At 51.4% G+C, this 69,352-nt stretch overlaps 3 protein-coding genes and 1 long non-coding RNA gene across 9 annotated transcripts in view; 3 read left to right on the top strand and 1 right to left on the bottom strand.

Moving 5' to 3' along the window:
- SRGAP2 (SLIT-ROBO Rho GTPase activating protein 2) overlaps positions 1-18,678 on the top strand; it is a 269,932-nt gene extending 251,254 nt beyond the window's left edge. For 2 of the 6 annotated variants that reach the window (XM_017525240.2, XM_017525241.2), the window contains exons 18-23: positions 710-934; positions 5,011-5,090; positions 7,464-7,644; positions 9,096-9,242; positions 12,762-13,086; positions 15,180-18,678. In XM_017525240.2, the coding sequence (XP_017380729.1) occupies positions 710-934; positions 5,011-5,090; positions 7,464-7,644; positions 9,096-9,242; positions 12,762-13,086; positions 15,180-15,563 (1,342 nt within the window). In that variant the 3' untranslated portion in view covers positions 15,564-18,678. Of the gene's footprint in view, positions 1-709; positions 935-5,010; positions 5,091-7,463; positions 7,645-8,377; positions 10,380-12,761; positions 13,087-15,179 lie in introns of those variants that run through there. The other 4 variants (XM_017525242.2, XM_037737374.1, XM_017525244.2 and 1 more) reach the window with 2 other exon arrangements.
- A 5,358-nt stretch (positions 18,679-24,036) lies between these two features.
- Positions 24,037-51,178, top strand: IKBKE (inhibitor of nuclear factor kappa B kinase subunit epsilon). Its single transcript, XM_017525250.2, has 22 exons — positions 24,037-24,491; positions 24,941-25,030; positions 27,845-27,963; positions 28,671-28,811; positions 29,202-29,331; positions 30,529-30,710; positions 31,160-31,320; positions 32,210-32,320; positions 32,619-32,798; positions 33,411-33,601; positions 34,352-34,416; positions 34,502-34,593; positions 34,746-34,832; positions 39,547-39,622; positions 39,743-39,855; positions 42,184-42,260; positions 45,182-45,221; positions 46,021-46,122; positions 47,375-47,471; positions 47,613-47,725; positions 48,256-48,327; positions 50,390-51,178. The coding sequence occupies exons 3-22, from the start codon at positions 27,877-27,879 to the stop codon at positions 50,421-50,423; spliced, it is 2,151 nt and encodes a 716-aa protein (XP_017380739.1). The 5' UTR covers positions 24,037-24,491; positions 24,941-25,030; positions 27,845-27,876; the 3' UTR covers positions 50,424-51,178.
- Positions 51,179-56,650: 5,472 nt separating this feature from the next.
- Positions 56,651-61,298, bottom strand: LOC119470699. The gene is made up of 2 exons (XR_005199648.1): positions 60,680-61,298; positions 56,651-58,980 (listed from the first exon to the last, which is right to left on the bottom strand). It is a non-coding gene; the product is annotated as an uncharacterized LOC119470699 (long non-coding RNA).
- A 21-nt stretch (positions 61,299-61,319) lies between these two features.
- The window catches only part of RASSF5 (Ras association domain family member 5), a 78,666-nt gene continuing 70,633 nt past the window's right edge, over positions 61,320-69,352 (top strand). The window contains exon 1 of the mRNA XM_017525256.1: positions 61,320-61,877. Coding sequence (XP_017380745.1) covers positions 61,421-61,877 — 457 coding nt within the window. The 5' untranslated portion in view covers positions 61,320-61,420. The remainder of the gene's footprint in view (positions 61,878-69,352) is intronic.

Raw genomic sequence — 69,352 nt, forward strand, 5'->3', positions numbered from 1 at the left:
AGAATGAAGTCAGCCTGCATCCAGAGGAAGCCCGAGCAGAAGCCAAATGGCATGCTGACCTTTTCCTAAATAAATCCTGAGCGTAATAATATAGGAGGAGATTATGAACACAAGAAACAATTGCATTTACTATTCTAGGAAGAAATTCACTGGCTTGATGGAATACAAAAGCTAATCAGTTGGCTATTTTCTAATAAGTCTAGAGGCTAGAAAGGAATATCCCTAATCATTTGATTATTTTGTTAGGCAAGAAGGTACACAATGCACAGTGCCTGTGCCTCTGACCATATCATTGCCAGGGCAGCCTAAGGGTCCCCATCTGCCCTGGCAGCTTAGTGTGTTGGTATGTAGGAGCCATATTAAGCTCTGCAGAGGGGCATGTTCTCAAGGTCATGTGGCCTTTGGTAGGTAAGATCTGGGGGTAGAGGTGAGATGGGGTGGTAAGTAGAATTTGAAATGGGAGCTGGAAAGAGAGAAGGGGTCAGAGCTGCAAGCAAGTACCTCTAGTTTGCTTTTCCTGAGCTCCTGAATGACCATGCTCATGGTCACTCTTCTTCCCAACTTACTTCTGGAAAGCCTCTGACACCCAGAAAGGCAGGTGACAATTTGTGGACCTTCTGATCTTGCTCTTGGCAGCGCCTCCTGTGATTGTGTTTTCTGGGCATTCATGCAAGGGCTTTCCAGCTTGCCCCTTTCCCTTCTCCTCCAGTTTATCACAGTTCAGTGAAGAGAACATGATGGACCCCTACAACCTCGCCATCTGCTTTGGGCCCTCGCTGATGTCAGTGCCAGAGGGTCACGACCAGGTGTCCTGCCAAGCCCACGTGAATGAGCTGATCAAAACCATCATCATCCAGCATGAGAACATCTTCCCAAGCCCCAGAGAGCTGGAGGGCCCTGTCTACAGCAGAGGAGGAAGCATGGAAGATTACTGGTAGGGGGGCTTGGGACTGGAGGAGAGGAGGGATTCACCAGCACACACTGGCATGGGGGCCAGATGGCCACACAAAAACCAAAGGGAAACACCCAGATCCTCCCAACCCCTCACTCCCAGGCTGCCAGGGTCTGGGGATGGTATAGACAGCCCCCACCTCAGCGCAACCCACAGACTAAATGCCACTTCTTGCCACCTCCCTTTTTGATGAGTTCTGAGTGGCAAGGGACTATTCTGAAAGATATTTGACAACATTAATTGTGATAGAAAGAACCTCTAGGAAAGGATTTTTTATAAAGTTGCATCTAGAAGTGATCTTTATTAACAACAGTATCTCTCGGGCTTCTACTCTGTGCTCTGTATTGTGAGAAAAACCATACTGGGTCCCAGGGAATTTCCTTCTTATTGGGAAGAGTTTAGATATGAGGTATAATTTCCTGACTGTGAGTTTGTAAGCTGGCACCTCAGAATGATTTTAGAAATTTGTGAAGAGAAAGAAGTGTAAGCCTTGTTTTTGGCAGGTTAGGGACGGTCCTCCCCTGAAGCAGCATTCAGTTCTGTGGGGCTGGTTTTCCATGACCTAGCTTTGGAAGAGAGATCCAAAAGGAATCCTTGGGATATATCTTTTTTAGACCCCTCTATTAGACAAAGAACAAATCACTATTTCCATTTTATGGATGAAGCTGCTGTAATGCAGAGAGGCCAGTGACAGTATTTTAGGCCACTCTAGTGATGGGGATTTAACCTCAATCTCTTGTCTCTTAGTGCAGGGCACCATCCGTTACCCCATGCCACCCGCCATGGTACCATTTACAGTGTCATTGTTTCACTAAACACAAAGACAACTGCCTCTGTCTTTTAATCACTAACTTCCCTTACCTCCCAATCCTCCTCCGCCTCCCTTCTTCCCCTAAATAGTGTTTCAGCCTGAGCTGAAAGCACAAGCCAGCCCAAATCAGATTCTGTCTGAATTCAACATCTGGAACCAATTCGGCCAGCCTCATTGCTATCGACTGAGGTAGGGGAGGACAGGGGAGGTTGTTTACTTAATTAGAGGCCAATTGGTCCACGCTTCTCCCTGACCCCCACAGAAGAGCCTCTTGCCCAAGGAGTGAAGAAAGTGGCATTTGTGTTCTGTGAACATAGTAATATCAGTGACATCCCTGGGTTCACTCCTCTCTGCTGTACTGCAGATTTCAGCGTCTGAGTCCAAGCTGGAGGAACCTATGCTGGCCAGCTGGGAGAGAAAGCTTTTTATCACCGACAGATGGTTGGTGGTGACTGGGGAGGCTGTTGGTCACTTTAGGTCTCAGCCTACTGGATGATGAGCTCCAGGGAGCTGTCCTTGTGCACGTGACTTAGAGCGCTGGTTTCCCCCCTTGCATGAGTGATGAAAAGCTGTAGAATAGCATTCCCTTCCTTCTAAAGTCAGGCAGAACCTCTGCCCTCACTTCTCAAATATCAAACCACTGCCAGCTCTGGCCTGGTGTCCAGGGCACAGAGACTCCTACAGCCCTGGACCCTGAGTTCCAGCCCAGTGGAGCACAGTCCTGGAGGGGTGTGGGTCACAGTCACAGACAGATGGGTGCCTTCCTCCAGTTTTCTCCAAGGTGTTCTCCCAACCTACCCACCTCTGTTTCTTGTGCGCTCGACATTTATTAGCAGCCTCTGGAAAAACCACAAGGTTAGTCAGGGAACATTCCTATCCACAGACTGGGTGGGAGGCCAGAGCTCCCGAGGAGCAAGAGTCGGCGCCCTTGGGTTGAGAGGGACCTTCCAACCACTGGATTCATACCCACCTGGAAGGCTCGTGGCCTCTCCTCTCCCTTCTTTGAGAAGTGAGAGAAGTGCCAGCCCCAGAGCTAAGGCATTGAAGGAGGTGAGCAAGGGTGGTAGAAGAGGAGTTAGAGCCCAAGAAGCCTATAGAATGGCCAGGAGACCCAAACAGCCATGGAAAGGAGAGCCCCAGGCCACATGGCATCCCACAGCTGTGGAGAGGAGAAACAAATCCATTTCACCACACTTTCCAGCTCTGAAACTGAAACTCAGTTTTCTAGAACTACCTGCAGTGTGGCATGGTGGGCTGCTTCCCAGACCTCAGGTATTGGTGGACCTGGGTGGGTGTACAAGGGCAAAGGCTGGGGATGGGGTGTGTTTCAAGAGAAGCATAAGATTTGAGGGCTAGAAGAAACCTCAGAAAGCATCTTCTTGCCTTTCTCATAAAGCAGTATTTTTCAAAGTGAGGTCCCTGGACCAATAGCCTAGAAAACAGTGAGAAATTGTGCCTGCATTTTTTGACAAAGAGGAAGCTCCATTTATATTCTTCTAGAATGTTCTCTGGAGCCTGAGAAACCTCCTTGGAACGGACTTGCTCTACATAGGGCGAGTTCTGAACCTGGTCACCCAGTGTTAGAGGAACTTCCTGGGAGTTTAGGATCCATCCCATGGGGAAAAGAGGCTGGAGGGTTCCCAGCTGGAAACTGTGTGGCCTGACTGCGCGGCTGAGTGGGTGGTGGTGCTTTCACACAACTGCCTGGAAAGCCTCACCTGTTACTTCCCACTGCCAGAGAAAAACTTTAGAAATGAACAGTTTCTCTACTTTTTAGGAAACAAGAACTTCCTGGTACCCATCCTCATAAATTCTGGAGTCCATGAGACGGGAGATCAGGAATAGAAATGACTTTTCTAGTAACCTCCCTATCCTTTCTTGATTCCCTACACTGGATGATTTTTTTTTAGATAGGGTCTGGCTCTGTCACCCAGGCCAGAGTGCAGTGGCACGATCATGGCTCACCGCAGCCTCAACTTCCCACGCTTAAGCGATCTGCCCACCTCAGCCTCCAGAGTAGCTAGAACCACATACACACTGGCTTTTTTTTTTCCGCCCTTTTTTTGTAGAGACAGGGTCTCACTAAGATGCCCAGGCAGGTCCCAAACTCCTAGGCTCAAATGATCCTCCCAAAGTGTTGGGATTATAGGCATGAGCCACTGTGCCTGACCTTTTCCATTTCATGAATTATTTCAAGAACTTGACCTAGCTTCTGTCCCCTGCCCTGTAGCCCATAGCAGATTCTTCTTCCCCTGCTTTACTTTCCCACCCACTCCTGTGACTCACCTTCCACTTTTTCACCAGTACACAGTCTAAACTGCAAAGCAACCTAGAGGCATCAAGCAAAATGAGAAAGAAGGAAAGGAAGTACTATTTATTAAGCACGCATTCTGTGCCAAACTTGTTACTAAATTACTTTATTAAATCCTCACACAACTGAGGATATAAATCATTATCTTCAGTTTATAGATGAGGCAGCTAAGGCTTAAGGAGGTTAAATAACTTGCCCAGGATCACACGGCTACCAAGTACCGGAGGTGGTTTTTGGATCCAGTCTTGTCTGATGCCGAAGGCCAGTGTTTCCTTTCCACCATGCTTCCCCCTTGAAAACCAGGTATGGCCAAGTGCGGTGGCTCACACCTGTAATCCCAGCACTTTGGGAGGCCAAGGTGGGTGGATCACAAGGTCAGGGGTTCGAGACCAGCCTGACCAGCATGGTGAAACCCTGTCTCTGCTCAAGATAAAAAAAATTAGCCAGGTGTAGTGGTGTGCACTTGTAATCCCAGCTACTCGGGAGGCTGAGGCAGGAGAATCGCTTGAACCTGGGAGGCGAAGGTTACAGTGAGCTGAGATCACACCACTGCACTCCAGCCTGGCAATAGAGTGAGACTCTATCTCGAAAAAAAAAAAAAAAAACAGGATTGAATTCACGTAGAGAATCAGCCCTTGAGGAGTTGAGTTGTTCTCTATTTGCTGAAGAATTTACTTTATACCTTCAAAAGGGCTTCCCTTTGTCTCGGGGTACTCTAAGATCCAAGTAGTCTCAAGTGATTTCGGTAGTAGGAGATAGACTGGAGAAACTCAGAGCTTTGTATTTCATTATAAGCATTTGTCCATTGTGTGCAGTTAGGATATAGAGAACATAAGATGGAGTCAGTGCCCTCGCTCCAGGGAGGTTGTATGAAGGGGACGATGAGAATTTTATAAGCAAATATTCATGTTCCAGTCACCCTTGCTTCTGTTGCAGTGATAGCCCTCATGGAGAGACTACCTCGGTTGATGACTCAACCCAGGATGTGACTGCAGAGCACCACACGAGCGATGACGGTATGAGGCCCTGCTTCCTGGTCAGTGGGGACGCCAGGGGGAAGGCAGAAGGAAAGTGATGATATATCCTGTGCATCTGATGAAACTGTCTGTCCAGTAGTCCCCTGAGGACAGGCAGGAAGCTCCCCTGTCTCAATTTCATTCCCTTCCTTCCTTGGAGAGGTAGCCCACCTTCTCAAATAGAATGGTCTCTGTATTAAACCAGAGGTGAAGAACTAGGCCTTCCATAGCCCTTCAACCTTCTTGCCCCATCTCTCAGCTCCTTGTCTGGCCTGAATGATGCTGGTCCCTTATCATAGTCTAGACTCCTGCCAGGCAACTGGAGAAGAAAGTGAAGGAAAGTTCATTTGAAAAACAGCAATTGGGTGTCGTGGCTCACACCTGTAATCCCAACACTGGGAGGCCCAGGTGGGAGGATGACTGAGTTCAAGAGTTCAAGACCAGCCTGGGCAACATGGCCAGACACTGTCTCAAAAAAAAAAGAAAAAACCCAGCCTGGCATAGTGGTGTGCACGCCTGTAGTATCAGCTACTCGGGAGGCTGAGGTAGGAATATCCCTTAAGCCCAGGAGTTCAAGGCTGCAATGAGCTATGATTGTGCTACAGCACTCCAACCTAGGTGAGAGAGTGAGATCCTGTCTCAAAAACAAAACAGAACAAACAACAACAAAAAAACCAGTCTTGGTTGGGAAATAGCAGAGCTGGGTGCCCAGAACCCAACAGAAGCAAGCCAGAGGGAGAGAGAAGGAGGATGCAGAAACCACATGCTTTCACGCCTGCTGACTGGAAAAACTGACCCTTTCCAAAGTACAGACATGCGAGTGCTGAGCAGGCTGCTGGGCGTGCATCAAGGGGAGGAATGCTCAGCTGTCATCCTCAGGCCCCTCAGCAGTGCCCGTGCTTTATGAGGGTCTGTTCAGCCAGCACATTTCCCCCCTTCCAACAGCTCCACACCTCCTTTTCTGGATCAACTGGGCTCTGGAAGTCTCAGTAGCTGACAAGGGGCCTCAGAATTTTCTGGGCACAAGAATGAAATGCCACGGTCTGCGGAGCTTTCCCTGTTCCCTGCCTTGCCGAGAATTCTGCAATTCTAGCCAGCTTTTAAAGGAGAAAAAAAAAATTAGGACTGCTTATTTAGATCCTGATGTCATAAGGATCCATATAATCATTTGCTACATTTGAGGAGGGGAGTAGGTGAACTAGGGAAATGAGTAGTGGGTTAGAGCCTATCTTGCGGCCAGTTCTGTTAGAGGTTTTCTATATATTATCTCTTAATCCCCAGTGAAAGAGATATGGCCGCTATTTTACACTTGAGAAAATGGAGGTCAGAGAGGTCGAGTAACGTACCCGAGGCTGTAGAGAATTGAGCTGGGTATATTTAGACAGGCCTTCTCTGACCAGCCTCCTCTCATGAAATCTCCAACCCCTCCTGTTCGGGAGCAGACCCACCAGCTAGGGCCGTCTAGATATGGTTTTATTTTTAAGCAGCCTTTCTCTCTGCTACCCAGAATAGCTGACTTTCATCTCAGGATCCAGCTTTCTGGGAGCCTTCTTTTTGCTCTTTGATCTCTACCTGCAGCCTAGCACAGATGAAGATAATGACAACAATAACTCGTGCACACATGTCACTCACTATGGGCCGGACACTGTTGTAAGCACTTTTACAAATTGTAATTCATTGACTCTTCATAACAACTTCATGAGAATGACACTAGTATTATTTCCATGTTACAGATGAGGAAACAGAAGCCCATACAAAAATAAAGATACATTGCATCTGTAAACCCTTCTTACTTTTTCAGATGACTTTCATGTGCATTTTTTCATAGGTTGGTCACAAAATATATTTTCTTATTTTGCTCCTTGGAAAGTTGATTGCACAAGTTATTTTCTCTTTATAGAGATGAAATGCTCATATTCTACGTACTAGGGGGAATGGATAACAATTTAGAATATAGTATGATATGTTCTCTATGATTATTAGAATCAGAAAAGAATGCTTAAAAATATAGTATGGCAAGTTTGATGATAGACATCAAAACATGAAGAGCTTTGGAAACACCAAAGAAGTTACTGTAGAAAACGGGATGCTTGAGCTGTGTCTTGATGTGTTTCACCAGGCAGATAAGAGAGAAGGGGATTCCAGGCGGAGGGAACAGTGTGAGCAAAAACAGGTGAAAGGTGATACCAGTGCTTTCAAGATAATGGCACAGTCTACATGTGAATTACGTGTTTTGTAGATTATCCATGACTTCGTTTTCCCACTAAGTTATCTTCCCACCACTATAGGTTCAGCTAATTCAGCTTTTCCACCCAGTTTCCTGAGTCTGCAGGTCCCAAGAACATGTGTTTACTTCTTTTCCACCCTTCTCAGAATGTGAGCCCATCGAGGCCATTGCCAAATTTGACTACGTGGGCCGGACAGCCCGAGAGCTGTCCTTTAAGAAGGGAGCATCCCTGCTGCTTTACCAGCGGGCCTCTGACGACTGGTGGGAAGGCCGACACAATGGCATCGACGGACTCATCCCCCATCAGTACATCGTGGTCCAAGACACGTACGTTGGGCCCCTGGCACCCCTGGGGGTAGTCCCCAACTACTCTGTGGGAATGAGACTTCATTTCTGGAGCCATAGGACTGTGAGAGAGACCAGCCCCTGGGGGGTGCCAGTGCAGTCCTGAGGCTCACACAGTTCCTTGAAGAAGCCTCCCTCTCCACTCCCTGCACTCAGTGGAGAATTTTTTAAAATCTCTCCACTACCTGTGCCCTCTGCAAATCACTCCCTGATCCAGTCATTTTAGAAACCTGCCAGTCAGCCAGCACTCATCCACATTTATACCTGATGAGTGATAACAAGGGGTTTTTATTTGACCACCTATATTTCTTTTCTTGAAACATCAGGCTGGGAAAACATTTTTGCTTCTCCCCTTTTTTTTAAACAACTGTGCCCACCCCAACCTGCTGAGTCACTCTTCCACTTGCAAATTAAAATGACTAGTTTTCTAGGAGAAATCTGGCTTATGCAGCCTTATGGAAGTGACCTAGTTCATTCAACCCAGATGAGGTTGATTTGGGGTGAGATGGGGGAAGGAGGGAAAAGGATGTCACGGAACAAAGGAAACCTGAACTGGTCCCAGAGAGATCTCATCTGATAGGCTTTTGGTTGATTCCCACACTTTGAAGCAGTTGTCCCGTGGGCCCACCCAAGCCTGCCCCCTGTCCCTTTGCCCTGCCTCTGGATCCGATGCTGTCAGTGTTTTTAGTCCTTCCCTTAATATTATTTTTTAAAGGTTGATATCCTGAGTGAGTCTGCACCCTCCCAGCCTCTTCCCGGCTCGTTCTGCAGGGAAATTCTCCCTCTGTTGATAGCATCGAAAACCTGGTGGCAATCTGTGCGTGGACAGGACCCTCCCAAATTTAGCATTATGACTTCACTACAGGATCAAGAGAAGATGAATTGTGGGGGAGAAGGGGCTTTCTTTGTCATCAGTAGCCAGAGGGGCCAGGAGAGCAGTGGAGAGACCTGGGACCGGCTTGGATGCTCTGAGCAGGGCTAGAGGCGCTACGACAGTGTGTGGCGGTGTCCTGCCTCCACGCCGCCATCTCCAGAGCCACCACACAGTTGACTGTGCAGGACCTCAGCCGATAAACCACAACCTGGACTTGGCGCCTCCTTCTCCAGGAGGCCGCCCCAGCATGGCCTCCCCGGGAAGCAGCATGGGGTAGAAGGCAGATGCCTCGAACCCAGGTGTCCCCTAGCCACGTTTTCCTGAGGAGCTGAGGAGCCTGCAGAACTCAGCAGATTATTTATTTTTATTTAAACGACCCTTCAAAGGCCCTTAGGTTTCCTTGCCTCTGCTCACAGAGCTAGTCCAGCCAGGTGTCGCTGCTGCCTCAGAGCTGTGTAGGGTCGCGTGTGTGTCGGGGGGCCATCTTGCCGATTTAACGCTGCTTTTCGTGTTGTTGTTGTTTTCCCTCCTCCCTGCCTGCCTGCCCCTTCTCCCCCAGCGAGGACGGTGTCGTGGAGAGGTCCAGCCCCAAGTCTGAGATTGAGGTCATTTCTGAGCCACCTGAAGAAAAGGTGACAGCCAGAGCGGGGGCCAGCTGTCCCAGTGGGGGTCATGTAGCCGATATTTATCTTGCAAACATCAACAAGTAAGCTCTGCTTTTCATTTTCTGCTCCCCTGAATGACTTGCAACACCCAGCCTCACCCTCTGGCCTAACCCCCGTCTCCATTCCTGTGCTGCACGTAGGGCGCCCGGCTCCCCAAGCCTAACAGTTTGCACGTGGTCATTGCTGCTGCAAGGCGGACGGGGCTGAGGACGCTGCTACAGGCCTCGGGGCAGGTCCAGGTCTCCAGCTAGCTGCCCTCATGCTGTGGAAGAGTGCTTTACTGTGTGTTCCCGCAGTGTCTGTCCACCCAGACCTTTGTGGCAGTCTTACAGCGAAAACTTGGGCCAAAGCTTTGGTCACTTTATGCAACCTGGTTTTGTACTGTTTCTCAGGGGTGCCTTCTTTTTTCCAATCCATACTCAAATAATGGTCTTTGATGTCTGTCTTCCTTTACCTGTGTTCGTGCAAAGATTCAAAGTCTGTGTGTGGCTTCTCCTAGGCTGATGTTACCCCAGGTGGGTTTATTGAGATATCATGTGTCTGTTCCTCCCGCTGTCCTGCATTCACTCCCGTGGAGGAAAGGAGGCCACAATGTCCCTAAGGAAAGCTTTGTCCTGAGCTCTTCATTCATCGCCTAACCCCTAGCTCCCTTTTCTTCTGCCCTTTCACACCAGGAGAAATAATTTTCCATTTTGTTCCTATTGCTTTGGCCCTGTGTATTATTTTACCCCCTTAGGCCCTTTGCAGGTCCCCACTCCTGCTTAGCAGGCTCTTACCTCTGACCCCCAGCTTTCATTGTGGCTGTTAGCAACATCCTGGGGTTTTAACTCCACCCACGCCTGATCTGGCTGTCTAGAGGGATTCTACGCCTGCGTGCTGCCGCCTCCCCAAGAGGCATTCAGGTTATTGGAGAACTAATCTCATCTCAAGGGGCCAGACACCAAGTCCCAAAGCCTACAGACCTCTTTCTGCCAGACCCTGAAACCTGGCCCCATGCCAGCAGGATGACAAGCCCCAGGGCGCTCCTGATGAATATGGATTGGAGATGATGTACAGTTTTTATTCCCCTCTGGCTTTGGAGGAATGAAATGATTTGCACTTTGAAAACCTGTTAACCGTAGCCTCTGGACACTGAGACTGGAAGGAGAATAAAGGATGCTTGTTGTTTTTAAACTATACCAGGTTTCCCAGATCTCTTGGCTTTTTTCCACCCAGATGGTAGCAGGGGGAGTGGTTGGGGCACGTGGCTCTTTTCCATCTCTTTCACCCTCAAGTTAGTAAAGTCATTTTTTCAGATCACTTACCCAATGTAGTTATAATTTAATTCAGACCAGTTTTTTTAAAAATTGAGGCATTTCTGTTTCCCTCCAGCACACTACCCTGCTGGGAGGGCAAGCCAATACCAAATAACTGTGGGCTAATCACATTTTTTCCCTTATTTACAAGTATATGTTAATTATAACCCTACAATCTAAAGGTTATAAGCCTATAATTAACCCGGAAACGCAGGCAGGGTTGGTGGAGGAAGAGTTAGATAATTAGTTAAGTACATATTTTTAAGCCATCATGTATGTGATGCCATTTGTGCCTAGAAATTGTAGAGTAATAGCTGAAATGGTTAAAAAAAAAAAAAAGTTCAGGTGGTTCCCTTGAAGTCCCTGCTTGCTGGTGTCAGGAGTCTTGTGATGGGCTCTTGAGGGACAAGCTTCATCACCTGGTTGGTGGATGAGCGGCAGCCCCTGGTCATGTCTGTCCCATAGGAATGAGTCAGCCCCCCACACCACTCCTCCTCCCAAGCTCCTTCAGTTTCCTGAGTGCCCAGGTTCTCTCACCACTAGGCCCTCACACCTGCTGTCTCTCTCACCTGGTCACCTCCTCCTCTCCCTTCAAGACCCAGTCCAAAGACTACCTCTTTGGGGAAGCCCTTCTAACATCCCTGAGTTCCCCAGGCTGAGTGAGGTGCCCTTATGCTATATTCCCAAGGCACTTTGCATACCTCTTGGTACTCACACTGCACTCGGTTCCCTCACCAGATGGAGGTCCTTGAACCCAGGAACTATGTCTTCCTTGTCTTCACATCCCCAGAGCCTGGCCTGGGACATGGCACACCACAGCTACCCCATCAGTCTGCCTTCTCAGCAGTTTCAGCCTGTGAGTCAGCCAACCTCAAGCGGAAAAAGGAAATCAGCAAAGAGCTATATGGGTGTGGCATTTCCATTTAATTCTATACATTTAAGTATCTACTGTTGTGACAAGCACTGCTGATGGTTATTCAGAGATGAAACAAAAATGGGGTCCCTGATCTCAGAGCTCACAGCCTGGCAAGGTAAAGACCCTATAGACAGGTAACTGAAAGGTAGCGTCAGATGCTCTGAAGGCACAGAGGAGGGAGGGGTCCATTGTTCCTGCACAGTGGTGTAGTGGTGCCAGGGAAATCCTTGCGGGGTGGGGGATCATTTCAGCAAGGCCTTAGAAGACTCTCAGAACATTCTTTTTCCACTTGAGAAGGCTGGCTCACTAGCCTAAAACTGCCAAATGGACAGATTCATGGAGTGACTGATACATGCAAGGTCCTGGGACAGGTCCTGCAGGCAGAAAGATGAAGAAGACCTCAGCAGTGAACAGGACCAAGACTGGCTTAGAGCACTGTCCCCACTTCATAGACCAGCTCCTTATCTTCAGAGTCTGACCCCTTCCCTCCTTCTACCTCAACTCCTGCCTCAGTCCCCATCTCCCTTAGATTCAAGATCAGAGTTGTTCAGTGGCCATGTGAATCAGAATTTTCATTGCCTTTTAGATGAGATCTTTTCAAAGCTGATTCCAAGAGAAAATGAAATTACCCAGCAGCAGGCAACACCCATGTAACTGGAATTCTGCCAAGCCATTTTGTATGAGAGCCCTAAGTGGTCTGAAACAAATTCACCCAGATGCAGGGTTCAGCCCAGTGCTCGGTGACTCGGGAGTCATGTAGAGGTATTTCCGCACTAAGAAAATGCACAAACTGGGCCCTAACTCTGCAGCATTGCTGCCTCTTGAAAGCTATTCTGTTCCATGCCTGCAGAATAAGCAGCAACAGCCTCTTGCCAGAGCCCAAAATAGTTCCAGTCTTGTTGGAAGAAGAGACATGCTTTAATTTAGAAAACTTAACTGTCCTCTTAACAGCAATTCCCAACCTCCTTGGTGATGGTGAGACTTCTTCTCCTACCTGGGGCCTTAGGTTTCTGTGCATGGCAGGTCACAGAAGGCCTTTCCACGAATCTCTTTACCATTAGAAACTTTCATTTAATCAGACATTTTTTTCTGACAGCAACTTACATCTTGACAACACAAAGCCTGTGACCACCAAGTAAGTATCCATTTCTCCTTTGCCCAGCTTGGGGGTGGCAAGGGAATGAAGACGTGGAGAATGCGAGAGAAGATGAAGCCGAGGAAAGAACGTGTTCTGTGTCCCTCTCCTTCCAGAAGTCCCTGGGTGCCAACATCTGCCCCCTCCCACTTGTCCTAGCTTCCTTGGCGCCAGGGCTCCCTGATCACACTGCCCTTTCTGTTTGTGATTGAAGGCAAAGGAAGCGTCCAGAATCTGGGAGCATCCGGAAAACTTTTCGGAGTGACAGCCATGGGCTGAGCAGTTCCCTGACTGACTCCTCCTCCCCAGGGGTGGGGGCTAGCTGCCGCCCATCCTCCCAGCCCATCATGAGCCAGAGTCTCCCCAAGGAAGGGTCAGATAAGTGTTCCATCAGTGGGCATGGGAGCCTCAACTCCATCAGTCGCCACTCATCCCTGAAGAATCGGCTGGACAGTCCACAGATCCGGAAGACTGCCACAGCAGGAAGGTCAAAAAGCTTCAATAACCATCGGCCCATGGACCCTGAGGTCATTGCTCAGGTAACTGTGGGCCCCTGGACAGACAGCATGAGTCTACACTCGTCACCACCACTTAGTGCCACTCACCTAATTATGACAGGACTTGAAGCAGAACGATTGTTTTGTACATCATGTACTGAGTACATGTCCATTCTGGACATGTGGACCTGATAAGGCAGCTTAGTAAGCAGTCTGCCTGTCCCTCTCTCCCCGGGAAGAACCTAAAGACAGAATAAAAGAAACCTAGCTTCTTGCTGATACACTGGCTATTTGGAAGGCTGTTGTAATTTTTGAAGCCAGTATTAAGAGTATTTTGATAGCCCAAGTTTTGGGTCTCAAGACCCTGTTAGACTTTAGTGAAACTGTCTGACTGTTGAGGCTCAGATGTAATCCTGGCTACATTTTCATATTTCTGTGCCCATCAGCATCATCTCAATTCCTAAGGCTAGTCTCTGGTACTGAGTGGGCAGATGATCAATTAACAACCTGCATCTGGTCTTGAAGACTTAAAAAAATACGCTGGCCGCAGAGAGCTCGGGTACCAAAAGGATTTGTAACCCAAGCCTCCAGAGGCAGTGGAGATGGGCTCCCTGGTTGCAGGGTCTTCCTTCTGTGTATGCACCACACTGATGCCTCTCTGTTTTCCATGAAATATTAGAGATCCAACCCCACCTCTAAAAATCCGACTACCGGGGCCACTCCAAGCAGTTCATTCAGACGTCTCTCCCAACTATATACTTTTCATTAGACCAGGTAGGAACTAAGGGCTCCTTTTTGCTCCCTTGTCTCAACTAAGTTGAGATTCTCCTTACCCCCATCTTCCAGGGGGTGATAGAGGCTGGGTATGGTCTCTATTGGCTTAATTGTGGCTCTCTGCTTAAGGAGGTGTACCTGGCAAGCCCCGTATTGAGCTACAGGCCTGAGTTGTCTTGCTTTGCTAGCCTTCTATTCTGTGCTTCTACGTAAGTTCTTGGCTGCAATCTGGCTTGCACTACTGGAATCCTCCCAGCTCCCTCCTTGGCCCGGTGTTAATAGGAATGTCAGGAAAGGCAGACAGCTGGGACAGACTAGCTGCAGAGTGCAACTGAGGAGAGAGATGGAGTTCTTCCTGGCATTTTAAAGGTTTGAGAATGTCATAGGGATGAGTGAAATTGAAAGCATGCATCGCTCTGTAGGACAAAGAAACCTTAACCAGAGGACTTTGCTTGGAATATGTAAAATCTTTCAATGCGAGTCTAATTTTAAGAAGTACTGGGTAGTTTGGGGTGCCAGACACAGGTTTATGGGGAGATAGTGGGGAGCTGGGAAGTCTCACTGGGTGGCAGCTGGCTTGCATACAAAGGTTCTTTGGTTCTGCCTTGAGTCCCTGGGCTAGGACTGCTCTTGGCTAAGATCTAGAGTGTTCCATTGATTTGCAGGCGATTGATTCACCTAGGTGGGCTTTGGCTCCCCCTCCTGGTCACTCTTTGGTCCACTCGGTGGTGATGGCTGGAAGGATATAGTTTCAATTTGGACGCTGCCCAAAGATGGGGAGGAGGGGCTGGGGGAGGGGTCCTGGGCTCCTGAAACTTTCCTCGGCCCCTGAGGAGGAAGGACTAACCCTCTTAACTTTTGGCCTTGAAGTCCAAGGGAATAAAGACCATACACCATCTCTATCACTTTTTAAAAAAGTGTTTCTTGTGTATAACTTCAAACCTGCCCAAAAGCAGAGAGAACTGGGTAACAAATCCCCGCGACCAAACTCCTGGCCACTCTTGCTTCATCCACATTTCTCCTCCCCGTTAGATTATATGTCACTTCATCAATAAGTATTTCAATATCTCTCTCTAAAACCTAGGGTTTCTAAAAAAATAAAAAATAAAAAATAAAAAAAAAAAAACTCAACTACTTTTTCTAAAAGAAACAGAAAAAATCTCATGACAATGAAAATCCCTCTGTCCCCCGCTCTCCCCACTTTCTAAGCATTTATATGTTAGAGGATTTGGGCCAAGTACAATAATCTGGACATCTTCTTATTGTCGGTTTCTTCATGCCTTGGCCTGTGTTGTTGAAACTGTCTCCTTGGGGACATCACCCTTCATTTGCCTCACCTCCTCCTTTTTCCTGTTTTGCAGGATATTGAGGCAACAATGAACTCGGCCCTGAACGAGCTACGGGAGCTAGAGCGGCAGAGTAGCGTCAAGCACACCCCTGATGTGGTTCTGGACACCTTGGAGCCCCTCAAAACCTCCCCAGTGGTGGCCCCCACGTCGGAGCCCTCCAGCCCCCTGCATACCCAGCTCCTCAAGGACCCCGAGCCCGCCTTCCAGCGTAGTGCCAGTACTGCTGGGGACATCGCCTGCGCCTTCCGGCCTGTCAAGTCTGTCAAGATGGCTGCCCCAGTGAAACCACCAGCCACACGGCCCAAGCCCGCTGTCTTCCCCAAAACAAATGCCACTAGCCCTGGTGTCAACTCATCAACTTCTCCACAGTCCACTGACAAGTCTTGTACTGTCTGAGGGATATAATTTAATTGTTGTAGACAAGGGGACTATAGGGACTGACTGTTATTAAAATCCTATTTAACTAGCTTGGGGACTTCAGTTGAAAATTAGGTTCTAAGTTGTTCTTGCAGGAATTAGCCTCCCCGTCTCCCAAAACCTTGAGAATGAAGCCCTTGATAACGCCTCTCCCTTCCCACTGCCCTCTGCTTCCTCCAGTTGTTGTAATTCGGCCAGCTGCAGTCCATACCGTTCTTAGGTTTAGCCAGAGACAAGTTTTCATTATCAGGTCACTGTGAAATCTGGTAAGGCAGTCCTGAGGACGTGGGCTCAAGTCTCAGTTCCCTCAGACCATGCGGCTGCCTTGACCAGATGGTTGGCTACTGCCATCCAGCTTTCAGTGACGTCTTGTTTTGGGTACTGACTATAGAGAATCATATATAGTCCAGTCTTCATTTTACACACACACACACAATTATAGAGAATCATATATAGTCCAGACTTCATCTTCATTTTACACACACACACACACACACACACACACACACACACACACACAATTATAGAGAATCATATATAGTCCAGACTTCATCTTCATTTTACACACACACACACACACACACACACACGTTTTTCTAGTCTTTGGCTTATGTAGCCCCTCCTGGTCATAGACCAGTCTTTGTAAGTTATTGTGGCAGTTCACACAGCAGCCACCAGAGGTCTCTGTTTCCATTACAAACTTTGTTCTGTCTGGGCCAGAGAACCTAGCCTTTGAAATCTCTCCATCATATGAAATATTGAGGGATGGGACAATCCCGTAACCTCTTTGGGGTGGGGGACTTTCTCTCTGTGTTCTTTCCATTGATGTGAATTGGTCATTGGTGTTTGCTCTTGCTCTCCTCCATCCTCTAGAAGTACACCCCAGTCTTATTAAGAAGCTTTTAAAGTTTTTCTGAATGTATAGACATTTCTCGGGTTCCTTCCTTTGTCTCTGATGGACCATTTTCCATTTAAGACATTTTCCTGTATAAGACAGTTTTATAGCTGGTTCCTTTAAGGGTAAAGAGTCTTAACAGAGTTTTATTGTGTCTGTGGCAGGTTTGGAAAAGGTAAGAAATGGGTCCTTTTTCCTCCTAATGTTTTTGACACGTAAAACATAAAATTCATTATCCTATTAAAAAAATTAAATTCAGCTTTGCTAGCCCAAAAATTGTTCCCAAATGGAAACTTGTTTTAAGTCCACCCTTAGTTTGGTTATTTTACAAGGTCTCTCTTCAGGGACCAACAGGGGCTTAGAGAGCCTTAGTTAGACTAAGGGGAGATGCTGCCTCTTAGGACCAGTTTTCATTTATCCAAACAAGGACAACTAAGGGAGCTGTGGCCCCGCAGGCTTTCCAGTCTTCCTGAGGCCGGAATCTAAAGAAAATGAAAATTTGAACACTGAATATTTTAACTCTACTCTGGCCTTTTTTCTGGTTCCCTTCCAAAATGCACAAATGATATCCTTGTCTGCTCCAATCCAGTCTCCAAACCTGGTGCCCTTGGTCCTGGCCCCCCTAGCATCATGTTACCCCACGAGTGCCGGGACCAGGGGTATCCACAGCCAGGCTCATGGGCCTCAGAACGCAACTCGAGTTAAAGCTGAAACTCATCCTTCTGTATGTTTTCTGGTTTAAAAACTGCACTTATATTTTAGCCTTATTGTTTTCTGTAGTTCAGGAAAGATGGTGGGTTGCCATTCAGGTAGAAAAATCTGAGTTTTCTTATCTTTGACCTAGAGGAGATTCTTTTTGGACCAACATGTGAAACTGGTAGTTGGATCTATGGAAAGTGTAGTATTTTTTTTTTTAGCCTGTGCAAAGGAAAAGAGCTTTGTGGGAAATTACTCATGAGAAGGCTAACCTGCAGCACCAGAGGAACCTTTCCAAGTCCTAGAAGGGAGAACTGAAAAACCCCATCAGTAAAGTGAGTCAGCCTAGAAGAGGCAACCCACAGTCTTTTGGATTCTCGGGTTTTGTTGCTCTGTTTCCTGATCCGTTCTTGTCTGTCACCTGGGCCTACACAGGTTCTGAGCCAACAGGGGGCTTTCATACCCAAGGATCTGTTTCCTTGCTGAAAATGGAACCCCATCTTTCACTTTACATTCCTTTCAGTCCAACTGATCAAAACTGGTACCCACACTTGCTCTTTCTTCCTCTCTCCAGCACACTCCCCTCTAAGAAAGTCAAAGCAAACCTTTCTTAATGACAATGCTTTGGGCCTGTGGTGTTGCTCCTGCCTTATTTCTCTTTTAACCCTTACATGACTCGTATTCACCATCCCCTGATCAGTGTCCATCCGCGCTAATTTGCATCATGAACTGAACAGTGTGTAAGTGGTCACCTACTAAACCCAACTCTGGGGGCAGAGCTGTCTTCCCCATCTCTGGTGCTCCCGACACCTGTGAGATGGTCCTGTCCAGAGGACTAGGAACCGATAGGAGGAGAGTCCTTCTCGGCAGAGCTCACTGCGAACAACTGGAATTGAGGTTGCACACTGTGATTTTTACACCGAAAAGCCAAAAGGAGCTGGCCACCCAGGGCCTAGGGAGACCAGCCTTCCTCAGCTATGCTTGCTGAAACCAGCATGATGCTTCAAAGAGCCCTGCTCCGCCCCTCGTGGCATGGATCCTTTTCCTGGCGTGGACTCTGAAGGGGTCAGTCTTTGGGGAAGAGAGGTGGGGTGGGGCTACCAGCATCCCCATTTAGAAAATAGAGGAGTTTGTAGCCAGCAGCCTGTAAACTGGAAACACTGGTCTCAGCCAACCTCCTCAGGGCGCCCTGGCTTCTCCCCAAGGAGATGAGCAGCGGTGATGCCAGCACTGGGATGCACAGAGCGCTGGAAGGGCTGGTGCAGACCTACTTCCCATGCGGAAGAGAAGTCAGATCTTCCAGGGAACCGCAATGTTGTGGCGTCTGACTTGTATGTCACATTTGTGTAAAATGGTATATTCTTTAAAATAGTGTTGATAACTGGAATATTGTATGTATGCTTGGAGATGCTTTGTGTGAACCTAAGACTGTCACTCAACAGATGTTGGATTGAGGAAAATCCAAAGCACAACTTCAAAATAAAATACATTTTTAGGTTTCAATGCTGCAGTTCGTATCACTTCTCTCCTCTCTAAAATCCCTGATTCAGGACTCCAGCTGCCCAGGAGGGATTTTGATTCGTCTGTGCCGACAGAGCCCTACCTGGCAACAGAGACAGCAATGAGATGGTCTTACAGCCAGCCGCCTTCTCCCTCCCCACCGAGGCACAGCACTCTTGCATTTAGAATGGGAAGTTTTTCCCCAGCGTTTCTATTTAGCCTATGTGCGGATTCTCATAGGTTTTGTGGAGAGCCTTCCAGCTCACTGTTGAATCGCCTGTTGCCATGAGAACCATTTCCTTCACAGAATCCACCTTCCTTGTTTTCAATAAGGACTGTTCTCGCTTCTATCTCTAGCCAGATTTCCCCACTTCAGGGAGTGGGGCCTAAGAAGTTGCTTAGAAACTTTGCAAGCTGCAACCGAGGATGGCCAGAGGCTCTCTTTCTTCCACAACCAAAGCCCCGAGTCATTCTGTCCTTGGCAGCCCCCTGCCTCTGGGAAAAGCTGACCAATATGCTTGTGCTGTTGGTGGGAGTAGGGGACACAGGTGATGTTTTTCTTCTACAGATTGTGAGTCTAGCAGACCTTAAGTTCAAGGGTGAAGTTATTCAAAGGTAACAACTTCAAACAAATCCTAACGCTCCTAGGGCCCACACTTACTTGTAACAGGCTGTTCTAATACCAGATGCCCCTGGGGATGGATCAACCTCTCCAAGTGGGTACCCTGTGTTCAGTGGTAATGCAAGGAATCCTACCCCCAGCTCTAGACAGGACACTTCATAGCCCCTTATTAGGTCTATCACCCTCATCTGTTACTAGTAAATCTTACTCAGCTCTGCCATGTCCTTTCAACCTACTGTCTCTTCCCTTCCCCTGTTTTCAAGGAAAAGCTACACCTTGAGCTTCTCTTGCTGGGCCCTTTGCTTCAGGTAAGTCAAGGCCAAGGCTGCTGTGCTGCCCTGCGGTAGGAATGAGTTCTCACTCCCTGAGTGCAGGGAGAATGGGGATGGCCAGGAGCACCCCATAATAACTGTGACATGGAGCCAGTTCGTAGGCCGTGAGCATGGGACCAAAGAGCCCCTTCTCAGAGGGTCCTGAGGCAAAGGCAGGCTATGCTTTTTAGGTCTTCTTTATCCATATGTGGCCCTCTTTATCTCACATGTCCTGTGGGGGCTGGATGGAAACTAGCGGCAATGACACTGTCAAAACACAAGCCCATTCCATCCAGATAGAAACCAAAAATGGAGACCAGATGTATGTGAATTTAGGAAACAGTCTTTTAAGGTTATCTAATCTAAATGTTTATATCAAACTTGTCCAACATGTGGCCCAACACAAATTCAGAAACTCTTAAAACATGAGATTTTTTTTTTTTGCAATTTTTTTCTTTTAGTTCATCAGCTATCATTAATGTTAGTGTATTTTATGTGTGGCCCAAGACAGTTCTTCCAGTGTGGCTCAGAGAAGCCAAAAGACTGGAAAGCCCTGGTTTAAATTTATAGGTATATGATGTTTCCTTTTACTCGAGTTAGCAACCTTGGTATATTAGATATACCAAAGATACTCGTTTAGTCAATCAGCAAACAGTAAGCCTCTTTCTGTGCAACCACTGACATATAGTGTTGAACAGAAATAAACAGGTAATGGAGCTTTCTAATCAGGTAGGACGTAAAGCAAAATAAGTATCACTCTGAAAATGAAACTGTAATAGGAGTTGTTCAGGAAATGAAGAATTCTGCTTGATCTGGCAAGGCTTAAATGATTAGTAGACATCTAAGTGGAAATATCAGGTAGACCCTTGGATGTATGAATCTGGAGTTTTGAGGAGAGATAATACCTAAAAACGTATTAGGAGGTTTTTAGGTATTATCTCTAAAATTATGGATTTATTCAAACCTAGATTCCTGGGAAGAGCATGGAGATCAAAAAAAGAGAAGGTCCTAATCATTAGAAATGCAGCAGAGGGGCCGGGCATGGTGGCTCATGCCAGTAATCCCAGCACTTTGGGAGGCCAAGGCAGGCTGATCATCTGAGGTCAGGAGTTCGAGACCAGCCTGACCAACATGGAGAAACCCCATCTCTACTAAAAATACAAAAACATTAGCCAGGTGTGGTGGTGGGTGCCTGTAATCTCAGCTACTTAAGAGGCTGAGGCAGGAGAATTGCTTGAACCTGGGAGACTGAGGTTGCAGTGAGCTGAGATCGTGCCATTGCACTCCAGCCTGGGCAACAAGAGCAAAACTCAATCTCAAGAAAGAAAAGAAAATGCAGCAGAGGAAGGAGGCCAGTGAAGAAGGCGGAATGAGCAAGTAGCAATGAGGTAGGTAGTTGGGAGAGCACAGGGTCACAGAGAGCAGGAGATGGCAATGCTTCAACAAAGCGGGGAATCTCCTGTTGAATGCCAGTGGGGTAAGGAGAGGCTGGCGTAGAAAGGGAATCCTTGGTGATCTGGACAAGAGTATTTTCAGTGGAGGGGGAATGAGTCCAACTGGAGTAGGTTAGGCGGCAAATGGGAAGGTAAGAGGCAGTAACTCGACAGCTCATTGAATGGGGAGCATGGAGAGACAAGGGTAATACGGACAGCACAGAGGCGCATTTGCTCGGTGGGGTGGGCAGAATGCAGTAGAACAGGAAGAATGAACATGCAGGAGAGGAGAGAGGGAGCTACAGGGCACAAGCAGGAGGGTCACCATGGCCACTAGAAGAGGCTCGAGAAGAGGCACTTCCTGCTGTCACATGGGAGGGAAGGCCGGTGAGTGCAGACACAGAGCAGGCAGTGGATGTGGGAGAGGAAATGAGGGAACTCCCTTCTGATTGCTTCTTTTATCTCAGCGAGGTTTAAGACAAAGTCCCTAGCTGACAGTGTGGGAGGGAATGGTGTGGAGGAGGTTTGAAGAGTGAAGACAATGAGTGAAACACTTGCTTTTCCTCGAAGAGAGGCGATGCTGGCACAGGCGCCGACTTCTTTCAGTGGCCTGGATTTTGCCCCACAGCTTGTCCCAGTGCTTGGGCTGTAGCAGTAGGCCTGGCTGCAGTGTTTGACCCTCCTTCCACAACCAAAGCTCCTGGCCAGAGCTGACTCCTGAAGGTGACAAGGAGCTGGGCTCCGAGACCTCATCGCTCAGCCCTTCGCCCTTGTGACTGAGCACAGCAAAGACACATTGCCTGGCAATGCCCTCAACCTCCCATATGCACCCCCACCAGCACCCCAGTCCCTCCCCTTTAAGGCACTGGGCAGGCCCTGTAGGGGCATCAAAAGCAACTAATACCTCTTCAGGGCAGACTAGGCACCAGGAGCTTCATCTCATTTTGCTTTCAAACCAGTCCTATGAGGAACGTTGAGTGACCTGCTCAGGGTCACCTACGGTAGGTGGTAGAGTCTGAACCCATACCTCCGCTGCGATGGAGCTAGCCCCTGCCCTTCCCACTATACATTCAGCCTCTTTGTAGAAGTCACGTGAGATTTTCTTTCTGACAGCTGCTGTCAAGGGCCGCCCTCTTCCACCTCTGGTCTTTGCACTACCCTTGGATTGCCACTTCTATTTCTAGGACTCCTCAGAGCCACTTGGGAACATGTGGTAGGGGCTTTTACAGACTTCCTCTTCCCTCTGGAGCCCGCCAGCCGCCTGCACCTTCCCGGGTGAAACTGGCTGTGCTGCCCAGCTGGGACACAGACAAGACATTGCTTCACTTTGTCCACACAGAGGATGTGACCTCACAGAGGATGCTCAAGGAAACTTGATCTGTCATGGCACATGGCTCCAGGCCACCTCTGCTTCTCTCCCTTTTCTCAGCCTCAGTCTGGCTCTTCTTATGCTTCTGTGCCTCTGAACATGTGCCCACAGCCTGGAATTCCATTCCCCCAGCCCCCTCTCCTCTGCCTAACTCCTCTTTTTCTAGAGTCTGGTCGAGCAGACTTTCCAGCAAGCACTTCTTGATCACCTTCCTCCCTGCTGCCTGCCTGCCACTCATAGCATCTGCCATGCTGTCCTGGACCTCCAGGCTCCTGGTGGGATGCCCAGCCTTTGCATCCTCAGCACACACTACCTGCCTCATAGTAGGTGCTAGACACATGTTAGTTGCCTTTGAATGTGCTAAATACACTGGGAAAGAGATTGCTGGAGAGAGGAAAGTAAGAGTGCTGGTGAGGACCCAGCAGGTTCATCAGGGAAAAAAGTGGGTAAACATGGATTGTCTAGGTTCTGTAGCAAACCTCAGTGCCCTGAGGCTACAAAGGTCGATTTCTCACCAAAGCCAAATGTCCTTTGTGGACCAGCAGGGGGACTCTGCTCAGAACAGTCACTCAGGGACCCAGACTGACAGAATTACACTGCCAGAAAGCAGAGCTCTGGGAGGGTCTTGCATCAGGAACTAAATGCTTTGGTGGGAAACTCACATGCTCCCCCATCACAAGGTAACTAGGATGTGCAGTTGTCCCATGTGCCGGCAGGCAGAAAGCTGTGAAGGCTGGGTAGAACACGAGGATCTCAGGCACCTTCCTCCTGGTTCTGTTATGAGAAGCTACAGCAACGCCTTCAGCTGCCGATGTTATGGGCAGGTCTCTATCTGGGCACTAGGAAGTTCTCAGCTCTGCTCCTGTTCTAGTGTCGCTGTGGGAGGAGCAGGGCTGGCAGAGGAAACCACCAGGTGTGGCCATGGGAAAGTCCCTCCGACATTCTAAAGAAACATGGAATTTCCTGGTTTTAACCATTTTGCATCCAACCTGCCATCTCAGAGCTGACCAGAGCAGCACAGACCCCTCCAGACTCCTAGGACATTTGATTTGAGGCGTCGAGTCTTGGCTGGGAAGTTGGCATCTGGGTTCCAGCCCCAGCAGCCTCTGAAGAGCATGAGTAAATTACTGAAGTGTGTGGGCCTCCCTGCCTTCAATGCCTGTCTGTAAAATGCTTTCTAGGGCCCCAAACATTTCCAAATACATCCATGCCATCTAATCAACCCATGGAGTAGCTGTTATACTTCTCCTGTTGCTCCTTGATTTCAGCCTTCTCTGCTCCAGCCCCAGACCCCAGCCCCTGCTGGCTGGCTCCAGCCTCAGTGGGGAAAACCTGACCCCTTCATGCTGAGTGAGCTGGCTGGGAGGGGCTGCATGCTGTGCTCAGGTCACACTGGAGGGCATCAGCTGGGTCCCTGCACTTGCCCTTGGACCTCTGCAGTCCTCCTGGGAAGGTGAGTCAGATCCAACTTCTAGGACTGGATCGGCATAGCTCCCAGACCTCCTTGGGGCTCCTGGGTGTGGGAGCGTGGACTTCCCAGGCAGCTTTCCACTTAGTTAACTTGCCCAACCTGCTCTGTCGACTCTGGGCAGAGCCCTGAACTTCCCTGCTCCAGCGAACTGCAGGAGATGCCAAAACAGCACCCAGCTGCCCACCACAATTACCAGAAGGGCCCCAGTTCCTGGCTTCTCTGTGGCTCAGACGCTGGTCCTATCACCTACACTTGGGAGCTCAGTGCATCCTCTTTCTCCTTCTGCTGAGGTGGTGGCTGCACTGAGTTGCCTCTGTCTCTTTAAGAGAGAAAGAGAGAGCAAGAGACGGAAATCAGGAAGTATGAGAGAGCCGAGAGCCAGGACTCAGGGCTGAGCTTGGTTTTCCACCGCCACAGGGAGGCAGGGAAGAAACCCACTAGTCCCAGCTGCTGCGGTGGCACAGGCCATCACGACTGGCCTGTCTGTGGGTCCTAGGGGCCCTTGGCCACCAGGAGGCTAAGAATACTGCCCATGAATGACAGCAAGCCCTGAAAGCTCTGGGGGTGCCACCCGGTCCCACAAGCCTGCATCCCTTGCAGTGGAGATGGGGTGAGTGTGCAGCGCGTGGAGGGGGCGGGGTGGAATGAGGAGGGCAAGCAAGGGGCAGCTGTAGGACAGCTCAGCCGGGCACAGGGGTGTGGGCAGGTTGGCAGCAGTGCTCTCATATAGAGGGTTGTGTGTGGCATAGAGGTGAGCCACCGTGGGCCAACCACAAGCCCTCCCTGGGCTCCGCTTACCAACACCCGAAGCCAGTGATCAGCTCCCCACGCCTGCCTCACCTTTCCCAGGATCCTTCTCCCTGGCCAGAGTCTCAGGAGTAGGAGATACCGGGAAAGTCTCCCTGAACAGTTGGGGGATAGAGCTGGAAAACCCCAGCCCTGTGGGGGAAGTGATAAACAGGAAAGGGTTAAAGGGCTAGGGCCAGTGGCCTTTGATGGAGGCTGAGAAGCAGCTGCACTGAGGGGCGCCTCTCATCCGCCCTCCTCTTTCCGGTGTAGCTCTGCGCCTGGACGTGCCACAGACAGAAAACACAACACACGCTCGCCAGGAAGAGCCTTTGCCTGACTCAGGGCGGCTCAAAGTGTGGGGTAAGTGCATTTGGCCACAGCAGAGCCCTGAGGAGGGAGGGGAGGAGTGTGTGGGTCGGTGGCAGCTCACATGCTTCACTATCCACTGCTCATTCATCCAACCACCCGCTGAGGGCCACTGAGCCCTTCTATGCACCAGGTGCACCGGGTGGTGCTGGGAGGATCTGCCAAGCGTGCAGAGTTGAGCCAGATGTGCCACAACCAGAGCTCGCAGGCACAGAACCCAGGGGCACACCGCCTGTCTGGGACTCTGCCCTTTGCACCTCACTGCCTATTACCCCAGAGTCTTCAGCTGTTCCTCACCCCAGTATCAGAGCCCTTGGCCTTGACTTGATTTCAGCGTGCTCTGCTTCAGCCCCGGCCCCCAGCCCCCAGCCCTGCTGGCTGGATCCAGCCTTGGAGGGGAAAACCTGACCCGCTCTTTCACGCTGAGCTTTTGGAAGCCTCTCAGTACCTCATTTGCTTCTGTGTAAGATACACTCCGACTTGGCCTGAAACTCAGAGTTGACCAGCAATCTCTTCAAGGGGCCTCTGGATCAGTGAACTGACATTCTCAAGGATTTTAAAAATTCGTTTCTTTTTTCTTGTTGATTTGCATTTTTTTAAAAGATTACACAGGCTGGGCGCGGTGGCTCACCCATGTAATCCCAGAGCTTTGGGAGGCAGAGGTGGGAGGATCACAAGGTCAGGAGATGGAGACCAGCCTGGCTAACATGGTGAAACCCTGTCTCTACTAAAAATACAAAAATTAGCTGGGTGTGGTGGCACGTGCTTGTAGTCCCAGCTACTCAGGAGGCTGAGGCAGGAGAATCACTTGAACCTGGGAGGCAGAGGTTGCAGCAAGGCAAAATCACACCACTGCACCCTAGATTGGGTGACAGAGAGAGACTCTGTCTCAAAAAAGAAAGAAAAAAAAAGATTACACTAAGTAAATATTCACAGTGAAGGAACGTAGGATTCCAGGCATGGCAACCCTCAGTTTGAGAACCCTTGTAGGTTGTTATAGGTCTATAGAATGTTAGAACAAGAAGACACCTTTTCTAGTCTAGCATTATTTAAAAGTACTTAAGTGGCTGGGCATGGTGGCCCACACCTGTAACCCCAGCACTTTTTTGGGGAGGCCAGTGTGGGCAGATGGCTTGAGCTCAGGAGTTCAAGACCAGCCTGGGCAACATGGCAAAAACCCATCTCATCTCTACAAAAAATACAAAAACCAGCCAGGTGTGGTTACACATGCTGATGGTCCTAGCTATTGAGGAGACTGAGCTGGGAGGATTGCTTGAGCCCAGGGGATGGAGGTTGCAGTGAGCCATGATTGCACCACTGCACTCCAGCCTGGGTGACATGGAGAGACCTTATCTCAAAAAAAAAAAAAGTTTTTAAAGGATGGCGGCCCTTCTAATGCTTCTGTCCCCAAGTATCCCAAAAAGGCCAACCCTGGCCTTCTTTTTCAGAGAGAAATTGAGTGTAACTTCTGAGGCTACACTTTCTGATACTAATTGCTGTAGGAGAATCAGCGTTTGGAGAAAAGATGAGGACAAAGATGGGAAGCAGAGCTGCAGGGGGTTCAGCCTCTCCCAACGGCCGAGTGATGAAGTTCCCTCCCCGATACCCTGCTCTCACGCACACCCCCACACCCACACCTTTCTCCCCAACACACACGCACACAGGCGCACACACACGTATGCACACACACACACACACACACCCACACCCACACCTTCCTCCCCAACACACACACAGGCACACACACGCGTACACACACTTATGCACACACACACGCACACACACACACATCCCCACCTCCCCAACACACACAGTCACACACATGTGTGCACACACACTCGCACACACCCTCACACCCACACCTTCCTCCCCACAGCACACAGACACGCACACACACATGCACACTCACACATGCACACTCCCCACACACACCTTCCTACCCCCAACACACACACCCACACCTTCCTCCCTACCCCAACACACACACACACACACACGCACACACACACCTTCCTCCCTAACCCCAACATACACATGCGCACACACACACACACACACACACACACCTTCCTCCCTATGCCCAACACACACACACACACACTCACACCCACACCCACACCTTCCTCCCTAATCCCCAACACATGCACACGCACGCACACACAAATGAACACGCACACACGAATACACACACACACACACACACACACACACACTCTCTGAAGCAACCCTGTCCCTCTTGGAGCAGCACTGGCCCCGCTGTCAGCTCACAGCAGCAGGAAGTGGTGGGCCTGGCAGGCAGGCCCCGTGGGGGCTGGGGGAGTGGTTCCAGGCTCATGTTGCAATCCTGGAGATTTGTGGTGGTGTGAGAGATGCTGCCTGCCCTGGGGCCCTTCCTTCTATACTGTTTCTGCTTTCTGGGACAATCGCAAGACTGGATGCCAGAACTCCAGAAACCTAAGTGCTAGGGAGAGGTGACAAAGACAAGAGGTTTGTCTCTGCAGAATGACCTGCCTGGGGAGGGGCTCCGAGGGAACCTGGGGAGCCAGGACAGGCAGAAGGCCAGGCCCCTTAGGTGGAACAGGTGCAGCTGTGGGCTGAGGGCTCAGCGGGGGCTCGCTTGTGCTGTGTGTCCTTATAGGGAAGTTACTTAACCTTTCCGTGCTTCACACATCCCCCGCTCCCTTGCGTGTGGAATGGCCACATGGAGCCCTTCTTAGGGTGGTCTTGGGGGACAGTTACAGTCAGGCCACCTGTGGCCACCCCACGCCAGAAATGGAATCCGGGGCCCCCAGCATGCTCTTTTTCCAGGCGGAAGGTGACCAGCCAGCCCAGGGCAGGAGATGCAGAGCACCGCCAATTACCTGTGGCACACAGATGACCTGCTGGGGCAGGGGGCCACTGCCAGTGTGTACAAGGCCCGCAACAAGGTAGGGAGCAGCCCTGGCCAGGCCCTGCCCAGCCCAGTCTTGGCCCCCTACACCTCGGAAACTGGCTCAGTCAGCCCCCCGTGGGCCTCAAGGGCGGTGGGACAGGGACCTCTGGGCGTTGTGCAGCACACTCACATGGTGGGTTTGAGCAGAGGGATGGGGAGCTGCAAATGGCTCCCTAAGAGGATGCCTCTGTCAGGCACGAGTTGGGGGAAGAGAAAGATGAAGTCACAAGACACACATCTGCGGGAGGTAACAGCAAATGGGATCTAGGACTAGCAGAGGGGATAATTAAGCCTTGTTTGGATTTATCCTGTGGGAATATATGAGATGCTATCCACTCTGCCTTACTTAAGGGTGGGGGCCAGACACACCAGGTTCCAATCCCTTCCCTGCTGCTAGCTTCCCCAAGGAGTGCTAGCTGCCCTTGGTGATTGTCAATAGCAATTGTAATAATAACAACAAGCCGTCCCCTGCAGGAGGTAAGGTTGCCAGGCTCTTGTCACCTCCCAGTGCTGGACTGTCTACCCCTTGAGAGGGAAAGGAGGTGTGGGTGGGAGCCGCCCCCATCCAACCAGGTTCATCTCTGAGGTTGGGCTGGCCAGAGAGGCTGAATGGGGGCCCAGGAGAGAGTGGCTGCTGTCCTGCGGGAGCGGGGCTTGCCCTAATACCCCTGCTATCTCCCACTGCTCCCTCCCCAATGGCAGAAATCCGGGGAGCTGGTTGCTGTGAAGGTCTTCAACACCGTCAGCTACCTGCGGCCCCGCGAGGTGCAGGTGAGGGAGTTTGAGGTCCTGCGGAAGCTGAACCACCAGAACATCGTCAGGCTCTTCGCAGTGGAGGAGACGGTGGGTCTGGTGCTTGGTCAGAGGATGGTCTTGTCCTTACCCTTACGGTCTGAGGAGTGTCAGGCCACACAATAGCAGAGACTTGGTCCCATGCTCATCAGCAGGTCAGGCAGAGCAGGCAGGCTGCAGAAGGAAGCAAAGAATGCAAGGGGCTGGAGGCAGTGCACGGGAATGAAATGAGGGACAGAATCAGTACCTAAGCAGAGAGGGCTTCTTGGAAGCGGTGACTGTGTATTCAGGTGTGTGGTATCACTATGAGGCCATGGAGGGAAGGCCAGGCCGGAAGCTGGAACCTGGAGAATGGGGGCTTTGGGCTCCAGGCTGAGCCACTTCCTAGTGAGTGGGGAGGAGAAGTGCCGTCCTCCCGAGCCCCTCTCTGTCCCACCACAGGGGGGCGGCCGGCAGAAGGTGCTGGTGATGGAGTACTGCTCCAGTGGGAGCCTGCTGAGCGTGCTGGAGAGCCCCGAGAATGCCTTCGGGCTTCCGGAGGATGAGTTCCTGGTGGTGCTGCGCTGTGTGGGTGAGCCCCTCCCTTCCCCGCCTCCTCCCTAGACCAGCAACAGGCCTGGGACAGACGCTGATGGGCAGGACCCAGGCGTCTGACTCCTGATAATCATTCCATTTAAAATTCCAACTTAAAAATTCAACTTAAAAAAGAACACAGTGTTCATAGCAGCATTATTTGCAATAGCCAAAAGGTGGAAATAGCCTAACTGTGTAAAAAAAAAAAAAAAAAAAAAAGGTGGGAGGAACCTAAAACAGAATATTACTCAGTCTTCAGAGGAAAGAAATTCTGACACCTGCCACAACATGGACGGACCTTGATGACATTGTGCTAAGTGAAAAAAGCCAGACACAGAAGGACAAATACTGTATGATTCCGCTCATGCATTCACAGAGACAGAAAGTACAATGGTGGTTGCCGGGGGCTGGGGGCAGAGAAGAATGGAGAGTTGTTTAATGAGCACGGTTTCAATTTTGGAGAATGAGGCCAGGTGCAGTGGCTCACGCCTGTAATCCCAGAACTTTGGGAGGCCAAGGTGGGCGGATCATTTGAAGTCGGGGTTTTGAGACCAGCCCAGCCAATGTGGTAAAACCCTGTCTCTACTAAAAAAATACAAAACTTAGCCAGGCGTGGTGGTGCATGCCTGTAGTCCTAGCTACTTGGTAAGCTGAGGCATGAGAATGGATTGAACCTGGGAGGCAGAAGTTGCAGTGAGCCAAGATCACGCCACTGTACTCCAGCCTAGGTGACAGAGTGAGACTCTGTCAAAAAAAAAAAAAAAGAACGTGGAGAATGAGAAAAGTTCTAAGATGGATGGTGTGATGGTCACACGGCAGCATGGCTGTGCTTAGCACCACCGAGCTGTACACTTAACGTTGGTTGAAATGGGAAATTTGGTTATGCATATTTTACCACAATTAAATACATAATAAAAAGAGGTAATACAAAGAGGGGTGCCGCCCTTGGGGAGGCAGAGCCACCATCCCTCTCGGTTTCCTAGAGAATCCAGATGGCACCTCCATACCCTAGTGACCTTCGAACGCCCTCCTCAGCCACATGCCCATCTCTGCCCTTCTGCTCGTCCCATGGCTCCGTCAGCCCACGGGACCTCCTGTCTCTCTAAATGAAAGGACAGCCTTCCCACCAAGATGAGCCTCAGGCACTAGACTGTCCCCAGCCAGAGCCAGCTAGTGGCCCCTCGTCTGTCCCCAGTGGCCGGCATGAACCACCTGCGGGAGAATGGCATCGTGCATCGGGACATCAAGCCTGGGAACATCATGCGGCTCATGGGGGAGGAGGGGCAGAGCATCTACAAGCTGACTGACTTCGGGGCCGCCCGGGAGCTGGACGATGATGAGAAGTTCGTCTCGGTCTATGGGACTGAGGAGTACCTGGTGGGTGAGCTGCTGGGGACACGCTGCCCCACGCTGAGGGCTCCCCTTGCCTTGTGAACCCCTCAGAGCCCCCATGTGAGGGCCTGGCCACCTCCTGCTCCCAACAGGGTTATGTCTCTCCCCTGTGCCCCAACCGGAAGAACGCATTCTGTTCTCTACAATGGAAAAGGTGAGGCTGCAGCCTGGCCAGGCCTCCCGGCCTTGTGCAGTTAGCTCCTTGCCGGACACTGGGGAGGACGGGGCGTGTAGGTCCCACCTTCCCCAGGACACAGGGTGGGCAGATGGAAACGCTCTGGGGAGGGTGAACGCAACACCTGTTTTTAAGATGACAAAGGAGAAGGATTTGAACAGTTCTGTTTTCACCTGCAGGTGGTGGAAGGAGGTGTGACCAGTCTCAGGCCCTTGCCAGCCCTCCCCCTCCATGACCGCGTTCTGGTTCTCTCTGGCAGCACCCGGACATGTATGAGCGGGCGGTGCTTCGAAAGCCCCAGCAAAAAGCGTTCGGGGTGACTGTGGATCTCTGGAGCATTGGCGTGACCCTGTACCATGCAGCCACAGGCAGCCTGCCCTTCATCCCCTTTGGTGGGCCACGTCGGAACAAGGAGATCATGTACGTCAGTCGCAGGGCGGGGAAGTGGGGTGGATTGGCGGTCACCTGGCCCTTCCCCGCCGGTCCCTGCTGTGTCTCCTGGCCCCCTCACAGTCCACAGCCCTCCTCTGGTCCACCCCCGCCCGGGCTCTTTGTAAATCTTTTTTTTTGTTAATTGGATCAAACAAGCAGCTGAGCTCTGCCCAGGCTAATGGGAGTCTGCCAATACTCCCCATATTTGATCAGTGCTTTGCTGTAGTCCTCTGCTCACCTACTGCTCTCCTCTTCTCAACTGAGGCTCGAAGAGCCACTTGCCCAAAGTGGCAGAGCCTGCCAGGGGTAAAGGTGGCCACTTCCTGTTCCCAGGTCCAAGATCTCTCCACGGTTTCCTGTTGTCTGACAGGGAAGTAGCCAGTGGCTGGAGGCCCTAGCGGCTCCCTCTGAGCACACCGCCCAGAGCAGAGGAGGGGTCAGCCGGTGTAGCAGGAACGTTGCTGCGCCCCCACTCAGCCCAGGGGTCCCGCTGTGTGGGACCTATATCAGGCCTGCAAAAGGGGAAGGGGACCAGTGTGGACGGGGGCTGTCAGGGAAGCTGGACGCTTGGAGGGAGAGAACGAGGAGGAGAGGATACTGGGTCCACACACAGCTTGGGCAGAGGCGTGGAGGCTGGCCAGGCTGGGGGAAGCATAGCGGGGGAGAAGCAGTGGACAGGGCACAGGTGTCTCTACCTGAAGCAAAGGGCTCTGGGATGAATGCCAAGGCAAGGTGCTGTCACAGCTGGGAGCCAGGTGGCTTGCACTCCGTCTCTCGGGCTACCTTGGGGTGGTTGGGTGACTTGAGCCTGTGTGCTGAGTGTGTCGCGCCTGAGTGTGACGGCTGGGATCCCGCTGACCCAGGCTTGCTCCTCCAGGTACCGGATCACCACAGAGAAGCCGGCCGGGGCCATCGCTGGCACTCAGAGGCGGGAGAACGGCCCCCTGGAGTGGAGCTACACCCTCCCCATCACCTGCCAGCTGTCACTGTGAGTGGGACCCTGCTGGGTGGGTGATGCTGGAGTCTGGGCTGAGTATCACTTCTCTCTGCTGAGTCAGGACTTTCTGAGGTCTGTTCCAGCAGGTCCCAGGCATGCCGCGGGCTTGGGTACAGCACCTTCCCATCTGGATGCTGGAACGAGTTCTTCCAGCTCTTCCTCAACCCACCTTGCCCCACCGCCTTGGCCCTAGCTCTTCAGGACATTCTCTTAGAATGCCCCTATTGCCTGCTTATGGAGGACAAGTCTAGGCTCGACCCCTGACAGTCTCCATGTCCTGGGAGGGCAGGGGGCTGCAGAGCCAGCTGGTACCCATCCTGGCCAACATCCTGGAGGTGGAGCAGGCCAAGTGCTGGGGCTTCGACCAGTTCTTTGCGGAGACCAGTGACATCCTGCAGAGAGTTGTCGTCCATGTCTTCTCCCTGTCCCAGGCAGTCCTGCATCACATCTACATCCATGCCCACAACACGTAAGCAGGGGCAAGGGAGGGAAGCAGTGAGAACCTTCTCTTCCCAAGCAGCGGTGCCTGTCCAAAGCAGCATCTCCCACAGTACATTCTGAGGCGTGTGTACATAGGAACACTTCTGGGTCCAAACGTAGTCTGGAAAGAGACTAGTTCTACAAAGTTAAAGCTAAACAGGTTTTCTTGCACGTACTTCAGAGAGTCAGTACCTTCTCTAATGCTAATATGCATTACACATCTGAGAAGTGTGTGCGTGGTGTATGTTGGCCATACATTTCCTAAATGTACTGCTCATAGAACCCCTGATTTCTGAAGAATTTTGTGGAACTAAGTAAATTTTAGTGTCAGTGTGACAGGAAGAGGCGCAGAGCCAGAGGCTGGGTATTGGGACTCCTGGGACCTGTTTCCATGCTGTCTCCATCCACTATAAGATGAGAGTTCACAACCTCTCCCCTTGGTCTCTCCACCTTTAATAAGTGAGAAAATCACCTCCATCCCTCCATCTGCAAAACAGAGCCCTGTCTATGGGCAACACTTAGCTGGGGCTTAGACTACCCTGGCCCCTCTTCCTGCCTGCTGACACCCCCTGCTCTCTGCCCCCACCACCGCTGTGTCTAGGATAGCCATTTTCCAGGAGGCTGTGCATAAGCAGACCAGCGTGGCCCCCCGGCACCAGGAGTACCTCTTTGAGGGTCACCTCTGTGTCCTCGAGCCCAGCATCTCAGCACAGCACATTGCCCACACGACAGCAAGCAGCCCTCTGACCCTCTTCAGCACAGCCATCCCCAAGGGTCTGGCCTTCAGGGACCGTGAGTAGAACCACCTGGGCTGGATCATCCTCCTCCCAGCATTTTTCTCCGAGAGACAGGGGTTTGCAATCCAGGGCATGGGTTACTTTTCCTTGTGGGTGTTTCTTTGGGGCTACAGGGAGCAGGAGGCGGATGTGGGTTCTAATCAATTCTGCAGATGCCTCTGAGATGCCACGTGACGTGGGCTGGTGGCTTGACCTCCCTGGGGCTTCCCAGCATCCTCAGAGCTGTGGAAAGAACTCCAGTGGAAACAGAGAGATCTGGATTTAATATAGTTTCCATAATCTCTGATTTGTGGGGAAGTCTTAGGCAGTTTATGTTGTAAGAAGCCCAAGTCTGAGCTCCTGGAAAGAAGGGAAGGGGGTCAGGGGTCCAGAGCTGTGGCCTTTCCCTAAATTCTCATAAAAGTGTCATTTCTTCTCATTTGAAGAATGCCAATTTTATCCTCCTTCTCTGAGGCTAGGAAGAGGTATTAACCTCAAAACCTGTGGGCAAGAGGGTGGTTTAGTCCATTTTTAGCCCGTGGCCATTAGGATGTAGTTCTCAAAAGTGGCCACCAGGTGGCAGTGAGGGATCACAACCTTAAGTGTGGCTGAGGCTTGCAAGGCTGGGGGTTCAGGGTGAGTTGCGAAGCCTGAGGTGGGAGATGGGCAGTGAGGGGTGAATGTGAGCTGGAAATAATGAAAGATGGGCTCTGAGTCCACCCAGCACCACAGAGGCAGGTCCCTCAGACAGGGTCTTTGTTTGCAGCTGCTCTGGATGTCCCCAAGTTCGTCCCCAAAGTGGACCTGCAGGCGGATTACAACACAGCCAAGGTGAGGGGCAGCCCCCAGGTGGCAGGGAGGGGCGTGGCCCAGGGGCCGAAGGTGTGGGACCTGGTCCTGTACACCTCTGTTTTAGGGCATGTTGGGCGCCGGCTACCAGGCCCTGAGGCTGGCGCGGGCCCTGCTGGACTGGCAGGAGCTGATGTTGCAGGGGCTGCACCGGGTCTTGTGAGTACCATCAGGGCCAGGCACAGAGTGAGAGGTGGGCAGGAGGGGGCGGCAGGCAGGAGGGGAGGCGGGCACCCTGGGACTCTGCCTGCATGCATGGTGCTCTGAGTCCCCTGATCAAAGCAGCTCTGACTCAGTCTCCCCTTGGACAGGGAGGTGCTCCAGGCCACATGCAGGCGGACTCTGGAGGTGGCGAGGACATCCCTCCTCTTCCTTGGCAGCAGCCTGGGCACTGAGAGGTGGGTGTCTGGCCCAGGCCAGCCGGGACCTCTCAACGCTGCTCTGTCTGCTCCTCACTCTCGGTACTTCCAACAATGCACCTCTCCTCCCCAACCCAGAGCTCCTGCCTTCTCTGCCCTACAAGAATACAGGGCACTCCCACCCTATCCCTTCTCCCCACTCACCAAATAACAGCAATGGCTCCCACCAAACCCAGTCCCTCACCTGCAGGAGAAGGGGCCCCTGGAGGCACGGACTCTCCAGGTGCCAAGGTGGCTGCCCTTTTCCAGGAAGGGGCTTGCATCCTGCCAAATCCTTCTCTGAATGATTTAGAATAATCACCCTATGCCAAGTGCCAGCAGAACTCAAGGGGAAGGACTCACACCCACGCACAGTCCCTGCATGTAATCGGGAATGGAGACCCAGTATTCTCCCGCCCCATCTCCTGCTTCCTCTGAGTCTTCCATTTGCCCTTGCCTTCCTTGGGTTCCCTGCCCCAATCCTTGGAACCCCACTCCCTCCATTCCAGGCATATTAGGGAGGATGGGTTGGAAAAGGAGAGAGAGTGGGGAGGAGGAAGCCAAGTGGAAGCATCTGGAGATGGGGAATGTGGGAAGACTTCATTGGCCAGAGCATGGCTGAGAAGTGGGCATAGCACCCCAAATCCTGGAAGGCATGAAGCCATGGTACAGCTGAGGCAGGTGAGGAGTGGGAGCTCCACAGCCTAGAGATGCCACTGGTAGCAGGAGTCTCTGGGGACAGAGGATCAGAGCCTGCCCATATGCCTGAAGGCCCCCATCCTCCCACCATCCCCCAGCCCTTGTCCTCAGGGAGCTCCAGGGAGTTTCCCAGCTGTGTGTTGACTCATGCAGCCCCATGCGCCTCCTGCTTGGCAGCAGCAATGCAGATGATAGGGCCCCTTGGAGGTGGAGGAGCAGGGAGGGGGAAACGGAGCGTTTCCAGATGACCGGGATGGAGTCTCCATCCAGGCTGAGCTCCTGTCAAACGGTGACAGAGAGCGGGGTGCAGTCAGCAGAACTGCAAGTGACTCACCTTTGAGCAGGGCTCTGTCCAGGGCAGAGGGCGTTCCAGGATAGATGTGGCATCGTGTCATACAGAGAGGCCCATGCTTCCTCTGGAGCAGCTAGCCCTTCCTGGACATGTGAGGGCCGACTGGATTGTTGGGGAAGGGGAGACTAGATTTGGATAGAAGCAACCACGGAGGCCTTCCTGAAAGATGAGGTTTTAAGGCCAGAAGGAAGGAGACTACCTCAGGCAGGAAGGTCTGTGCAGAGACAGAGAAGATTAGGGCTCTGTTCATGGGGGAAGGAGAGGGTGCTGGGGAGGCTTACTGAAGCCACAGTCATGATGGCAGATATCCCAGAGCGAAGTCAGAGGGGACAGAGGAGGGGGTAAGGAGGGGAGGGAAGAATGCATAGAGGCCCTGGAGGGGTCCAGCTAGAGGGCGGTTGGACCCCAATAAAACAAACAATAGGGAGGCATTGTGGACTCTTGATCTGGAAAGATGTGTTTGAGAAAGCTTTCTGGGTGTCTGTCTGCCCACTTGCCCAGGATGGACATGCATGGGGCAGGTGGAGTGGCGTGCTGGCCCGGGTCTGGCGTCCTGGCATCCTGGCGTTTGCTGGCTGCTGTTCCCGTTCTGGCTCTGCAGCCTCCTCCAAAGTGGCCTCCATGGTGTGTCTGGAGAGCTCGGGTCAGGCAAGTGGCTGCTTTGAAGCCTATTTCAGCCTCCTATCAAGGAGGAGGATGGGAAGCAAAAAGAGTTGAGAGCAGGCGAGCCAGAGGGCACACGCGGCCTCTTCTCTTCGTACGGGTGTTACTCCAGTCTGTTGTTACCTTCCCCTACCTGGGTCTCTGTATCTTCATTTTCTTTCTTTCTTTCTTTTTTTTTTTTTTTTTTTTTTTTTTTTTTTTTTTTTTTTTTTTGAGACGGAGTTTCGCTCTTGTTACCCAGGCTGGAGTGCAATGGCACGACCTTGGCTCACAGCAACCTCCGCCTCCTGGGTTCAAGCATTTCTCCTGCCTCAGCCTCCCAAGTAGCTGGGATTACAGGCGCGCACCACCATGCCCAGCTAATTTTCGTATTTTTAGTAGAGACGGGGTTTCACCATGTTGACCAGGAAGGTCTCGATCTCTTGACCTCGTGATCCACCCACCTCAGCCTCCCAAAGTGCTGGGATTACAGGCGTGAACCACCGCTTTCAAAACCAGAGGGTTGGATGATCTTGGAGGCCTCCCAGCTCCCACATGTTGCAATCCCATTCTTCCCGGGACATCCTTAGACCTGTAGATTCTCCTAAGGTCTGAAGACACTAGCTCTACCCCCAGTGGGACCAGGTATTTCCATGATCTGAATGTCACACTGGAGGAGGCCAGCACCTTTGCCCCACCTGGTGACTCGCCTCTGCCCCAGTGTGCTCCTCCTGCCTCAGGCTCCCCAGGACCGCTCCCTTGGCAGAGCAACTTCTGCCTTTGTCCCAAAGCTCCCTGGCCCTCCTTGGCAGCTGCTGCCATCTGGAGGCCCTGCTCAGGTAGCCAGGACTGGCTTCAGGGATCCTAGGGCTTTCCCCAGCCCCACCGCCAGGCAAGACTTTGCAGGCAAGACTTGCTTTCCGGGCAAGACTTTCTCTCTGAGGTCCCTTTTGATCCCTGTGAACAACTTATTAGGTCGCAGGAAGGAAATCTGTCTCCTCGTTTTATAGATGAAGAGCCTGAGGCCTGGCGAGCTAAAGGACTAATCCAGTATCATGCAGATAGCAGGGGTGGCTGCCAGCGCTAGGACTTGACCCAGGTCTCTTGACTCCCTGTGGAGATGGGCTGGGTCAGCCTCACCCTCTTCTGCTGTCAAGTATCCCATGCCAGCTGGGAGTGGTGGCTCACGCCTGCAATCCCAGCACTTTGGGAGGCTGAGGTCAAGAGATCGAGACCATCCTAAATTGGTGAAACCCCAGCTCTACTAAAAAAATACAAAGACTAGCCAGGCATAGTGACACACGCCTGTAGTCCCAGCTGCTCAGGAGGCTGAAGCAGGAGAATCACTTGAACCCTAGAGATGGAGGTTGCAGTGAGCTGAGTTTGTGCCATTGCACTCCAGCCTGGTGACAGAGCAGGACTCCATCTCAAAAAAAAAACAAACAAAAAAAAAAAACCCATGCCTTAAAATCCATCTGTGCACTCAGTAATGCCTTCAGCATCCGTGCACCGCAGAACTACTGTGTGCTGAGCAAGCGGCTGGGCTCTGGAGATGCAGGAGGAGCAAGGCGGCAGCGCCCCTTCTTCAAGAAGCCTGCAGTTCATTCCTGATTCTCTCCTTGCCCGGCCCCTCTTTCCTCCCCTGCTCCCCCATTCTCAAGCCAAAACACACAGGATGCTTGTAAAGCATCGTGATTGTTACTGAAAAAGTGGATGCTAATGGTAGAAAGTTAGAAAACAGATAAGCAAAAATAAGAAAATTAAAATCCCGTATCCTACGACCCAGCTATAGGTTATCACACCTTAGGAGTACACATCCTTCTAGATATTTTTCTACTATGAATAAACAAAACCAGCATAAAATTGTAGTGTAGCTGCTGTTTATGACCTGTTTTGGGATCACATCCACTGTCCCACCTTTTGGACTCATCTAGAGTTTCCCCTTGAAGTTGTTTGTCTTGTCCTTCTTTATCAGCATTTCCTGGAAACTGGGAGGTTTTAAAAATTTTTTTCGTATTTTACTTTCTTTCTTTTCTCTTTTTTCAAGACTGGGTCTCTATGTTGACCAGACTGGTCTTGAACACCTGGCCTCAAGTGATCCTCCCACCCTGGCCTTCCAAAGTGCTGGGATTACTGGCGTGAGCTACCATGGCCATGCTTTTGTTTTTTACTTTCTTTTATTTTATTATTATTTTTGTAGAGACAGGGTCTCACTATGTTGCCCAGGCTGATCTCAAACTCCTGGCCTCAAGCAATCCTCCCACTTTTGCCTCCCAAAGTGCTGGGATTACAGGCGTGAACCACTGTGCCAGGCCTAAACTGGGAGGGCACAGGCTAGATGGATTCCAGCCAAACATTTTTTGCGAGAATACATTCCAGATGATGCCGGGTACTGTATGTTGACATAACCATTGGCTAGTGGCGGCCTGAGTCCTTTAGTGTACAGTTGTATTTTCCCTGTAGAAGGAAGAAGCAGAGTGCTGTGGCCTTGTCACCGTGCAAATGGCCACGCCTTTGTCATTCATCATTGCTAGTAACGCTGTGCCCTGGGGAACAGTTTCAGTGGGCTGCAGGACGTTAATGCTCTCACCTCTGACACATCATTGCCTAGTAGTCTACCAAAGATACCTTTTCCCTCATCAGAAAGCTATTGGTTATCAAGAAATACAGTTTCTACTGGACAGAAACTTAATTCTTTCCCTTTAGTTACAAATTTTCCTGGTAAGGAGATCATTAATAGCATCCTTGCATCATGGGCCCATGAATTTTCATGGACTCAAGGTGTTACAATCTGCCTCAACCTTTATTCTTTGCATTGCTCAACCATGTCACAACTTTGGGTGAGTGAGGCCCTCTTCAGGACGGTGCCTCTGTCCCAAACACAAAACTCCCCAGAGACCCGGAGAGCCAGCAAGGCTGTCCTGCAGATGCTATGCCCAGCTGGTGCCCACAGAGCTCGCTGCCTCCCACCTTGGCTGTTCCTAAGCCCCAAATGTGGCTTTTCTCCTTGCTTCTCTCAAGGTTCAGCAGCGTGGCTGGAACACCTGAGATCCAGGAACTGAAGGCGGCCGCAGAACTGAGGTCCAGGCTGCGGACTGTGAGTGAGGCTGGAGGGCAAGGGCTTAACAGGATCAGAGCTGGGGCCTGTGGTCCAGCCAGCCTGCCCATCAGTGCCCAGGCTGAAGACTCCATGGAGGTCTGCTTTTTTGCCCCACAGCTAGCTGAGGTCCTCTCCAGATGTTCCCAAAATATCATGGAGACCCAGGAGAGCCTGAGCAGCCTGCGCCGGGAGCTGGTGAAGAGCTGGGATCAGGTACATGAGGAAAGAAGGTCTGTGGGATTTTCCTTCTTTGTGGGGTGGGAGTGGGGGAGCGTGCAGCTCAAAAGGTCCAGTAGCCTTTATAGACATCAGCCAGCATTCTCCTTTCTCTTGGCAAGAGTGCAAGGGCATGGGGGCATGGAGGGAGATCCTGCAATGAACCTCCCCACCAACGCCACCGCCCCAGACACCAGCCAGGAGAAAAGGATCTGGGGTCCTGCCCTCATCTGGGAGTTTGAGGAACGCCTTGGGAATCATAGCAGATGCAACAATTCCAAATGAAACAAGAGTTTAGCTCCCTTTCCCTGTGTCGGTCCCTTGGGTAGGTCCTCTCGTACAGCATCTCGTTGAACCCTGAAAGCAATAATAGTGCTACGATAATGCCCTTTTATAAAATTGGCTGTTTTTATTTTCTTCTTTGAGACGGAGGCTCGCCGTCGCCCAGGCTGGAGTGCAGTGGCGCGATCTCGGCTCAGTGCCATCTCTGCCTCCCGGGTTCAAGCAATTCTGTGCCTCAACCTCCCGAGTAGCTGGAATTACAGGTGTGTACCACCACGCCTGGGCAATTCTTTATTTATTTATTTTTTTAGTAGAGACAGGGTTTCACCATGTTGGTTAGGCTGGTCTTGAACTCCTGACCTCATGATCTGCCTGCCTCAGCCTCCCAAAGTGCTGGGATTACAGGCATGAGCCACCAAACCCAGCTGCTAAAGCCCTTTTTATAGTAGAGGAAGCTGAGTCAGTGAGGTTAACTTACCCAAGTCACAGCCAGTAAAAGACAAGTGACAGAGGTGGCATCAGGTCAGGTCTGTCCACCTCCAGAGCTGATGTTCTTGGCCTACACTAGTCAGGGATTCACAACCTTTAAAGCGCCACTCACCCTTTTAACAGACACAAAAAGCCCCACCCACCCCCAGCTGACCGTGTGGAGTTGCTGCCTCCCTTGCCACCTCTGACCAGGGAGAGGGTGGTGCCCAGAGCGGACCTCCTCCCATTCTCTTTGGTGCCTGCTATAATCTGGGCCTATCTGCAACCATCACCCCATTCCCTCAATTCTAAATTCAAACAGCTCTGAACACCACAGGAGTTTTTCTTAACTGTTTTGGCCATAAAACCTGACCTAAACCGAATGAGGCTTTTTGTAGACTTTATCCCACTTAGGGGGAATGTTCTTGTGGTTCTTTGGAGACGGGAATGTGTTTGATTAGAAGCTGATGCCCTGCTCGGGGCATTCTACAACACACTGTGTGCGTACCAGATGCCTTTCTGATATCAGAAGACAACTCTGAATTTGGAGCGCATTTGGCCCCAAGCCTTTTGGATGAAGGCTGAGAATCCGAGGCTCCGTCCTTTGGATGAAGGCTGAGGATCCGAGGCCCCGTCATTTTGGATGAAGGCTGAGGATCCGAGGCCCCGTCCTTTTGGATGAAGGCAGTGGATCTGAGGCCCCATCCCAGCTACCTCGTCTTCCACCTGCATGTTCCTGGCGGGGCAGGCTCCTTCAGCTGGCAGAGCCCTGGAACAAGCTTGTGGTCTGTTCAGAGCACAGCTCCAAAAGTAGCAGAGATGGAGTCACTTGGAGGTGCTGCAGGGAAGAAGTGGAGCCACATAGGCCTGCGGGTGAGGAAGAACTTTCCCCACACACCACACTCCTGACTTCTCAAACAGAGCATTTGTATCCAGCCTGAAAAGGGGAAGGAAGAAGTAATAATGACCTTCAACCCCAGATGGAGAAGGTCCTTGGGAGACCATCTCCCCTTTCCCCTGCCTCCGGGCAGGACCAAGCCTGTTGATTCATTCTTGTTTTCAACAAGGATTATTGATTCATTATTTATGTTAAGTTTCTGCTGTGTGCCAGGCATTGGGTAAACCAAGAAGCTATACTCTTCTGCTTTTTCCAGATGACCAGAGAGAGATTTCAGCTGCTCTCCATCCCCAGCTGTCACGGCCAGACACGCTCTTAGGTTTCAGGGGCCTAGGCTCCTTCCCAGGGCCTAGTGTCACAGCTTCTCGTGTAGTAAAGGCCGTGTACCTGTTGCCTGTCCTGCTTGGCTTCCTGTCTCTCTTATCTCTTGCTTAACTCATGCTGTGAGTGCATGTGTGTGTGAGAGAGGGAGAGTAAGCCATGAGAATGAGAGATGGCTGGCTGACGGCAAGGAGGTCTCAAATAAACCTGGAGACAAAACAGTCACCTCCACTCCCAGAGTGATCCCCCACCATTGTGGCAGTGAGGCTCCTCCTGCAGGGAGACAGCTCCTCCCCTATTCCACTGCCACCCCTCCCCTTTGCTCTGTGCTGTTAGATTCTTCCAACACCTTCTCTCCGTCCCTTGCCCACAGCATCCAACAGATTCAGTGCTGTTTGGACAAGATGAACCTCATCTACAAACAGTTCAAGAAGTCTAGGATGAGGCCAGGTGAGCCCGGGAGGGCAGGATGCCCTTACTCTCTCCTCTGTCTCCCTTCTTTCTTCCTTTTCTCTGGTTGGTCATTGCTACTCCAGCTGGTATTGCTGGAGGCCCGCTAAGTGGATGGTTCTGCTCAGCTGGTCCAGGGCAGGGCCCGTGTCTGCAAGCTGCCTGCAGGCCAGTGGGGGATGTGAAACCTTTACACACCTGCCTGGTGCCACATGAGAGGCTTGGATCACATGAGTGGGGGATGCAGTGGGCTGGGGCCTGGGTGCTCTAGAATAGGTTGCCCTAGAAAGAGATTCCTCATGTCAGCAGGGTACTTTAAAGTATAGAGTGTCCCTAACCATGGTGTCCTGAGGAAAAGGGGGTAAATCAGGAGAAGTGCCATTTTGAGTCACCGGGCCAGGGATTTTGGCAGCATGATCCCTTCATTCTCACAAGGACACTGTGGCAGGGGCTTGGGGGTGAGAAGCTGCTTCGCCAAAGTGACTGCCATTGTGGGGTAGTGCAAGGGTGGGACCAGGGAGGGCCGGTGAGGGGCTGGAGCGAGACTGTGGAGGCCCTGGTTGACTCTCAGGTTGAAGAACAAACACACCAGGAACCAAACCTCCCTCTCCCCTCCCAGGCCCCAAGCATTTCCTAATCCATAGACTGAAGGTCTTGGGCTTGTTTGCTAAATTCTCTTCTCTCCCTGGGATTATCTAAAAACCACTGTCCACTAGAAATAGAATGCCAGCCACCCAGGTAATTCTAAGTCTTCTAGCAGCCAATTTTTAAAAAGTAGAAGGAAACAAGTGGAACTAATTTTAATGTGTTTTTCAACCCAATATATCCAGTGTCATTTTAGCATGTAATCAATATAAACAAAATCCCTAAAGAAATACTTTGTGTTCTTTTTGTGTGGTGTCTTCAAAATCCCATGTGTATATATACACATAAATACATCAGTTATTTCCTTAGAAATCTTTTCATAATGATTACATGCTAATATATATATTTGAGACAGGGCCTTTCTCTGTTGCCCAGGCTGGAGTACAATGGCATGATCACTACTGCTCACTGTCACCTCAACCTCCTGGGCTCAAGCCACCCTCCCACCTCAGCCTCCTGACTAGCTAGGACTACAGGATGCTTTCCCATTGCATTCTTTTATTTTTTACTTTACTTATGTTTTTTAGACAGAATCTCACTCTTGTTGCCCAGGCTGGAGTACAATGGTGCAATCCTGGCTCACCACAACCTCTGCCTCCAGGGTTTAAGCGATTCTCCAGCCTCAGCCTCCCAGGTAGCTGGGATTACAGGCATGCACCACCTTGCCTGGCTAATTTTGTATTTGTAGTAAAGATGGGGTTTCTCCATGTTGGTCAGGCTGGTCTTGAACTCCTAACCTCAGGTGATCTGCCTGCCTCAGCCTCCCAAAGTGCTGGGATTACAGGAGTGAGCCACCACATCCAGCCTGCTTTATTGTTTTATATTGCTTTTTGGCAGAAATTTAGTTTCCCAATAGAGATGTGTTATAAACATGTGTGTGTGTGAGTACACACACACACACACACACACACATACATATGCATACGTATGTGAGGCTGGGTGTAGTGGCTCATGCCTGTAATCCCAGCACTTTGGAAAGCTGAAGCTAGAGGACCACTGGGGCCCAGGAATTCAAGACCAGCCTGGGCAACATAGCAATACCTGCCTCTACAAAGAATAGACAAAACCAGCTGGACGTGGGCACGCAACTGTAGTCCCTTGGGATGCTGAGGTGGGAGGATCCCCTGAGCCTGGGAGCTGGGAGTTTGAGGCTGCAGTGAGCTGAGATGGCACAATGGCAGGACTCCAGCCAGGGCAACAGAGCCAGACCCTGTCTCGAACATGACACCTCTAGGCATCGTTACCCTCCCCATTTTATAGATGAGAAAACCAAGACACAGAAAGGTTAAGTAGCCCAAGTCATCTAGGTCCAGCTGCTCTTAACCATCCCATTTTACAGCCTCAAATGAGTTTTCCTTCTGTTGGTCTTTCAGAGTCCTTTATTAAAATTAAAAGTGAACCCCTAACTGTTAAAACCCTGTGTGTTGAAAGATACCATCTTTTAAAATGCCTAGTGGTCTTCAGGGCACTGCCTTGCTTGAGCCTCACGGGACTCCCAGGTGGCACCCGTGACGGTTGAGGAGACAGGCTCAGCCAGGTGAAATCACTCGCCTAGCGCCACCTGCCAACAGGAGGAAGGGTTGAGGTTTGTCCCAGGCCCCTCGGACTGCACACATGCTCTCAGCTGGCCGGGTACAGGGCCCAGGAGGGGGCTTCTGCCATTAGGGGAGTGGAATGGGGAGGCTCACAAAGTGAACCAGCATCGTTTCACCTTGGGACTGCCGCCACGCTAGAGGCCCATTCCTGCAAAGACCAGGAGGGGGCAGCATCTCTCTAGTACACGAGCCTAAGGGCCCTTCAGGACGCAGCCAAGGCCATGAAAACCTCAGCGTTTCTGGCTAAAGCGGCTGGGCAGAGGGGGTAGGTAAAAGTTGGCGGCCTGGTTTCTGTAGCTCGTTGCAAGCAGAGACCATGAGTACTCAGGGATGGGACCACCTGCAGGCATCAGTCACTCTGGGAGGGTGCTGGATAAGGGGCTATGACTGAGCAAGCTTCCTTCCAAGCCCCCTAAGCATCCCCCACCCCCAACCCTGGCCCTGCACTGCAGGCTGCCTTCCCTGGGGGCCCTCACGCAGTTTCCCCACAGCTTCTTGAGGCCGGGGCCTCGTCCTAATCAGCAACTTGGGTGCTGGCTTTCCTCTTCTGCCCTAGCTCTCCTGGGCCATGAGTTCCCTGGGAAGCAGCCTGGGCTGTCCGTCTTTGTAAGTCTCTCCAGGCCCTTGCAGCACTGTTTCACTGACTGAATAGGTGACATCCGTCCTGTCTGTTTCCTCCAGGGCTCGGCTACAACGAGGAGCAGATTCACAAGCTGGATAAGTGAGTGGCCTGTCTGCCGGCAGGCGGGTGGGCAGGAGGGTGGGTGCCCGAAGGGCAGAGCGATCCTCAGGGCCAGAGGAGAGGTGGTGAAGGGCCCTGAGCAGCCTGCAGCTGAGCAGAGTTGGGGCTAACAGGTTATCGGGGCAGCGGAGGGAGTGTGCATAGCTTAGTCGGAGGGAGGCTTCTCAGATGCAATCTTGATGTAACTGGATTTATTTCTGGTATGCACGAGGCTGTTTGCCGGGCTTTTTTCTCAAATTGTACTGATTGACCACTTACCACTTCCTGCTTCCGACCTCTGCCTGAACCTTCCCCGAGCCTCCCCCTGCTCCTTTGTCCCCCATGCTTCCGGACACTCTCACGTCCAGGAGGCCCTCCTTGATTTAATGGTTATCTGGGAACTCACTCCCCCAGTTCTACAAGTATGCTGATCTCTCTCTCTCTCTCTCTCTCTATCTCTCTCACACTCACTCACACTCACACACACACACCCCTACCTTCTTTCCATGGCTGCCTCGCCTTCCTCCCATTTCCTGAGGACTAAGCTTGAGCACGTGTGTGTTTCTTGAGGACCCGCTGTGCATCTCCCATGTGTCCCTGCTGATGTGGGCTTTGCTGGCCACCTCGGCCTTCACAATCCAAGTGTGTGACCGTCCTTCCTCGTTTCCCAGAGACATAGCCCTGTTGTGGATGCAGGGCTGGGCACTTATGACCAGGTGGTGACGGAGACCAAGGGATGGTGGGCTGGTGCACAGGTGGTTCTGGCTGCGCATCTGTACCTTGGTCCCTGTTGTTCTAGGGTGAATTTCAGTCATTTAGCCAAAAGGCTCCTGCAGGTGTTCCAGGAGGAGTGCGTGCAGAAGTATCAAGCATCCCTAGTCACGCATGGCAAGAGGATGAGGTAACAGCCCCTCCTGAGCTCATGGAGCCCAGGGCCTGGCCTGGCACTTTGAAGTTTCAGAGGACTCATGGCTTTGTGGGACCCTAAGGGAGAGGGAGGAGTGAGTGAATGGGTGTGAGCAGATGAGTGGTTTTGTGTCCCTGGGTGGACAAGGCAGTTGGCTGGGAGATTTCTATACCTTAGTTTTAATCCCACAAAACACGCCCTATGCAGGAGATATCATCACCCTATTTCCTAGATGAGGAAACTGAGGCTCTGAGAACAGGCCTCTCTCACACTATCACACGGCTAGTCAGCGGCAGACCCAAGATTCATATGTGGCTCTGTCTGCCTCTACTATCTGGATTCCTCAGGGCTTTTGAGGGTAAAATCAAATCAAATCTGGATTCTTTCCACCATCCACCTAGTTGTGTTGAGAAATCTCTTTCGGAGAACACAAGCCCCCCAGGATAAGGACTGTGGCAGTGACCCTTACATAGAACCCTCTGTCACAGTGTCCCCTTCAGGAGTTTCGGGTTCTGCCTTCTCAGATCAGGCCCACCCTCTGTGATTTGCCTGTGTGAACATCTGACCCTCCTGAGAAGAGAGGACAGTTTCCCATGTGCTGCCACGTTCCGAGGCCTGTGGGGCCTCAGCTTATTATGGGGCTGAGACCTGGCACTCCCCCACCCTCATGCGAGGACACTGATGCCTGCCTCTCCTACTCCAACCCACCACAAATCCTGGTGTCATTGCTCTGGAGTGGGCTTGGAGATCGGGGTTTTACAGCTCCTGCAGGTGATTCTCATGTGTGGCCAGGGCTGAGTACCAGCCCCTGGTTGAACAGCTCTGGGCCTTGGGGAAAATGTTCCTGCTCCTTCCCTCCACGTAGAGACAGAAGAGAATCCACACTGGAAATGAGACTGTGGGCAGTTCCCCACACGGAGAGCCCTGGTGTGGGCTGCCTCTCTACAGCCTGACTGGCGCCACACTCACCAGAGCTGGCGTGCGTCACCCAGCCCCAGCCACATGCGTGATGTTGGTGCTCCCCACTGTGGCTCTCAAGGGTCCCTCCTGGCCTCAGGCAGACGTGTGTATCTGCATTATTGCAGTGGGGTGGGCAAGCGTGGAGGACACAGCTGGCAGGGCAGATGCAGCGAGGGAGGAAAATACCCAGAACCCACCTGTGTCCGTGTGCAGACCCGACGTCCTAGGCGAACCCTGGGAGTGGGCTGAGTCCTGCTGTGATTCTAAGTCTCTGTCTGCTCTCTAGGGTGGTGCACGAGACCAGGAACCACCTGCGCCTGGTCGGCTGTTCTGTGGCCGCCTGTAACACAGAAGCCCAGGGGGTCCAGGAGAGTCTCAGCAAGGTGGGCATGGCAGAATTCCAGGTGCTCTGGGGATGCAGGCCGGGGCGCTTGTTACCCATGTCTTCCCCTCCTCGGCACTCCCCTACCCAGCCACATGAAATGTGGCTGCTACTTGCTGACCAAAGCATGGCTTCCCAGCAGATCCTGGAAGAGCTATCTCACCAGCTCCTTCAGGACCGAGCAAAGGGGGCTCTGGCCTCCTCACCTCCCATATCTCCTCATCCCAGCCCTACACCAAAGGACCTGCTTCTCCAGTAAGTGCTGGGGAGAAAGGGGGTGTGTATCTGTGTGGAAGGGGGTTTCGGGGAGCAGGCTGAGGTTAGAGCCTGAGGAGTTTTGCCTCATGCTAGGCCTAGGAGGCAAGAATAAAGAGACTGGCCAGGTGCGGTGGCTCACACCTGTAATCCCAGCACTTTGGGAGGCCAAGGTGGGTGGACCAGCTTGAGGCCAGAAGTTTGAGACCAACCTGGCAAATATGATGAAACCCATCTCTACAACAAATACAAAAAATTAGCCGGGTATGGTGGTGTGCGCCTACAATCTCAGCTACTCGGGAGGCTGGGCACGAGAATTGCTTGAACCCGAGACGCAGAGGTTACAGTGAGCCAAGATGGCACTACTGCACTCCAGCCTGGGTGAGGGAACAAGACTCCATCCCAAATAAACAAACAAGAATAAAGAGGCTGCTTCGGTGGGGCTGCAGAGGAGGATGGGCCTCCCAGGAAAGGGGTCCAGGCAGGGCGACCTCCAGCCTCAGCCGCTTCCGCTGCCTCTGCCTTGGCAGCATGCAGGAGCTCTGCGAGGGGATGAAGCTGCTGGCGTCTGATCTCCTGGACAACAACCGCATCATCGAACGGTAAGGCGCTTTCACCTTGTGTGCGGCAGCGCTGGGTGTTCAAGCTCCCCTTGCCTGGGGGCGGAAACTCCCCAAGCCTGCCCATGCCGGTGTGATGGTGCATGTCCATTTTCCAAGCAGCCCTTTGTCCACAAGTGAGCTGACATCCTCAGGAGGTGTAGGGTTCACTTCGAGGTTTTAAAGTGTGAGTCCCCATGCTGTCGGGGAGCTGGGGGCCTTGGAGGCATGGCGTTTGTGCCTGTGTCCAGCTCTGTACTCCATGTGGACTCTGTGTCCAAGCTGCCCCAGACCGTCTCCTTGAACCACAGCCATCTTCAGGGTTGGTGCTGTTTTCATCCCCATGTCCTACCCCAGGAAGCCACAGCACACACAGCTTGGGTGGGATGCCCAAGGCCGGTGTTTCTCTGGCCTTGTGGGGCTCCCGTCCCTCCTGCCAATGCTCATGGGCCAGCCCCAGCTGCAGGATCATCTCCTGATTCGACTCCCCTCCTTGGGGTGCTCAGGGGTTGTGAGAGGTTGGTGTGGGAACACAGCAGGGTTCAGACTTTGGGATTTTGCATACCAGTAAAAGTTATAAAAGAAAATTGGAGGCTGGGTGCAGTGGCCCACACCTGTAATCCCAGCACTTTAAGAGGCCGAAGTGAGTGGATCATGAGGTCAGGAGTTTGAGACCAGCCTGATCAACATGGTGAAACCCCATCTCTACTAAAAATACAAAAATTAGCTGGGTGTGGTGGCGCATGCCTGTAATCCCAGCTACTCAGGAGGCTGAGGCAGGAGAATTGCTTGAACCCAGGAGGCAGAGGTTGATCGCTTCACTGCACTCCAGCCTGGGTGACAGAGAGGGACTCCACCTCAAAAAAAAAAGAAAAGAAAGAAAAAGAAAACTGGAAAACCATGGAGTTACTAGCTGTTCACATAACCAAGTAGGCACATTTGAAGTGGAAAAAAAAAGCCCTGCCATCTAGTAACCCCACTTTTTAAAGCTCATGTTACCACCCAAGAGATAATCTCAGGATAAAGAAAGGCCCTTGCTTGCCCTGAAGACCAGGAGCCCTGTTTACAGACATGTACACACGTGCACGCATCTCCCACTCCCCCTGTCATCCTCGTGTCTGTCATTTTCCTATCTGGGAACCAAGGACAAGGTAGAATCAGCAGAGATCCCTACAGGATTTCGATCCTGACCCTGCGTCTTACCAGCTGCATGACCCTGGGAGATGTGTTCCACTCCGAGCTTCAGTTCCTTCCCCTGCGAGACAGGAGTCATGGTTTCTACCTCATGGTGTTGACATAGGGATTGAATAAAATGAGATATGCAAGGTGCTTGTGGGTAGTGGGGTGTGGAGGGAAGGGCTCAGTAAATGTTACTTCTTCTCCAGGGGCCACTCTCATCTAAGACACTAGCAGTGGGGCCAGGCGGTAGAGAAACCAGGAGCAGAGTTTGTGGTCTGTCCCCAGAGTTTCAGAGGGTCCTTGGGTAAGGGAGGCAGCTCCTTCCTGTCCTGTTCCAGCAAGAGAACTCATCCTCTTAAACACCCATAAAGAGGACATTTGACAGCTTCTTGGATAGATTTTCCGAAACAGCCCTCTTGGTCCGGAAGTTCTAATTTTAGTGCCAACATAAATTGTTCTTGCTGTGATATGTAATCTACTTACAGATAGTTCAAAACTTTATTTTAGTGAATTTTCACTTTCTTATTCAAAGCTGTAGCCAAAGAGCCAAATGAACCTATTGAAACTCCTTTCCCCTCCTCCTAAACCTTGGCTGGACATTGGAATCACCGGGGACCTTTTAAAAGTACAGATGGCTGGGTCTTGCCCCAGAGACTCTTGTGTGCAGCTTGGGGTTAGGATTTTTATAAGCTTTCCAAGAGATTCTAATCTATAGTCAGAGGTGAGAGCCAGTGGGTTCTTGGCAGGGAACGAGGGTGCTACAGGGGGAGAGCTGAGGACTTGAATGGCTCAGTGCTCTTGAAAGCTAAATGTGCTGGGCCCTGGAGTGCGGTCTGCAGGCTTCTCCAGCAGGTGGGCACTGCTAGCCTGTACCTTTTCCTTGTAGGCTAAGTAAAGTCCCAGCAGCTCCTGATGTCTGAGCTCCATGGGGCACGTGAGGCATCCTGAAGCATTAGAATGACTTGAACACTGCTCTCCAGCACCGTGAGACCAACCCAGGGCAAGATCCTGTCCCATCACATCAGCCTACCTCCCTCCTGGCTGCTGGCCGGGATGTTGCCAGCATTACCTTCCACTGCCTTTCTCCCTGGGAAGCGGCACAGCTGAGATTGGGCACCAGGCCACCTCTGTTAGGACCCACAGGGGAGCGTGGCAGCCACCGCCTGGGCTGACCTTTCCGTCTTATCCAGGCGCAGGTATTGCTCCTCCGTGCCCCTGGCTGGGCCATGGGGAGAAGAGGCTCTCATACGCCCTCGCACTCCCTCTGGTTTGTAGAACTTCACTCCCTAGCCAGCAGGAGAGGAGGCCTCCTGGGGATTCCCCAGGGTACTAGGTCAGGAGACCTCATCACAATCTTCCTTCCTCTTCAAGCGTTTCATGTTGAACATAGCAGTCTGCTCCCCTGTGATTTCCAAGGGTCACCCTTCGCAGCCCCAGGCAACATAGAGCCTCCTGTTCTTTCTAGGCTTGGTCTGACGGAGCCTGAAGTTGAGAAAATGGGTGGCCAGGGCCAGGGCCAGTGCCATGGGGCCCCCCTTTCCCTCTCCGTCACTCCCTGAGGCTCTGGCTGGTCCTGGGACATGCAGCCAGCCAGTGGCAACAGGCCTGTGAGTCCAGGCAGATCCAAGGCCTGCACCTTCAAGAAGTGGAATAAATGTGGCCTTCATTTCTGTTTCTGGTGGCTCTCCCTGGGGTGTGTCTGCAGTCGGGGAATGCTCTCAGCTGGGTGTGCTCAGCAACCAGTGAGGCCTGGGTGGGGATCTGTGAGGAGTGCTGGGAAATGGGGTGGGAATTGGTCATGTCCTGGTTTCTGCCTTTCCCCTAAATGGGCCCTAATTTCAAGGAAGAACCCAAGGGGTGCTTTCCCATTCCTTCCATTTTCTTCCCACCACCCTGCGCTCCCCCCGCCCCCCCATCATTTTGAAAACCATGTAAGGGGCCTGGAACTTAGGGAAAAAGAAGGTTTTTTTGTTTTTTGTTTTTTTGTTTTTTTGCTTCAAACCCACCATCTCAGTGGCTACTGCCTTTCCCCCATCTCTACCACTATTCAAAAACCTAGGCTATGTCCTAAACAGTGGATTTGAATAGTATTATGGGTTATTTTAAGCATTCCTTCATTTTGTCTAGAATCCAGAGTGGTGCCCGAGCAAGGCATTCTGATTTTTGCAAACTGCTTGCAAATTTACCTCCCGCCTTCCCAAAACCAGAGCTGGATGACCCACCTGCCTGGGTGAGTGAAGGAAAGGGAAGGAGAAACGTAGTAAGGTAGCCCCAGTAGGAGAGCAGGATGAGTGGGGAAGTCCCACTCTGTGTTTTGAGGCATGAAGATAGCATTATGCTTGACCAAAGATAACCCCAGAGATCCTTTCTGCCCATCTTCATGGGAGCCCCCACATCCTGAGGCCGCTCTACTGACCTGGAGGGGTCAGAAACGAGGAAGGCTGATGTCCTCTGTGCTGCTTCTCTGTGGAAGGACCAGCACTCTCAAGGCCCAGGGGGGAGGTGGCTGGAGGTTGTTTCCTTGCGTCAGGCCTAAGTGGCTTCATGTTTGCTATTTGGGCCTCAGGCCCATGGAGTCACTTAAGCCCATGCGTTCACGTCCTGAGGCCTCAGAGACCTGCTGCAGCCCTGATGTTCCTGGGTACTAGACCGCCTCTCGTCCACTCTGCTGGCCTGAATTTCTGGCCAACACTTCCGGCCCATGAGTGGCCCTTCAGGGAAGTCCCACAATGGGTTTTCCCTGGCAACAGCAGCTGCTCTGGACCCTACGTGCTTGGTGGAGCTCAGTGAAAGCGCCAGGAATCCATGAACGCCAAATGCAGATTTCTGGGAGATGATATGATCCAGGCTGGGTGATTTCATGAGCAAAGCCCACGAGATGTGGCGGACAAACTCACGCAAAGACTTCAGTTCAGGTTTTTTTTATTCTTTTCTTTTTGGAAAACAAGGTTTTGCTTTGTTGCCCAGGTTGTGGGCTCACTGTCGTGACTGCTCACTGTATGACCAAGTAATCCTCCTGCCTCAGCCTCCCAAGTAGCTGGGACTATAGGCATGTACCACCATACCCAGCTAATTTTATATTTTTTGTAGAGATGAGGTCTCACTATGCTGCCCAAGCTGATGTTGAACTCCTGAGTTCAAGTGATCCTTCTTCCTTGGCCTCCCAAAGTGCTAGGATTACAGGCGTGAGCCACTGCACCCAGTGGCTCCAGTTCGTTTCTACACAAAGCAGAGCTGCTGACACCGATGCCTCCCCGGATCTGAGGTTCTGCAGAGCTGCTGGTTCTACCTCAGTAGAAAGCGAGGGACTGGACTATGGCCCAGAATGACCCATAAGATCTTCAGGTGTCTGAAGACCTCTTAAATATACTTCTCCATTCTCTGCAGTGATTCCTAACATAACACTTAAAATGAAAAGAGCTCATTCGGTTCATCAGACGTGAACTGAGCCCTTACAGTGTGCCAGGTCCATGGGGTGCGGGAATTACAGAGATGAGTAAGCCACCTTTCTGGCTCATGGGGAGCTTGCCTCTATGGGGGAAGACAGGCATGCCACAGATGACTCCCCATCACGGAGGAGGTGCTAGGATAGGAATGCAAACCTCAAGTGTGGCACTAAGCCACCCTCCTCACAGGGGAAGGTGCTTAGGGCAGGCTCAGAAGGTGTCAGGGAATGAATGAGAGCAGGTGACTCCAAAGTGGAGTCTTAGCAGATGATACATAGCAAAGAAGACTTGGGAGGCATTCCTGGCTGTAGGAGCCGCAGCAACACAAGGGCGGGAAGAGCTACAGGCATTTCTTTGTTACTGGAGAGTAGGTTAAAGTAGGAAGCTGGTATTGTGGAAAGGGAGGAGCCGGCCCAAAAGGTCCTTGCAGGCCACACTAAGGAACTTGGGCTCTACCCCAGGGAACCACAGACGGGCTTTAGGTCAAGTCCAACTGGTATTTTAAAGGTATTACTCTTTGGCGCCCTGTGGTGAGTGAACAGTTATGGGGAGGAATAGATTAGCTATGTGCAAAAATTGCCTTAAACACAACATTATTAACACGATAGCTCTCTGCACACTCTGCTCACTTTCCCCACCCCCTCCCCACCTCATTTAGCTGTGCCTGCACTGTGTAGATAGAGGAAACAGAAGTTCTTGTCTCAGACGAGACATGTCAGGGGCTCCGATCAGTCACAGATATCTGGGAAGATTCCACGTGGCATTCAGATTCATGGCTAGCAGCCTCTGAAAGCAGGCAGATCCAAGTGAAAAGGGACCTAACTGGAAGGACGAGGGGCCTGCCCCAGGAACCCAGGCTGGAAGTCGTCAGCTCCGGAGGGCCTGGTGCGCAGGGCTCGCGCTCTCTCTCCCAGAATCCACAGTTTCCTCTTTTGAGACTGGTGTCCTGGCTTCAAAACACATATTCTGGGACCCCACTCAGCTCCTGAGTTGGTAAGGGTGTGGCCCAGGAATCTGCATTACCAAGGAGCTGCCCTGGTGAGTCTCACACCAGTTCAAGTTTGAGAACACTGAGGCAGAGTTTACAAAGATCCCACAGAGGGCATGTGAATGCCCCAACAGAGGCCAGTTGGCAGTGGGTGATACACTGGACCAGGCACCCCACCCCACACCCACCCTGAGAGCTGAGCCCGGGGGAGCCAGTCTAAGGACAGGATGGATCTCAACCATGGCCTGGCCACCCTCCCACTGGGACCGCCATTTGCTTTCATGGAGCCACCTCGCTTCAGTATCCTCAAAGGATTGCTGCAACTGGTCATTTTGGATTCACTTCCAAACTGCTTCATTGATTTTTTATTTATATCTATATTTATTTATTTGAGACGGAGTCCCACTCTGTTTCCCAGGCTGGAGTGCAATGCCGTGATCTCGGCGCCCTGCAACCACCTCCCAGGTTCAAGTGATCCACCTGCCTCAGGTTCAAGTGATCCGCCTGCCTCAGGTTCAAGTGATCCGCCTGCCTCAGGTTCAAGTGATCCGCCTGCCTCAGGTTCAAGTGATCCGCCTGCCTCAGGTTCATGTGATCCGCCTGCCTCAGGTTCAAGTGATCCCCCTGCCTCAGGTTCATGTGATCTGCCTGCCTCAGGCTCAAGTGATCCGCCTGCCTCAGGTTCAAGTGATCCGCCTGCCTCAGGTTCAAGTGATCCGCCTGCCTCAGGCTCAAGTGATCCGCCTGCCTCAGGCTCAAGTGATCCGCCTGCCTCAGGCTCAAGTGATCCGCCTGCCTCAGGTTCAAGTGATCCACCTGCCTCAGGTTCAAGTGATCCGCCTGCCTCAGCCTCTAGAGTAGCTGTGTCTACAGGTGCCCACCACCACAACTGGCTAATTTTTGTGTTTTTAATGGAGACGGGGTTTTTGCCATGTTTGGCCAGGCTGGTCTCAAATTTCTGACCTCAGGTGATCTGCCTGCCTCGGCCTCCCAAAGTGCTGAGATTACAGGCGTGAGCCACCACACCCAGCCATGCTTCGATGATTTTTTAAAGGGTGGAGTTCTGGCTTCTTTTCCTTCCATCTCACAAAGGATCCTTAGTCAGGCAACCCCCTGGGAAGTGTTAAGGAAAGAGCCAGGCTGACCTGAAGTAGCTTCAGTTTATGTTTCTTGGAAGCTCAGAATGACTGCCACTGGAGCCGTGTGGGTTCCTTCCCTTTCATTCTCCACCAGAGACAGAGGAGGAGGGGTGAGATAAGAGGTGGGAGTGAGAAAGGAGAGAGGGAGGGGGAAATGAAGAGGAATGGAGAGGGAGAGGGAGAGAGGGGATGAGCAGGGCACGGGGAGAGGGAGCAGAAAGGAGAGTGGCAAGACAGGGAGATACAGAGGAGGAGACAGGTGGGGGCCGAGGTGGGGCAGGGAGAGCTCATGAGGTCACCCAGGCCACCCTGCTCTCGCTGGTCTGTCATAACGCAGTCCATGGCTTCATGCCACTGCCATGGGCCCAGAGCTGGCTTAGTGTTGGAATGCAAATGGCCGTGGCTTGGAGCCTCCCCCCTGGCTGAGGGAAAAAAATTGCTGACAAATCTGCCTGGAATATCTGAGTTTTTCCAACGAGGAAAGAAAACACACACATACACACACACACACACCCCACAGTCTTATCATAAGCCTGGCAGAGCGGCTCAGGATGGAAAAATTTTATAATTGAGATGTAGATGGAGGAGGTGCCACTAAAACTAGTGGTAAACAAGCCTCACCTGCCCCCACTCTACATGGTGACACCTTTCCTGGAGCCCTTGTATCCCTCCCTGCTTTTGTCCCCACCTTGGTCTGCCTTTCTTGTCCACCAAATACTGTCAAGGACCTAGGAGATCCCCTTGGGAACACTAGAGTTTGGTGACACACAGAAAGCCCGTCTCACCAAGAGTGGAGATGGTGCCCCACCAGCCCTCAGCCCTGGCCAGCTACAAACATCTGGAGGCAGGAAATTCACCCAGTCACCAGCATCTTGGAGGAAGTACATGAGTCTTAAATGGAGCTCCCAATACTACCCCAACTTCTACTCAGCAGGTCCTTGGGGGCTTTCCATGGTCCCCAAACCAAACAATTCCTCCACCTCCCCATCCCTGGGTGCAAGGGCCATGGCTTGAAGAGATGTGAAGAAAAACATCCTGGAATAGGCACAGGTTAATGAGCACCTCCAGTTAGCCCTGCACAAGGGGATCAGAATGACCGCTAAGACAGAAGTGAGGGAAGCGAACACGTACAAATTGAACTGCAACTCACGTGAGGATGATTGAATGTCAGGCACAAGTGACTTCTTGTGGGATCCCAGGGAAGGAGCCATGAGTGAGGTCTGGATGATTCTGGGAATGCTCTGGAGGGCCTGGTATTTGGACTAGACCTTTGGCATAGAGTGGGGTTTCCACAGGGAGAGGAAACTGAAGAAAGATTTTGCTGATTCTTCAAACTGCACCTACAAGGCGAGATCAGAGATTCTGAGCCCTGCCCTTTCTACTATACCAGCTGGGCAAGACAAAGGCAAATTCATGGATCTGAGTGGATATGAGTCCAGACTGTGACACCTTGGGCCAGTCACATGACTTCTCTCAGCCTTGATTTTCTCATCTGTAAAATGGGAATGCCAGCCATTTAACAGAGCTGCCGTGAAGATGAAATCATTCAAGCCAAAAGTGCCTGGCACATAATAAATGTTCAATGCATGTTTCTTGAGCAAATACATGTAACATGGAGCACTTTACAAGGGATTTCTTTCACAAACACATTTTGATCCTCCCACAACATTTTGTCATGGTCCCTGTCTCAGCCTAGTAATGTAAAGTATTACTGACCCCCATCACACATTGCAAACAGCACTCACTTCTTTGGAAAGCTGAGTTCCGCATGCAACATGCTGGCCAAGAAGGAAAGGAAGCAGCGCTGGAGACCTGTGTTTCATAGTTAACAAAAATATAAGCACATTTTTTTCAAATGTCTGTGGGCCGGGCGGGGGTTCACACAATTGTAACTATTCACTGCTATAACCTCATTTTCAAAATGTGGTCTGTGAGCCATGTGAATCAAAATTTTTTGCAAAATGCAGGCCAAAATCCAGACATACTGAATCAGAAGATCAGGTAGAAGAATATGCATTTTGAACAAACTCAGGTTCATAAAACTTGGAAAGTTTTGGGGGTTTGTTGTGCCTGTTGTTCTCTTAGTTTGGAACACAAAGGGCTTGTTTCATTCAGGTCTGTGTTTAAATGTCTGCTCCTTAGAAAGGTCTTTCCAGACTACTCAGTCTCATAGAGCAGCCTCTGTCACCTTCATCCCCTTAATGTGCTTTATTTTTCATCAAAGTACTTACAACCTGACATCATATTACTCTTATGTTTATCTATTGTCTGGCTGTTTCACTAAATATAAGCTTCATGAACATATTCATTTACTGTTGCACCTTTAGTGCCTAGAACAGTGTTTGATACATAGTGGATATCAAAGAACTACTCATTAAATGAATGAATAACCGCTCTATGCCCTCAAAGATTGCACTGGTCATTAAGGCTGATTGCCAACTGTTTCCAGCTCTTTCCCCCTCTGAGCACATGGTAGAATTGTACTTCTGCTCCTGTTTGTAGGATGGGGTCATATGACTAGTTCTGGCCAATAAGCTGTGAGCGAAAGTGACTGGAGCTTATAAATGCTGACGTGGGATCCTCCAGGTGCTCTCAATTTCCCTTTGGCACAGTGATTGGGAATATTAGACATGGTGAGTCTGATGAGCGGAGAGCCCATGCCAACCTGCAAAAGGCATGTCATGTGAGCGAGAAAGGAGTCTGTTGTTTCGGGGCACTGAGCTGTGGCGCTTTTTACTGTGGCATAGCCTAACTTGTCCTGACTCTTACAGTGATTCCATGTAGACAGTTGTGCAACTGTCAGAATCCCTGGGAGTTCCCTGAAAGCTTCGGGGATTTCAGACAACTTCAAATGCCTCAAAGCCAAACAAAACCCAAAACTTCCCCTTCAGGAAGTCAGGCCATGTTCTGTCCTTCCGTTTTCCTTCTTACTAGGGGACTTGGGGAGGGAGGCTGGGGGACAGCAATAAAACAACTCACCCAACGGGAAAACCAACACACTCTGGGACCACCTCTAAGTGATCTCACACCCTAACCACACACTCCAAACTCACTGTCATAATCCTTTCCTTTGGCCAAAAATAAAAGCAGCACACCCACTCTGCTGGGAGTGAGTCACAAACAGAAAAAAGTCGATGGGTTTGAGTCAAGGGGATCTACTAACAAGAGGGAAAACTCCCAGTGGAGGCGTTTCAGCAGATGCTGCAGTCTTACCCTTGTCACCTGGATGACCAGACAGATCCAAAGAATGTTAATGTCCAGGTATCTGACCCTACCCCAGCAATGTCCTGACCTTATAATGAAACCAGAGTTTATTTAGCACTTTTTCCCTGGGGAAGAAGGAGTAAGTTGCTATTCATGTAGGGTGCATGTGTGTGTGTGAGAAAGAAGTCTATATGTGTGTTGTGGGAGGGGGGAATGCTATTTCAGGAAGGAGACTGGGCTGGGAAAACTGGCATCGGAGGAGACACCTCCCAGCCAGGGAGTCTCATGCTGAGGTTGAGGAGGGCAACTACCCACCCCAACTCTAATTTCTTGGCTCAGGGAGATGAACCTTAAGATAAACTTTATAATAAACTTTTTGGATTGGTTACATGAAATTATATTATTAATATCTTCATTTTCATCTCCTTTCCCACCCCAGAAGCCAAATGCAGGGCTCTGGCCCTGCACAATCTCCTCCCACATTCATGCTGAGAGCAGCCACTGCCACTCCCAAACCAGAGCTGCAAGAGGAAAACAAAAATCAGAGCATTTTTCTGCATAGCCCAGACAACTGGAGAAGAGTTTTATGCCTGATGGTTCCAGATGGTCCTCAGTTTCCCATGGCCAGAGCTGACGCTCCTCCCCATGAGTCTCTCTATCCAGGAAATCTGGGCTGGACTGCCCAAACCATGCTTTGAGCCTGCCAGGAAGGACAGAGATGGAGACTGTTAGCAATTATTTCACAAATGGCATTTCAAAACCGATCTTCCAAGGATGCACCTGTTGTCAGATCTCTGCTGCTTCTTGCCCTACCAGGCTGTCACTCAGAGCTCAAGCTGGGTCCATGCCCAGGACCTCACCCACCTACTGCACTCCTAGAAGGGAATGAGTCTCAAGTGTGTGGAGATGGGTAACAGAGTGTGGACACAGCAAATATTCATATGGAATACAGGTTTCTGCAACAACCCCAAGAGAAGTATTTGTAGAAAAAGTGGGAGATGGAAATAAGAGAACACAAAGGCAAATCGTATTTTCCCTTTTATACCTTCAGCAGAAAGTATTCAGGAATAGCCCCCATTGGGCTTTTCTCTGTGGTGTCCGCTGAAGTACATTCACCTTGGGGAGAAGGAACAGAGAAGCCCATTCTCTTATCACCACCTCAGACCTGGAGCAATGGTTTTCCAGGTGGAGGCCCTGGATCTATAGCATCGACACCTGGGAACTTGCTAAAACTGAGCCATCTCAAACCCCAGCCCCAGAACTATAGATTCTGAAACTTTGGGGATGGAGCCCAATAATCTTAATTGGGCTTAAATAATCCAGGTGACTGTGATGCATACCAAGGTTTGATGTAGCAAAAGCAAGGTTAGGAGAGGGAAGAGGAAAGGTAGAGGAGGAGTGGGGCAGAGGGAGTGGCCTGTGGCTCACACACCTTAACCCTCATCGGAGCTCCTGTTTGGTAGCACTGTGGGGTTGACCTGTCCTATGGGTCATTCCTCAGAAACCACCTCGTAGGGTGAGCTCCGGCCTCTGGTGAGCCCCAGAACCCCAGGAACCTTTCCTCTGCTACAGATTCGGGAGGCAGAGGACTATGAGTACCACTAGGGAGAAGACATGGAGCAAAGCTGGCTGGGAATTCCCTGGTCACTGGACTCTGGAAATTTTAGGAATTACCTCCAAGGGAAAAACAAAAAGCAAAAGTGAAGATTCCCCTAGGAAGCACTAGGGGGAGACCCATCTCTGGCCTGGTAAGGGAAGGGAGAGACCAGGTCCAGAAGAATTTCGATTATTCTTCCAGAGTGACCATGCTAGACGGACCAGACCGAACCGGTGTTTTAAAAGGAAACCTGCGATCACTGAGTCGGAGTGACGGACCTGGCAAGTGCCCCATTACCACCCAGCTGTCTCCCCACCTCCAGCCCAATGTACAGTTAAGGAAATTGGGGCTAGAAAGGGCCCCATCCCAGGTTCAGAGATCCAGGAGTCCTCTTTATCCATGAGATGGGCTAGTTTCTATGGGCAAAGGTGCCTGTCTGTGGGAGCAACTACATAATTTGTGGGAACCAGTGCAACAAGAAAACGTCCAGCCCTTTGTTCAAAAAGTGACTTTCAAGATGGTGACCACAGAGCATTAAGCCAGACAGGGGTCCCGGAAGTAAATCCATGGGACAAAGTGCCAGGAGAAAGGAATTCTCTTTTTGGGTCCCACGAGCGAACCGTCCATACCAGGTACCAAGTAGGGCCTTTAGGGGAACTGGTATCTCCACAGTAATTATTCGAGCAGCCGTGGGGAGTGGAGGGTTGGCTAAGGAAGATAAAGTTCCCCCAACCGTTGGGGAGCGGGAGTGTTCTCTCAATCAGGGCTCCCCCCAGTCTTCCGGGAAAGAGGAATTCCTTACCCGGCAGGGCTGCGATGGGAGGGGAAATCCAATCAGAGCGAAAGTCGCACGTGGACAGCTCTGCCAGCCCCAGCTGCGCTGGCGACTTCCTGCGGTCCAGCCATGGGACCAGGCGCGGCTGCGGGAGCGCGCGCGGGGCATTCCCGATCCGCGTGGAGCTCGGCTCTAGATGGGGCAGCGGGCGGCGCCCAGCGGAGAATGGAAGGGCGGAGGAGCACGGCCCGCAGTCGGCGCTATCAGCGGAGCAGGGCGGGCGGATGCCTAGACGGAGGGGCCCTCCTCCGACCCCATCCAGCCAGTTCCCAAGCCATTTCCTCCTACCGGCTCCCTCTCGAGGCGCGTGGGGGTGCGGGGGGTCGCGCGGACCTGGTGTTGGGGGGAGTGATCCCCGGGGTAAGAGGCAGGGCTGAAGGCCAAGGGCCCCCAGCAGAAATGCGCCCTTTGAACTCTACCGTACCGAGGCGCTCCTCTGCAGAATCCTGCAGCTGATCCCAGTGAAGACGCCCCCAGATCCACAGTCGCGCAGACGTCGCCCCGCACCTACCCTATCCCTCTGTCCTTCGGGGGTTCCCTCGGGTCTTCCTTCCTGCCACTCGCAATCGCCCCGCCCCCGCCCCGCCCAGCGGTCTGCGGTCCCTTTAAAGGCGCGCTGGTGTGGGGCCGCCCCTTCTCTCGGGGCTGGCTCGGGAGTAGCGCTGTTGCCGAAGCCGCAGCTGCCAAAGCCGCAGCCACCAGCCGGGCATGGCCATGGCGTCCCCGGCTGTCGGGCAGCGCCCGTACCCGTTACTCTTGGATCCCGAGCCGCCGCGCTATCTGCAGACCCTGAGCGGCCAGGAGCCGCCGCCGCCGCCCCACGACCGGTCCTCGCGCCGCTGTGTCCCGGCGCCCCTCTCCACTGCGCCTGGGGCGCATGAGGGGCGCAGCGCCCGGAGGGCTGCCGGGGGGAACCTGGAGCCCCCACCCCGGGCCTCCCGACCCGCTCGCCCGCTCCGGCCTGGACTGCAGCAGAGACTGCGGCGGCGCCCTGGAGCGCCCCGACCCCGCGACGTGCGGAGCATCTTCGAGCAGCCTCAGGATCCCCGCGTCCCGGCTGAGCGAGGCGAGGGGCACCGCTTCGCCGAATCGGTGCTGCCGGTCGGCCCCGGCTGGTGTGACCTGTGCGGACGAGAGGTGCTGCGGCAGGCGCTGCGCTGCGCTAGTAAGTGTGAGGGCAGGGGAGGGGCGCGCGGGGACACCGCAGTCTGGGGGCGAAGGACTGCGAGGGCCCTGGGGCAGGGAGGGAGGGGCCATTACCCTCTCTGGCTCCAGGAGAGCCCCGACCATAAGGAGGTAACCTCTGGGAACACTTCGCTCCTTAGTTCCCTTGCCGGTATCCTTTAGCGCCTGCCCACTGCCTCGGTATGGTTATGTGGTATTTAACAGATACCTGTCTCCTGACAGGTGCGTGCCTCAGCCCTACACACACACGCACACACTTGCACACACACACACTTGCACGCAGGTTGTGTGGTGTGGGGTGATGGCCTCGGCGGCAAGGTCATTATGTCATCTACCTGTGCATCCTCATGCTTTTGTTGTGAGTTCTTGGGAGTGGATTGTGAGGCTGCTGTTAAGATGGGCGGTTGACCCTGGCTTATTAGGGTTAATGACAAACGTTTGTTTGTCCTCCTATGGTACAAGCTCAGACCTCTCCTCCAAGGGGACCTATTGGGACAGGGAAGAAACCTAGTTAGGCTTTGGATAAAGTCAGGCTGTGAGGCTGAATAGAGCCTGAGGTCACCCTGAACTGGTGCCCCCGTCTGCCTTTCACCTCTGGCCCCTCAAACCTTTGGACTGTGCTCCGATGTTTGGCTGTCCCCTGCCTCCTCCCCCTCCTCCTCCTGGGTTCCTGCCCCCGTCATCATGCTCTAACATTACTCAACTCCTGACAGGGTCCCTTCCTCTGCCCAGCTCTGAGGGTCCTCCAGTCACCTCCTGAGCCAGGCTCTTCTCAAAGCCAGAAAACACTGGGGCCCCCAGTATATAGATTTTCTGAGCCAATCTTCAGTCTTCTTGGGGGTTTATTATTTTTCTCCTCCTACAGTTAGGGGCGTGTATGCCTTTAATAGATGTCCACCCTCCACCCCCGCCCTGGTATTTGCTATTGCGTGTTTAGCAAAGGCTATCCATAGCCATGTGTTCATGTGTTTACATGGATATTTCAAATATCTGAAGCCCAAAGCACAGACAATGGCACAGCCTCTAACAAGCATCTCTGGAAATGGACTGTGGTTTGCATCTTTCAGCAAAGGCCCTTCCCCCATGACAGCAGCCTTGCATCTCCCATCCGACTGCAGTGTTGGGCAGCAGCAGCGATTTCCACGTCAGGAAAACCCTACCTTTCTTCTGCCTGCAGTCTGCAGCCAAGGCTGCTCGGTGTGCCACCCACTACAGCTGGCTGCAGGGAAGTAGAGCTCAGACTCTAAGCCTGGGTCAAGTGGAAGGGAAAGATTGGAAGGGCAAGTGGGTGCTGCTCTTTCCTCCTCCACTGGAACCCCCAGTTCAGGCGCTAATGAAGAAGGAGGGAGCAAAGGTGTGTAGAGGTATACGTTGTGGGTAGAGGGGCTGCTGTCCCTCAGTAAATGCCTTTGACTGCAGTAGAATCCAATGCAACTTGCCTTTGGACGTGCCGCAGCTTTTGCAGTTTCAAGATTCCCTTACTGCGTCCAACAACCCTGCACACAGGGAGAGAGGCAGGAGCCTCACGACAATGGCTTTTATTACAGCTGGAATCCCAGGAAATTTGCTTCATCAAAATTCTAGTTTGTACTTAGACTTTGGGGGACTAAGATTTTGCACAGTTTTGTTATTATTATTATTTTTTTTTTGGTTTGGTGATAATGGTGCATTTGTGTGTATTTGCATGTGTCTGTGTGTGATACTCCACAATTAAATGAATTTATTCTCATGTCACATCAGAATCGTCGATCTCCTTTGATTAAGTCATATACATCGTTTCTAGTGAAAGGAAGATCCAGGCCCTCCGGGCAGTACCTCTGACTTTGTGTGTGACTTGGCAAGGTCTTTTTACTTTCCTGGGTTCTCACAGCCCCCACATAGTTGGTTTAATACTATCGATGTCTGAACACTGGAGAGGAAGCCAAACTGGAATTGAGGGTTACAGAAAGAAGTCTCTGTTTGTCATTATTAATATTTAACTAACTGTGAACCTATGGCTGGGTGGCAAAAGTTGAGAAATGTTCTGATGTGTAGATGAGGGCAGGCAGGTGGAGTCACAGCAGGCCACACTCGCTGAGCATCTTTCTTTAAGTTGAAGGTCTGATTCCATGGTGGGGTTGCTTTGTTTGTCTTCATTTTGAAAAGCAACAGTCAGAAAGAGGACTTTTAAAATGCCATACTACGCAGGGATGAAGAGTATAGACTGGAACCAGAACCCTGGGTTTGAATCCTGACTACCACTGAGTCCCCATGTGACCTCTGGACATCTCTGTGTTCTGATTCCTTGTTTAAAAAAAAAATGATATTACCTACTTCATCATGTTAATGTGAGAATTAAATGGATTAATATACATAAGGCACTCAGAACAGGGCCTAGCAAAATGCAATACAAATCTTTAATTTAATATGAATATTATTGTCACCTCCCATCCAACAGCTCTAACAACTAGTCTGGGCTCGTGACACCTCCTAGGATTACCTTTCTAAGCTGCGAGAACAGTTTGCAAACTGCCTGGTTGCTGAGCTCAGTGGGGAAGTGACTGCCATGGCATCCCAGAAAATTTGGCTATTAGGTGTTCTCTAGAAATGCCACTCCTAACCAAGGTCCTGCTGTGGCTGAGGAGACCCTTCTGTGCCTGGCTTAGGGGCCATGAAGGCATTGGCTCCTTGTCTTTATGTTTCTTGTACCCAGCAGAGTGCCAGGCACAGAGCAGGGTCTCACTATGCAGTGACTGATGAGAGTCATGGCTTGTTTGTGCTATTAAATATCCCTGCCCTTGGAAACAAGCAGAAGGGCAGTGGGTTTGTGAATGACATCTGTCTTCACAGGAGGCTGACACTGGGTAGGAACCATGTTGGCAGAAGGGGCTTTTAGTAAGGAAAGCATTTTGGAAACACTCTTCCCATTGTCTGTCTACCTTTTTAGCAAAAGTTCATCTAACCTAAGCTTACCCTACTTCAAAATCTGTAACCAAGCTCTGGTGAATGCTAGATTTGTGAACAGGGAAGTTCAGGGTCAATGTGAATTTCCAGCATTAAAGAAATCGTAGTTATTAGATAGAGAAGGAAATCCAGTGGGGACCTGTGGAAAGAGAGAAAGAAAGGTAGTGTGAGTGCATGTGTGTGTTTTGGGGTGGGGGTGGGGGTGGTGATGGTGAGAATCCATTTCTAGCATTCTAGGAGGGAATGGTCAACAGCAAATAACCAGAGAAACTCACTGGCTGCCCTTTGGCTTTGTTCTCAGGGACTTTTCCTTACAGATTCTGTCCCTTACTGTTCCTCCTGTAGAAGGCGCATGGAGGTGGCCTTTTACCTTTCATCTCATTTTGGTGGCTACATGAGCTATGCTGGACCAGGGGATGGTCTGGCACTTGGAGGAACCTAAGCCTGACCCAAACCCTCCTGGAGGTGCTTAGACACACCATGGCCATTGTCAGTGAATGCCACCTGTCTGCTCCTGGAGTCAGAGTCTCTCTCCAGAGGGGGATTATTCAGAGCTGTGAAGTGTTAAGTGATTGGAATTACATGGTTGAAAGGGAGGCCCTGCCTGGGGCTCGTCATTTCTAACCTCCCCACTCTGTGATAGATTTTAATGACACTGTGAATGCAAGGCCCTGCCATGAAGCCCTCAGGGCAGGGCACTGGGCCTGCTCTTGCTGAGAATGGCTGATATCTCCCTGGGCCTCCAGTCTGGTCTCGCGTCTTGCTGCCGCGCTATTGGCTGGGTCCAGCCCCACTTTCTGCACAGCTGGAAACACCTGCGTGTCAGCCCTCAGATGCTCATTGACTTCCTGCAGCAGAGAAAGGTCTTCATGTCAGGCCTCTTGGAAATTGTCCTGTGTTGTTCTGGTGGCTTCTGTATTTATTTACCTTGGGCATTTGGAAGGTCTTTGTGCACCCAGCAGCACTGAGAGTGTGGTGTGTATTTTCCTTGATTTAGGCCCATGTTTGGCTTTGGAGTTTAAGAAAATGAAGCACAGAAATGGATATTTTGTTGTTAAAGATTGTGGGGATCCCCCACTCCAAGCCCTCTCCTACCCCTGACTCTAACTGGGGTCTTCTTGGGTAAGGTCCTATTGGAGGATGTGTGTGTTAGAGGCCCGGGAAAGAGCCTGGAATGCTTTCAAAGAGGCCTTCTCAGCTCCCCACGCTGCAGCCCATTTTTCCTCTCCTCCCTGCTTCCTGTCTTATCAAAAGATGAAAGTGAAAGGATTAAATGTGGGCTTAATTTTCCCCACTATTCATCAGAGCATGAAATTTTCTGATTATGGAGTGTGGGGGGCTTGAATCCCAGGTACAGTCAAAAATGATTAATGCCACTTGTCTGCCAGCCTAATTAGACTTGGTAATGAACATGTGTGTTTGCCTGCTGATCCTGCGGAGTTATTAGGTGGAAGTGAATTGACATCTCCCTGCAGCATTGAGGGTTTGGTCTGATATCCCCTCTCTTCTCCCCAATTCTACTGGTGAACCAGCCTGTGCCAAGCCTGGTAGGTAGTCCCTGAGTGACAAAGAAAAGACAGCCCCCAGCCCAGTCCCATGGGCCCTGCCTGGGTGGGAGAGTGAATTTATCCTGACAGGGAGCCACCTCCTGTGAAGTACATGCAGGTCAGGAGCCAGAGGCTTGGGAGAAGCTGCTGCCAGGCTGAGCCCAGGTCTGAGAATGGGCACAAGAAGAGTTCTTCACATGTCAGTAGTGCCTTTTCTCTGAAGAGCCCAAAGTGTTTTCATGCCTGCTGCTATATTCATGTTCAAAATAGCTTCATGCTTAACTCACATTGAAAGGGAGCGACCCTGGCTGGGTGTGGTGGCTCACACCTGTAATCTCAGCACATGGGGAGGCCGAGGCAGGCAGATCACCTGAGGTTGGGAGTTCGAGACCAGCCTGAGCAACATGGAGAAACCCCCGTCTGTACTAAAAATACAAATTAGCCAGGAGTGGTGGCGTGTGCCTGTAATCCCAGGAACTCAGGAGGCTGAGGCAGGAGAATTGCTTGAACCTGGGAGGTTCAAGAGCAAAACTCCATCTCAAAAAGAAAAAGACTTACCTGGCCAGGAGTTACCTGCTGACTTTGCCGAGGTCAGTGGTACAGTTAGAATCTCTCAGGTAGGCCTCATTCTGACAGGTCTTCAAGGCTTTGGTCCTTGAAGGTCATCAAGGTCCTCAAGCCATTTCCCCCACTTTGGGCTTTGTAGCCAGTATCTCTGTGTGAGAGGCAGCTACCTGAGATGGGATGGCCATGGGTGGGCCCCAGCTCCGGCCCCCAGCGTTCTCCCACAGGGCTCTCTCTGGCTCCCACAACTACCCCTCATTTCTCAGTTTCCTCATGGAGGGCATCTGCTGGCATTCTTGCCCTACCCAGGCTTACTATGAAGGCTCCTGAGGAACCTGTAAAAACATCTCTAGCCTCACCAGAATGCCCTTCCTGTTCGCATTCCTTAGATGGCAAGGTGAGTATTCTTAGGTGGATAAGTATTTGTGGGCATACAAAGCCTGCAGGCTCCCCACACCCAGCCCTTCTGAGGGAACCATGTTCCGGGGCTCAGTCAGCACCAGCTGGTGCGATCTCTTTCTCATGAGCTTGCAGACCTGGGTCTGTGCTGGTGGCAGGAAGCTTTCTGCCCCCCTGCAAGGTCTTGCTCGGTCTCTGCTGACTCCGGGCACCTGCCCCTCCTGCAGAGCTCTGTTCTGACTCTCCACGGCTGGGTGGGGAAGGGCTGGCAGCAGCTGGGAAGGCCGGGCTTGACTGGGGAGATGGTTTTGCATTTAGTCATTTTCAGTTTTTTTCCAAGAGTTTTGGCAAGCCTCTTTCCACATGTTCCGGGCTGGTTCTCAGGGTCAGAAGGAAAGAAGAACCAGTTTTGGGGCTTAGGGGTGGAGGTGATGATGTTAGACCAGGCAGAAGGCTGGGTTTCCTGGGGGCACTGGTTTAAGTGGAATAAGATCCAGGCTTGGAAGTAGTCTCAGGTTGCCCCGCCCCAGGGTCAAGACTATCTTGACTCAGACCTGGGGATGTGACATTTGGGTATTTTCTGAAGCACATAACCATGCTAAGGAGACCTGGGCCGAGCCTGGTGGCCCTAAGAGCTCTCTGTGATGTGGTCTTTGGCTGAAGTGGCTCTCAAGGCCGTGCCAGGCCTGTTGTCACGTGCCTGTGGTTCCTAGCATACACAAAGGTTTGTGAGAGATGTACTCATCGGGAAATCTTTGAGGTTCGATTCTCTTTTTTTGCCCTTTTTGGAGAGGAAGGAGGAAGAACAGTGGGGTCCCTCCCGGCATCGTAACATGTCTCCAGCCTCCCAGGGGAGAATGCCCCACTTTGGCTGAGGGGTCTGGTGACCCCTGAGAATTGTAGCAGGTTCCAAGATTTTCTTTGGGATTTTCCTACCTATAGTGAATGCCCTGGCCCCCTTTTGAGAGCAGGGGGTGGAAGGTTGGGGGGAGTGCAAGATGTCCGTGCCGAGGGCCTATAAGAGGGGTGGTGTTGGAGTTGCAGTATGTTCATTGTTGTGTGACACTGGGCAGTTAGGCGGATGGCTGAGTATGACATTCACCTGTGACAGGTTTATTCTTCGGTGGAGGGCCTGTGTTCTGCTCCCTCCGCTCCCCATTCCGGTTTTTTGAAAAAACATATCTCCAGAGTAGGGCAGGTATTATTTAGATGTCTGCAGTGGCCATTGGCTGGGGCTGCTAGGAAATTAAAACTTGGCTTACGTGGACCTTTAAGAAATTAGAGTCCAGGTTCATGAAAGTCAAGTCAAAAAGAAGAGTGATGTTCTTTTTTTTTTTTTTTCTTAAATCCTTTTATGTTTTGTTTCTACTGGACGCTAGATCTGGAAAAGAATTATCATTGTGTTTGCTGAAGATGCAAAGCTGGCATTCTGTGAACCTGCTAGAATGAGAATATTCATGTGGTATAGGAAGAGTTCAGAATGGCAAAGAAATCGTGGGAGCAGAAATAACTTCCATCGCACTTGGCTGTCACGAAAGCCGTTCCGTGGGAATTGCCTCTGTCAGGTCTGGAGTTCTCTCGTGAGGGCGGTAGGGCTGATTTAATCATGGGCCATCTCATAGATGAGGAAACAGCGCATTCAGGGAAGTCAAATGACTTCACTAAGATAACCCAGATCCTTAGTAGCAAAACCAGCACCAGAACCCAGCATGGAATTTTGACTTAGGCTAACACCATTGATAACACAAGTTAGTTGAGTTTACTTATTCATCTGCTGCCCTTCTGCCAGTGAATGCTGAAATGTCCAAAAAAAGGAGGTACAGGCAAAAAAAAAAAAAAAAAAAGTGAGCCACATAAATGCTAGAGAATCAGCTGGCACCGGACAGTTGAGAGTTGGCTCCACTTAAGCCAATTTTCAACAATCAGTTTCTAAATTGATATCAGCGTGTGTACATCAAGAGCTCTTTAGACAAAGGGTGAAGTTTTTCTAAACCCTAAGATG

The sequence above is a fragment of the Cebus imitator genome, unplaced genomic scaffold (assembly GCF_001604975.1).
Source record: "Cebus imitator isolate Cc_AM_T3 unplaced genomic scaffold, Cebus_imitator-1.0 Scaffold38, whole genome shotgun sequence".
Taxonomy (NCBI): domain Eukaryota; kingdom Metazoa; phylum Chordata; class Mammalia; order Primates; family Cebidae; genus Cebus; species Cebus imitator.

What these genes read in the sequence shown, in the direction of transcription:
- IKBKE (XM_017525250.2), top strand. Translation starts at nt 27,877, where the DNA reads ATGCAGAGCACCGCCAATTACCTGTGGCACACAGATGACCTGCTGGGG. An exon ending in GGTGGTGCTGCGCTGTGTGG is followed by an intron (nt 29,332 to 30,528) that starts GTGAGCCCCTCC and finishes GTCTGTCCCCAG; the next exon opens with TGGCCGGCATGAACCACCTG. An exon ending in CAGGTACATGAGGAAAGAAG is followed by an intron (nt 39,856 to 42,183) that starts GTCTGTGGGATT and finishes CCTTGCCCACAG; the next exon opens with CATCCAACAGATTCAGTGCT.